We start from the raw sequence: 72,089 nt of genomic DNA, 5'->3' as shown, positions 1-72,089 counted from the left end.
ATTGCTAAGTTCTAAAATTCAAAAGATAATTTTATCAAAGAAGAATGATGTTTAAAACAGTTGAGGGAAGTTTTTTCTTTTAAAACTGCCTCTATTTTGAGATTGGAGTGGGTACTTGGACACTTTCAGTTTTCTTGGTTTGTGTGTCCGACTCTTTGTGACCCTGTGGACTGTAGCCTGCCAGGTTCCTCGGTCCATGGGATTCTCCAGGCAAGAATACTGGAGTGGGTTGTCATTCCCTTCTCCAGGGGATCTTCATGATCCAGGGATTGAACCTGCGTTTCTCAGGTCTCCTGCACTGGCGGGTGGGTCTTTTACCTCTAGCATCACCTGGGTAAGCCCTTTCTTGGTTTAAATATAATATAAGTTAACAAGATACTAATTATGAGTTTAAAGATTTCAAAATTTATAATTCAACCCCAAAGGAAGAAAATCAGAAAGGCCTTGAAGTAAATGGTCTGCTTGTGGAGCTGTGTTCATTTTGGAAGTATAGATTTCTGGACCAGATTTCTAATGTGGGCCAAGGAAGTAAACTTTCAAGGTACTGAGAGAAGTTTCTCCCAGCAGCTCACCTAATGGTTAAACTTGAATTTATAGTAGCTGATAGTTGCTTTAGGTGCCCCCTTTGAACTGAATTGTAGGAATTAAAGAATAAGCCATCTAAGAAATCTTACCGGGTCAGCAGTTGAATGATTGGTTGGAAATATGTTTTCAAAACGACTTTGCACAGAACCTTGCAAAAAGAAGGGGCTGGAATGGATGGAAAACATGATGATTGAATCTTTATGGGTAAAACTATGAGCTCACATATATATTTAATACCTTAAGTTATTGCCCACCTGGACTGTAGTCAAAAATAAAATCATAGTAAAATACCAGAAACTTTAGCAGGGCCTTAAATGCAATTCTCACAGTAGTAGCTTAAGAAAGTTTGTGATGTGATGTGAAAGTCACTTAGTTGTGACCCCATGGACAATACAGTCCATGGAATTCTCCAGGCCAGCATACTGGAGTGGGTAACCTTTCCCTTCTCCAGGGGATCTTCCCAACCCAGGGATGGAACCCAGATCTCCCACATTGCAGGCAGATTTTTTTACCAGCTGAGCCACCAGGGAAGTCCAAGAATACTAGAGTGGGTAGCCTATCCCTTCTCCAGCGGATCTTCCCAACCCAGGAATTGAACTGGGGTCTCCTGCATTGCAGGTGGATTGTTTACCAACTGAGCTAACAGGGAAACTCTAAGAAAGTTTAGTTTATGAATAATAAATTCTCCCTTCAATCTGTGTATCTTGCATCCAACATGATACTTCTTTGCCCATTTCCTATTATTTGTGTTTACCTGGTCTCTTCCTGGAGAAGGAAGCATACCTGTGCAGTTCATTGGATTATGCTTGGATGATGGCTGTGGACCGAGGCTGGGCACCAGGATCTCTCTGCAGGAAGGGTCCCCTGGGGTGTTCAGGTCCTGCTGCCCAGCTGTGAAAGTGCATGACCATATCACCCAGTTTTGGGGATTTTTTACTGAATAGATTGTTTACTAACTAATCTATTGTTTGTATGTATTGAGGAATTAAGTTTGGGTCATTAGGTGCTAAAAACATTTGAAACTATATTTTATTGATCATTGTCAGAAATGTGCTATTAGCACATGTGGAGGAGTTTGTGAATACATGGACGGGACTGAACACTTTGAGAGTTTTCCTGGCAGTATTTTCAGAAAGGCTGGCCAAGAGGACAGGCTTAGGGCATCTGCAAAGCAGCTATTTTGAGAACAAAATTCCAAACATATCATTTGTCAATCGGCAACTCAAAATTCAAGCCAAAACAGAACAGTAAAGAAGTCATCATGACTTCTCCTTCTCAGCTTAGCGACGGAGGTGATAGAACACAGGGAAAGACGGAAAACCGGGCTCCCCAGATCGTACCCTTGGAGGTAGAGTTTGGGGCGTGAAGGGTGGCTGAGTTCAGTGAGCGTGCGTGTCGGCTGTGGAATACAGACACAGCTTCCCCACTTTCTGCTGTTGGTCTGGTGTAGATCATTCCTCCTGGTCCCTGATGCCTCACCCACCGCCGGCTTGAGGGTGAGTCCTTAACTATAGACTCTGCAGTTCCTGGCTTGCCCGTGGCTCACTTAAGTGGAATACAGCCTGGATCCCAACTGTACTTTAGTTTCAAGTTTGTTCAGAGCAAAATGAACTTCCTTGTGACTTTTTTCAGCGTAACCCTCAAGCACAATGACTAACCTTGGCAGAAGATGAGGCCTCCTTAGTGTCTGTACAAAGGTGGTTTTCAGGCCCGCCCTGCGTGCCGCGCCCGCCTTGCTGGCCGCGAAGCCGGCTACGCGCGCAGGGCTCAGCAGGTGGCGCTCGTGCTCTCTCTGTGCCGCAGCCATGGCGGAGGGTGTTGGTTGGGCCGCAGGGATGCGGATCGATCGTCAACTCAAAGCGGCTTCCTTGGGTCGGCAGCAGCATAAACCCACTATCGGCGCAGTGGCAGCTGCTGCTGACTGTCCTTGCTCGCAGGCAGGTTCAGAGTAAAGGCCTTTGGAATCTGTGAGCTTGGGCACTGCAAGAAGCAAAACCGCTGACTGAAGTAAGCAGGTTAGGAGTCTGTTATCTGGTTCCCTGCAGATGGGTCCGGGAGCAGCTTGGAGGCTGAGACCAGAGTCCAGGCAGGCCCTTCTCTCCTGTAACTGTGGTCTGGAAAATCTCATCAATGTGGCCAGCTCTCTAAAGCCCCATTTTTGGAGCCAATTTAGTGAAAATCAAGAATATTTTGATCCAGTGACAGAATTATAATTTTTATAGTTATGAGCTGACTCCTCCTGGCCAGTCTTGACTTCCAGCCTTCGATCTTATTACTGATGTAAGAGCAGTAGCCCCCAGTGCCTCTTTCTATTTGGGGTGTAGAATATATAGTCACCCTAATTACCACTTTCTGAGAGCTGAGTCTCAAGCAATGTTATGGACTGAATGTTTGTGTTCTTCCAAGTTCCCATGTTGAAATTGTAATCCCCAATGTGATGAGATCCCCTGGAAGAGGGTGTGGCAACCCATTCCAGTATTCTTGCCTGGAGAATTCCATGGATAGAGGAGCCTGACGGGCTCATGGGGTGATAGAGTCGGACACCAGTGAGCGACTAACTCACAATGTGATGGTATCAAGATGTGGGGCTGTTGAGAGGTGATTCAGTCATAAGGGTGGAACCCTCTTGAATGGGATGAATGCCCTTGGAAAAGAGGTTCCAGAGAGCCTTCTCACCCCTCCAGCAGGTGAAGACACAGAAGATGACCAGCTCTGAATCAGGAAGCAGGCTCTCACCAGACACTGAATCTGCCTGCACCTTGATCTTGGACTTTCCAGCCTCCAGAAATGTGAAAAGTAAATTTGTATTGTTTTTAAGCCACTCAGTCTGTGATATTTTGGTATAGCAGTATGAAGACTAAGACAATCAACAACATGTCCACTATTTCTAATTCAAATTTCAGTTCTTATAAACAAAGTGATGGGAAACCATGAATCACTGGTATTTGGTTTTTGCTAGTCTCTGGTAGCTAGTCTCAGCTAGTTCAGCTGGTAAAGAATCTGCCTCTAATGCAGGAGACCCTGGTTCAATTCCTGGGTTGGGAAGATCCACTGGAGAAAGGATAGGCTACCCACTCTAGTATTTTTGGGCTTCCCTGGTGGCTGGTAAAGAATCTGCCTGTCATGCGGGAGACCTGGCTTTGATCCCTGGGTTGGGAAGATCCCCTGGAAAAGGGAATGGCTACCCACTCCAGTATTCTGGTCTGAAGTCTGTACAGTCCATGGAGTTGCAAAGAGTCAGACATGATTGATTTTCACTTTAATCTCTTTTAATAAACAATGCAAAGAAGTATAAGAAAACAATAGAATGGGAAGGACTAAAGATCTCCTTAAGAAAATTGGAGCTATCAAGGGAACATTTCAGGTAAGGATGGGCACGATAAACATCAGAAATGGTAAGGACCTAATAGAGGCAAAAGAGATTAAGAAGAGGTGGCAAGAATACACAGAAGAACTATACAAGAAAAGCCTTAAAAGACCTGGAAAACTATGATAGTGTGGTTATTCACCTAGAGCCAGACATCCTGGAGTGTGAAATGAAGTGGGCCTTAGGAAGCATTACTATGAACAAAGCTAGCGGAGGTGATGGAATTCCAGTTGAGTTATTTCAAATCCTAAAAGGTGATGCTGTGAAAGTGCTGTACTCAATATGTCAGCAAATTTGGAAAACTCAGCAGTGGCCACAGGACTGGGAGAGGTCAGTTTTCGTTCCAATCACAAAGAAGTGCAATGCCAAAGAATGCTCAACTACTGGACAATTGTGCTTATTTCACAGACTTGTCAGGTAATGCTCAAGCTAGGCATTGGCCCTAGGTGAACCAGGAACTTCCAGATGTACAAACTGGGTTTAGAAAAGGCAGAGGAACCAGAGATCAAATGGCCAACTTTCACTGGATCATAGGGAAAGCAAGGGAATTCCAGAAAAACATCTACTTCTGCTTCATTGACCATGCAAAAGCCTTTGACTGTGTGGATCACTACAAACTGTGGAAAACTCTTGAAATGGGATTACTTAGATCACCTTACCTGTCTCCTGAGAAACCTGTATTTGGGTCAAGAAACAACAGTTAGAACCTTACATGGAACAAATGACTAGTTCAAAATTGGGAAAGGAGTACAAGGTTGTATATTTTCACCCTGTTTATTTAACTTCTATGCAGAGTATATCATGTGAAATGCTGGGCTGGATGAATCCCAAGCTGGAATCAAGATTGCTAGGAGAAATATCAACAACTTACATATTCAGATGATACTAACCTAATGGCACAAATCGAAGGTAAATGAAAGAGCCTCTTTAGTTCCTCTTTAGAAAGAGGAGAGTGAAAAAGATGACTGAAAATGACATTCAAAAAACTAAGATCATGGCATCAGGTCTCAGCACTTCTTGGAAAATAAAAGGGGAAAAAGTAGAAGCAGTGACAGATTTTCTTTTCTTGGGCTCCAAAATCACTGTAAACAGCGACTGCAGCCATGTAATTAAAATACACTTTCTTCTTGGAAGGAAAGCTATGATAAACCTAGACGGTGTATTAAAAACAAAGACATCACTTTGTGGACAAAGAGTTATATAGTCAAAGCTATGGTTTTTCCAGTCATTATAGATGGGAGAGTTGCACCATAAAGAAGGCTGAGTGCTGAAGAATTGATGCTTGAATTGTGGTGTTGGAGAAGATTCCTGAGAGTCTCTTGGACAGGAAGGAGATCACACCAGTCAGTCCAGAGGAAATCAATCCTAAATATTCGTGGGAAAGACTGATGCTGAAGCTGAAGCTCCAGTACTTTGGCCACCTGATGCAAAGAACTAACTCATTGGAAAAAACCTTGATGCTGGGAAAGATTGAAGGCAAAAGGAGAAGAGGGTGGCAGAGGATGAGATGGTTAGATAGCATCACTGACTCAGTGGACATGAGTTTGAGCAAACTCCCGGAGATAGTGAAGGACAGGGAAGCCTGGCATGCTGCAGTCCATGGGGTTGCTGAGTCAGACATGACTTCACGACTGAACAACAACAATCTCTTCGTTTATGGGATGAATATCTGCCATGTTAGCAAACCCTTGCCCACCTTGCAAAGAGAGGTATTAGCTGTGTCTTTTAAAAATCTGAATGGATACAGAGTAACTTCTCAGAGAGATGAGTCCACTTGTGGGGCATTCCTTTGTGTCTGACAAATGCCTGGCAAATATGGGCCACCATTCCTCTCAAGGGTAGGCACTATTCATTTATCATGGCACACTTTCCTGCTGGACCTGTTGTAGCCTCAGAGTCTTTGGCACATGGGAAAAAAACTTCTTTGTCTGGTTTCAACTATGGTTGATCTTTAATATTTTCATTGTATTAGATAATAAAGATCGAAATGTTAGCTGAAACAACAAAGCAGATCCCCTAGATTTGGTTCTTTAAAGAAACAGAAACTCTAAGGAGAGCCATAGGGAATCATTTAATTTTAGAGCTCAAAAGAAATGGGATGAATTTCCAGAATCTCAAGATGATGAAGTTGATGCTCAGAAGACAAGCTGGGTGGGAATTCTGCTTTGGTAAAGGAGGAAGCACTCATTGCAGTTGTTCTTTGCTCTAAGAACAACTAGAAGAGATGAAGAAAATACATAAAATGCCTCTGTGAAGGCCCTGGAGTGCTACTCAGGCAGCAGAAACTCGAAGGGACAAGGTCCTTAAGAAAAGGAAAAAAAAAACAGAAATGAAGTGACATTTGGACTGGTTTTCTCCCTCAACGAACTTGCAAAAATCTGAACTGTGGCTGAGAGGCTGAGAAGCTCAGCAAAGCTTCCTATAGTTTTATGGGGCATCAAGAACAGAATTGGTGTTTAGAGAGCTGATGATCTAGGCTTCCCAGGTGGTGCTAGTTGTAAAGAACTTGCTTGCCAATGCAGGAGACCTGAGATGCGGGTTCGATCCTTGGGTCAGGAAGCTTCCCCTGGAGAAGGAAATGGCAACCCACTCCAGTACTCTTATCTGGAGAACCCCATGGACAGAGGAGCCTGGTGGGCTACAGCCCAGGCTCTTTAAGTCACAAAGAGTCCACACAACTGAAGTGACTGAGCATGCGATGATCTAGGGTCCTGGCAAAAACTCAGGTTGTGGGATGGGACTCTCTAATTACTATATCATAGGAAGTAGAAGATTCTTTAAAAAGTCAGAAGCCCAACTTCAAATTACTTCAATTGATGATTGGGTAAGGCAAGCTGCTCCAATTTAAGTGTCTGTTAAATTGCTAATATTTGACATTACTAATATTTAAATTTTTGTCAGTCTAATGAGCAAAAGTGGTAGTATTTTTTTTTGTTGTTTTATACTTTTTGTTGACTTGATGTATTTCAGTCATTTCCATTTCTTTTGTGAACTCCCATCCTTTTCCATGCCAGCAGTGTAAAACTCTTCTGAGTTTACATTGTTTTGTAGGAATCCTGTTGTTTTCTGCATGTTAATGCTTGGTTGTACTTATTGTGACTAACTCCTCCCAATCTGTGCTTGTCTTTTAATTTTGTTTATGGTTAGTTGTTTTGTTCCCCTTAACTTTTGAAGATCATCAGTTAAATTGTATGACAGGCAGTTCATTTGTTATAAGGAAATCTCACTCTCTTTTCTTTGGGTGTTGCTTTGAATGACTCCCAGATGGAATTGGAGGACTTCTGGATCAGTTTTCTAATAATGGACAAGGGAGCAGCCAAATGGTCCAGCTATGACAGCACAGCTCATCAATACTAGGTATTTTGGGGAGATGAACTGTATTAGAGCTAAAAAGCTCTCTGTGCAAAGGATGAGTCATGGACATGACTGGTGGACTGGTAGCATCTGCAATCAACTCTGGTTCCCTTCTGACTCACTAATTAAGGCACAAACAGATTGGGGACCATCTCTTTGGTTTTTAGTTCAGAGAAACATTCTTGATATTCAGGGGGTTGGTTTCAGCTGGAAACTGGTTTAGCAGAGATAGAGATTATAACGCTGCCTCCAAGGATCCTGTCTTTAGAGACAGAGACCATGTGAGAAACTTATTTTACATACGGAAGGACCAGGCCTTGGTGCTGCCGCTGCTTATGTTCCTCGCTCACAAGGTCTCAGAAGGTCCGTGTAACTGTCCCCAGATGTATCCATAGCCTTGCCTGAGGACGGACTCATGGGTCAGTGGTGGAGGTCACCTTGGGCTGGTGGTGTGTGCAAGTATTTCATGAATAGCAGCCGCTACCACTTATAGCCTTACACACCTGCCTGTTTGTTCAGAGGCAGACTGTCAGCCAAAAAAGAATGACACTGCAAGCAAAAAAATAAAGGATTAGCTGTGTAAACGGAAGTCTGCAACAAGACAGGATCCCATAAAAACAAGCTAGCCACATCCCTAAAAGCACATGTACAGCATTTCAGCTTTTCAGTTCCCAGACATCACGCACATGCCATAAACTCAGACACAACTACACACGCCTACATAGGCTCATGTCAACGTACTATGCAGTGGTATAGTTACATTCAGCTATAAGCATTCACATAGAGATACATTATAGCACACACCTGCCCCAAACTGCACACATACACTGGTACATATAACACACAAATATTGTAAAGGCCCTCACGCACAAGTACGCACTCAGACACGTATACCTTCACACATATGTACGTATACATATACATTCACACACAAATAACCACACACACCTTTCATATGATCTTCCTGCTCTACCAGGAACACACACTTTCCCACCAGGAGATCTGGGTAGCATTTGTAATGAAGATGCTCCGAGAGGTTTCCTTCCTGCTGTTTGGCTGCTGAAATTTGTGGGACAAGCAGTGGGAGGGATGCTCAAGTCTGAGTCAGATGACCAGGCGCTCTGACTGGGAGCAGAGTTAAGGTGTGGGTGGTCCTGAAATCCTTGGCTCAGCCTTGTAGTCACTGCCATTCCAGCGGCTGCTAGGGAACCTCACACAGAAAAGGACTTCAGTATTTGTTGAGAAAAATCAAGGAATGTGTGATTGACCCCTTAACACTTTGTCTAACGTTTAAAATTAAAAACAATTTATTAGAGTAGTTTCCTGTCTCTTTCCCCTTGCCTAACTTCAAGTAGACGTGCCCAAGGTGATGTGCAGATCTCTTAGACTGAAACCTTCCTAGAGAGCAGAAAACACACATAACTTCTGAAGTCTTTTGAGAATTTAATCAGAGATGTCAAAACCCTCAGAGATCATCTAGTCCAAGGTAATCATTTTACAGTTGAGTGAATTGAGGCCCAGCGATGTTAGGTGGTTTCTCCAAAGTCACACAGCAAGTGGGCAGCAGAACAGGAACAAGAGACTCGACAGCCTGATTCCTGGGTTAGTGCTATCTACATTTTCCACTCTGATTGAACTTGAGTGATTTTATTCCAGGGAATGGCTCTTTGATTAGAATGTAAGAAAACAAAGACTTACTTGTAATATAGACTATATTACAATAGTCTATGAGGAATTACACTGGTTTGGGTAGAGCATTGCTATACTCTAATAAAGCTTGCCTATGCTATCACACTAGTAGTATTCCAACTAATACATGTTTAACCATGTGACTTTAGATGTGATGAAGGGCACCTCTGTCATACTATTTTTATAAATTTGGACTCTGATTTTTCTTAGCATATGGGATCCTTGACTGTTCCATGGCTGTTTGCATCTGCCTGGTAGATGTTAGAGCAATCTCAGGCTTACAGTGGTTTTTAGCCTTGCCCGGCTTAATAGATATACTATAGCTAGTGCTGGCAACCATCATTTCATTAGAGCAACAAAACCACTAACGGTCTCATTAACTTTGAAGAAATTAGATTTGCTTTAGAACACTGACCTTTATTTAGCAGTGATTGATGGTAGAATGGGAAAGACTAGAGATCTCTTCAAGAAAATTAGAGATACCAAGGGAATATTTCATGCAAAGATGGGCTCGATGAAGGACAGAAATGGCATGGACCTAACAGAAGCAGAAGATATTAAGAAGAGGTGGCAAGAATACACAGAAGAACTGTACAAAAAAGATCTTCACAACCCAGATAATCACGATGGTATGATAACTCACCTAGAGCCAGACATCCTGGAATGTGAAGTCAAGTGGGCCTTAGAAATTATCACTACAAACAAAGCTAGTGGAGGTGATGGAATTCCAGTTGAGATATTTCAAATCCTGAAAGATGATGCTGTGAAAGTGCTGCACTCAATATGTCAGCAAATGTGGAAAACTCAGCAGTGGCCACTGGACTGGAAAAGGTCAGTTTTCATTTCAATCCTAAAGAAAGGCAATGCCAAAGAATGCTCGAACTACTGCACAAGTGCACTCATCTCACACGCTAGTGAAGTAATGCTCAAAATTCTCCAAGCCAGGCTTCAGTGATACGTAAACCGTGAACTTCCAGATGTTCAAGGTGGTTTTAGAAAAGGCAGAGGAACCAGAGATCAAATTGCCAACATCCACTGGAAGGAAAAGAGTTCCAGAAAAACATTTATTTCTGCTTTATTGACTATGCCAGTCTTTGACTATGTGGATCACAATAAACTGTGGAAAATTCTGAAAGAGATGGGAAATTCTTAAAGGGATGGAAAATTCTTAAAGACCAGCTGGTCTACCTCTTGAGAAACCTGTATGCAGGTCAGGAAGCAACAGTTAGAACTGGACATGGAACAACAGACTGGTTCCAAATCGGCAAAGGAGTATGTCAAGGCTATATATTGTCACCCTGCTTATTTAATTTATATGCAGAGTACATCATGAGAAATGCTGGGCTGGAAGAAGCACAAGCTGGATTCAAGATTGCTGGGAGAAATATCAATAACCTCAGATATGCAGATGACACCACCCTTAAGGCAGAAAGTGAAGAGGAAGTAAAAAGCCTCTTGATGAAAGTGAAGGAGGAGAATGAAAAAGTTGGCTTAAAGCTCAACATTCAGAAAACTAAGATCATGGCATCTGGTCCCATCACTTCATGGGAAATAGATGGGGAAACAGTGGACACAGTGTCAGACTTTATTTTTTTGGGCTCCAAAATCACTGCAGATGGTGATTGCAGCCATGAAATTAAAAGATACTTGCTCCTTGTAAGGAAAGTTATGACCAACCTAGATAGCATATTACAAAGCAGAGACATTACTTTGCCAACAAAAGTCCATCTAGTCAAGGCTATGGTTTTTCCAGTGGTCATGTATGGATGTGAGAGTTGGACTGTGAAGAAAGCTGAGTGCTGAAGAGTTGATGCTTTTGAACTGTGGTGTTGGAGAAGATGCTTGAGAGTCCCTTGGGGTGCAAGGAGATCTAACTAGTCCATCCTAAAGGAGATCAGTCCTGGGTCTTCATTGGAAGGACTGATGCTGAAGCTGAAACTCTAGTACTTTGGCCACCTGATTCGAAGAGCTGACTCATTGGAAAAGACCCTGATGCTGGGAGGGATTGGGGGCAGGAGGAGAAGGGGACGACAGAGGATGAGATGGCTGGATGGCATCACTGACTCAATGGACTTGGGTTTGAGTAAACTCTGGGGGTTGGTGATGGACAGGGAGAACTGGCGTGCTGCGGTTCATGGGGTCCCAAAGAGTCGGACACAATGGAGCGACTGAACTGAACTGACCTGAACTGATGGTATTATTATATGTTTCCTGTCACTTTATCAACTGGAGTTTGACTTTTTCTTGTTTTGCTATTTAAGGCATTTGTATTTCTTTAGAGTAGGTTTCTGATTTTTATATAATTTTTGAGCTGTGTTAGGTTTAGACATCTCACTCTAGCCTATGTCCTGTAGATTTACTCGGAAATAGTACAATGTTTACGTAAATTGCATTGCATAACTTTTCCAAACAACGTATAAGTGTGCTGTGTATTTGTCTTTGTATAGTCATGCTTATTCCATAAGTAATATAATAAACTTACATGTAAGCATATAAAATTTGAATACACAGTGTGAACACACAAATCTGGTGGCTCTTAACACCTATTACCCTCACTTGAACTCATTCATTCAAAAAGTATTGTTACATATTGCAAAGAAATAAATGAGACGGATGTCGGTGTTAATGGAAAGTCTGAGGCTTTAATATCCAGCAGGAAGGACTTGCATTTGGATTTTACCAAGCTTGATTGTCCTGCTGAAATGATTTATCTCATTTCTCATCTCCTGATAGAGTGAAACAGCTTCTATGAATAGTTTTTATGCCATGGATCAATGAATTTGTAGGTTTATTTAGCTAGCTAAATGTTTCTATCAAATATCCTTATTCATGCAGGAAATGATTCCTTTTTATACTTAGCCCAGGAAAAATGATGCTAAGTATCCCTTGAAAATACAGGGGCAAAGACTCACTCATAGGAACAGAATTAAATCTATGTCAGTTTTATACATGTGTGCTGTGCGTGTGTGTATTCACACACATCTGCATCAGTAACTAGCATTTGTGGAATTTCCATCAGGGGATACCACCAAGGAGACTCAACTTTAGGTATTGAGGATACAACCAAACAGTGCTAAGGAAAACCTTTAATGCTATCATTTGTTAATGTTTCTATTCTCATAGCGTGCTCTCATGGATAAGCTAATGATAACTTTTAATTTTGGGGTTCAGAAATGGCAATTATTTAAGCCTTGTGCAAGTTTAACCCATATACTCTACTTGCTTACTTACTTCCTAAATCCTACTTGCCAGCTTATGATGGGAACAAATTTTAGAGACCAGAGTTTTTTTTATTTCTTATCTTCTTTTAGAGAATTCTTAACATTTTAATTACTTTTATGTTTTTCTAAAGACTGGATGTAACTGCTGGTTAGAGAAGGGGCTAAGGAAATTTTCCTGAAATGATCTCTCTCCTAGTGGTATATCTTAGCCTTATTGAAAAGCAGCCTCAGTTTTGCAACGAACACATAATACTTTTATTATTTCAGAAAAAGGAGATATTTGAAAAGGGTGTATCTATACCATACAAAAAGGGCAAGGTTTAATCTTACTTTACATTCCAGTTAAGCAATCCTCTTCTCCGAGTGTGCTAGGAAATGCTGTGTTCAAGAAGCCCCTCCTGGATCAAGATGGGTTGGGGAGAGGGAATAAGCAAAAGGCAAACAATGGGCCTCTTTTGGTCTTACTAGAAAAAATGCTGAAGGCAGCTAGAGGAACTGGGTAGGGAAAGGAAAATAAGCTGACACCTTTGTACACTCCCTCCCTCAGGGTATTTCAGAGAGGGCACCTTACAGAGAAACCTGTGGAAACCTAGTCTCAGGGGAGATTGGCACTGAAGTGTGGTGAGTCTGAGGCAGTGCTGGGCATCCACTGGGTTCTTTGCTCTCATTAGATGTGAGTCATTATGTTCTCTCAGGCTCCCTCCCTCCCTCCCTCTTTCCTCTCTCTCTCTCTCTCTCACACACACACAAACCAAGATTTCCAAATTGTTCACTCCATGTACATCCTATTCATAGACTAAAAACTCAACCAAGAGAATATAACCACAATCTGTGTTAGGTAATATTGAAACACAGGAGTAAAAAAGGTAAAAATAAATATAAATAAAAATTTAAAAAGAAAACCACTACTGGAGCATGTGGGAAGAGAGGTACCTTTTTAATAAATACATAAATTATAGTTATTTAATTTAGAAAATACCAATAACTCCAGTGTTTCTGGAAAGCAGACTTATTACCTCTAGAATCAGTTACATGACCTTGATAAAGAAGAGAAATTCCTTATTCTTTCGGGTCTTATGAGTTATTGTTATAATTAATAAGGCCAAAGGACTATAATAAAACATTCTTTAAATATTAAAATAATTCTTTCAAAGCCTATATTAAACCTTGCAAATTTTAGGCACATTATTATATCTGAAATTTTGCCCAAGATATACACTGTTGTGAGTAATGTGTTGCCATGAAAGCTTCTGGATTAAAAAAAAAAGAACTTTGGGTATTAGAATATTTGATTTACTAGATTTTGGCTCCTCTCCTGCCTGTTCCTCTTAGTAAACATTCAGACTGAGACTTTACTATGATTATATAATCTTATCCATTCTTGGAAGTTCAGTTGCTGAAAATAAAGAGGAAGAAGACCCTCCTGGATTGTTCTAATGTATATTTGGCTCTGAATTAAATGAAGATTTAAATCTCTAAGATTTTCAGTTAATGTTGAATTTGGCTGGATACCCTGTGGTTATAATGTCTTAAGCCTTTAAAAATACATGGGTTCTCAAATAGCGATATGCTTTTTTCCTGATTTTTTTCCCAACTAGCATTTTGTTACGACTCTCACTGTCTACATCAAACAAATTTTATGCAGTTTTCAATGCTTATAGCATACGGCTGCCACCTACAAGTGCTCTGTGTACCTTAGCAGACAGCCATGTGCAACACTGAAGAGTGATTTCTTGGATGATTAGTAGAGAATCTTTCTTCTATCCATTTTTCTACTTTCGAGGTAGGATTGGGTTAGATGTTTTTTCCTCTTCCTCCCTTCTCTCTTCCTTTTTCCTACCTCCCTCTCTTCTTTTCCTATTTCTCTGTTGCAGTCTCTCTTTACTATAGATACAGTAATTCATGCTGTCAGTATTATTAGAGGTTCTTATTATGCAATGATAATGTAATACTCATGTAGACAACCCTAGGTGTTTTTAGCTTTTGCATCTCCTGAATCTTCACCTATTTTTCAAGTCATTTTGAGTAGGAATACACTTTTCCTTTGCTTTGTACTTCTGGCTGTACAGTATTCATTAAAGCAGAAAATGTGTTAGCTTGTATACCTCATCACTCATATTGAGACCCTGTGTAGATTTCTGTTTCAGAAGAATAATAGCTTTTACTAAGCCATAATTGAGATGAGGGCTTTTCTGTTGCAAAGGAGAGGATTGGAAAGAAGGAGCAGTAGCTTTGAGAATTTAGACCACGAAAGTGACAGCAGGAGGTAGTGGGGAACCCTCTGGAGAGAGTGGTAGACAACAACGAGGCAACTGAAGAGTTGGCAGGGCCAGGTGAATATGGTTTCTTGAGACCATTAGTTCAGAGATGGGGGATCAGAGCACAGCCTCTCCGTCTGAGTGTCCTCAATGCCTCCACCCCCTAGTTCCCTTTCCCACTTGCAACTCTTTCCTTGTAGGAAGCTGCCTTGCCACATGAGTGGGTTGCAAAGCAATGGACTGAGTTGTGTAGGAGAAGCAGCTGGAAGAGGTGAGCAGTCCACTGCTGTGATTGTTCCCCCCTTTTAGGGCTGCTTTTGGCTATCTTTATGTTCATGCACTCTCTATAGCCTTGCAGTCTAACTCAACTGCTGTTCTGTCACTTAATCCATTGGCTGAATTTATTGACCTATCATTGGGTTACTTATTTTTACCCAATATTATGTGGCCTAATATTTGTGTTCTGAACCTATTTCTGATTCACAGAACATTAATCTACTGTAGTCCCAAGTGCAAGTAAGAGATAAAAATTTTTTGATAAGCATCTAAATATTTTGCATGAGAGAAAGCCAAAAAGAGGTAAGAGAAATGTGTATGCAATATATGCTTGCATACATGTATATAAAATATGCATGCATATATGTGCATAGACATATGTATATATTCACACATATACATGATAAGCATACACACATATGCATATATTATTATATGTATATAATGTCTAAATGGAAACTGATCATCCATTTAACTTACTGTGGAACTTACTAAACTCTATGGAAATAAAGCATTACATTTTCAGTATTTATGTAGTGGAAGTCTTTAAACACCAAATCTTACTGTTGATTAAGAAATGGAATTAAGTACCATCTTAATGGCAAATTAATATAGATTTGCTACGCTGTATGTTTTGTTGTCATTTGGGAAAATTATACTATCAACCAATGTTAAACAGAAAAGCTCCAAATCAATTATAAATTGAGAACAAATAGCAAAGGCTGAAGATACTTTACATAACATTTAAAAATGTATTGATTCTAATTAAGCCTCTTCCATTAGACCTCCCTAGCCCTTAATGCCTCCTTCAGGAGATAATCCGTTACCGCGACGATGGAAAGTCAGGAAGAACAGCCTCCATAGGCTGAGGAGGCTTAGTCTACTCCTTCCAGATTGGTGTCGGCCACTTTGGGCTGTGGGGGTCCACCTGAGGCCCCTCCTGGCAGCCCCTCTGCTGCTGGTGGGGGCTGTCTCATGGGCTCACATCCAGACTCCCTAGCTGGCAGGTGCGCTCCCGCTGCAGGTGGTGGGGCGGAACATTCGGCCTCCATCACACATGAGGTCTCAGCTGGGGGCGCCAGGGCTTGACCGGAAGTCGCTGCCTCAGGCTTCCGGGGCTGCCCGTTCACTTCCATCGCCGGCAGCGAGGCCTCGGCTGCGGGCTCCTGGGCCTGACTGGAAGCTGCTGCCTCTGGCTTCCAGGGCTGCTCATTGGCCTTCACCACCGGTAGGGAGGGCTTGGCTGGGGCCTTCGGGGCCTGACTGGAAGCTGCTGCCTCTGGCTTCCGGTTCTGCTGATCAGCCGGTGCTGCACCAGGGAGACCATCGCCTTGGGCCTCAGCTCCTGTCTCTCCTCTGAGGGTAGGTTCTCTCTCACTGACTCCGTTGTCCTCAGTCTTGTCCTCAGGATTTGGGGGAGGCGGGGGGATATCTAAATGGCATGCGGGACTCAGAGGAGCTTGTTCCAGCCCCCTGAGGGCCGTGTCGCAGCCCCCTGGGGGACTGGCGACTTCTGGGTGGATTTCTTTGGACACGTCGAGGGTTGACTCTGGACAATGCATTATCATGAAGGCCGCCGCGAGATTTTGCACAGCTTTGTGAACGCTGTTGGCTTCCTCCGTGTCAGCCTCTTCATTCACAGAGGTGTTTGGCTCCTCATCAGAGGTGTGCTGACCTTGGTCATCCTTTTCAGGCATTTTTGCTTCTCTAATTTTTTTATAGAGTTCGTTTCTCTCTTCTTGTAAAGCTCGACAGAGGTTCTCTAACCTTCCAATTTTCATCACGAAGCACTCATATTCTTTAGCTCTCAATGCTTTCTGTGATTTAAACACACACAAACAAAACGGTGTGAAAAGTGAAACTGCCAGGTTTTACTGGAGTAAAGTAAAATGCTCTCTGGAGACAAGCAAAATCATTAATCCAGGAATTTGTCTGTTAGGCTCTGACCACAGGGTGGTGGCTGAACAGATACTTGGTCAGGGACATCACTTCTATTTTTGCATTATGTTGGAGACCTTGGTAGAATTTTAATCCACTTTTTTTTTTTTTTTAAAGGAAAGAAAGATAGCAAAGCTTCTCTCTGCTTCAGTCTAGGGCTTCTAAAAATCTTAAAATAGATGCATTTTCTGCTTCTAAGACTTAGAAGGAATAAGCAGAGGCTTGCGGCAAAATGACTGAGATGGACTGGGATTTGCGGTCAGCAATGCATTGTCTGTCCTATAGATAAACTGCTATATGCTAATCCAGCATCTGTTTGATTTCTGTTTGTGAATAATAAGCACATCTCTTTGGAATTGGTTGCATTTTGGGATGAAATGTTAAAACAGTAATTATATCCAGAGAAAGTAACCATGCTCTTTCATGATGCTGCTCAAACTATTCAGTTCTCCTTTTCTCTAGAAATGTTGGTGTGTTTGTGCATGGAATTATCTTACTTCTCCACTCCCCCACCCTCCCCCACCCTTCCGCTTTGTGCTACTCTGTAACTTTTAAGACTTTTTTTCCCCTCATTTGTTTACATGGAGAGACCTTCACCTGTAAGCCTCTCTCTCACGTTAAGGGTCATGTATCTTTGCTTTTATGGTCACAAAACCTCCAGAGCCTGATATAATATCAGGATTTAAGTGCTTGTTAGAGGAATTAAACAATGTACATGCACATCTGTCTGTAAGTTAGCACATACCCTGGGTGCTCGGGCTGGTGTTTTCTCTCAGTATGCTTGAATCAGCTAATAAATTTATTCTGCACCTGTTATGTGTCCGGCACTGGGGAAATTGAAGGACAGGTAAAACACTCATCATGCCTTTGAGGAATTCACAGTCCAGCAGGTGTGGTGCTGTCTTGGGCACAGCTTCGGAATCAACAAGTAGGCATGTGACTTAGGGTCACAATGCTCTTTATGAGTCTGGAGCCAACTCTAAATTACTTTTGCTCAGATTATTTTTTATTAGAGTATCATATACCACACCCTAGAAAAAATTCAGCTCTTCAAAGGTATTCATTTGTGCTATTAGGGCATAATTATTTTCTGAGTATAAATGTATTGACTAGATGAGGGAAGATGAGCAAAGGGAAAAACTTCCTCACCTCTTCGATCATGTCCAACAGAGCTTTGTTACAGTTCTCAAACCGAGCTTTCCATGTGGCTGTATCCTTTTCCAGCTTCTTCATTTTCTTCGTGGTCTACAGAAATTTTATAGTGTTTTAATGTTAATTCTGAACAGTTAATATATCAGAGAAACTATCAGTTCCATATGGGACATCAAGAAAAAGTCCTTTCATTACTTGGTGCTGAAGGAAGCAAAAATCCAATGTCAAGGAATAAAAGATTGAGTGGAAAGAGTCATGATTTATTTCTGAATCATCTAGGTCAGTGGTGAACAAACTTATTTGCCCCAGAGCCAGTTCAGGAGAAGGAAAGCTACTTAGGTTCTTCCTTTTTTGTCATTGTGTTTTCTTTTGTTTAAAAGTAAAAAGAACTTTATTGAGTTCCAAGAATAAGCTTGAAATTTAGATTATTTACTGTATTGAATGCAAGACTGTTAATGAGAAAGTTGGCCCAGCTTTTTTGCTATTAAAATGTTGGTAATATCTGGGCACATCTGAGAAGTAGTCACATAGAGGCAACTTTCAGTTTTCTCAGCCTTTATATTTGTAGAGTGCAGTAGGATTCACAGAATGTGATTACATGCGTTATTCATTTCATTTCATCCTTGAGACAGTCCCCCAAGGAAGATTCTAATTTCACCTCTACTTTATAAATGGGGAAACTAAGGTTCAGAGAGATGGAGTAATGAGTCAGGTGAGTTTTCGGAGGAGTAGTCCTGGAGTCATTTCCATTTAATGCAGCATGTACAGAGTGCCTGCTGGTGGCTAGGCAGGGGCTGGGTGTAGGGCATACAGAAATGAATAAAATACAGCCTAGCTTTTGCAAATCTGAAACTACTCTGCATTCTTGGTTATAGGATCTCCTCTCTGCTTGGATGATGTGAAGGACAGGACTTGTATTCAGGTACAATTACCCTGGATTAACTGCACATGGGCACTGGTTGCTTTGTGCCAAAATGCCTAAGATTGGGTCTGCTTGGAGGCCCAGGCTGTTGGCTTCTGGGCTCTGTAGAAAAGCTACGTGAGCCTCCAGTGCTTTTTTATTTTCATCATTTCTTAAGTGAGTTAATAGTTTATTAACTTTTTAAGTGTCATCAGCCCCTTTAGGAATTTAATGAAATCTGTGGCAAGTGGAAGTGATAAATAGATTCAAGGGATTAGATCTGATAGATAAGAGTGCCCGAAGAACTATGGATGGATGTTGGTAACATTGTACGGAAGGCGGTGATCAAAACCATCCCCAAGAAGAAGAAATGCAAAAAGACAAATTGGTTGTCTGACAAGGCCTTACAAATAGCTGAGAAGAGAGGAGAAACTAAAGGCAAAGGAGAAAAGGAAAGATACACCCCTCTGAATGCAGAGTTTGAAAGAATAGTAAGGAGAGATAAAACCTTCCTCAGTGATCAATGCAAAGAAATAGAGGATAACAATAGAATGGGAAAGACTAGAGATCTCCTCAAGAAAATTAGAGACACTAAGGAAACAGTTCATGTAAAGATGGGCACAATAAAGGACAGAATTGGTATGGACCTAAAAGAAGCAGAAGATATGAAGAAGAGGTGGCAAGAATACACATAAGAACTATACAAAAGAGATCTTAATGACTCAGATAGCCATGATGGTGTGATCACTCACCTAGAGCCAGACATCATGGAGTGTGAAGTCAAGTGGACTTTAGGAAGCATCACTATGAACAAAGCTAGTGGAGGTGATGGAATTCCAGTTGAGCTATTTCAAATTCTAAAAGATGTTAAAGTGCTGCACTCTATGCCAGCAAATTTGGAAAACTGAGCAGTGGCCACAGGACTGGAAAAGGTCAGTTTTCATTCCAATTCCAAAGAAAGGAAATGCCAAAGAATGTTCAAACTGTCTCACAATTGCACTCATCTCACACACTAGCAAAGTAATTCTCAAAAGTCAGATTTCAATAGTACATGAACGGAGTACTTCCAGATGTTCAAGCTGGATTTAGAAAAGGCAGAGGAACCAGAGATTAAATTGCCAACGTCTGTTGGATCATAGAGGAAGCAAGGGAATTCCAGAAGAATATTATTTTTGCTTCATTGACTATGCTAAAGCCTTTGACTGTGTGGATCAGAACAGCTGTGGAACTTTCTTAAAGAGATGGGCATACCAGACCACCTTACCTGCCTCCTGAGACATCTGTATGAAGGTCAAGAAGCAACAGTTTGAACTGGACATGGAACAACAGACTGGTTCCAAATTGGGAAAGGAGTACATCAAGGCCGTATATTGTCACCTTGTTTATTTAACGTCTGTGCAGAGTACATCATGTGAAATGGCCAGGCTGGATGAAGCACAAGCTGGAATCAAGATTTCTGGGAGAAATATCAATAACCTCAAATATGCAGATGACACCACCCTTATGGCAGAAAGTGAAGAGGAACTGAAGAGCCTCTTGATGAAAGTGAAACCGGAGAGTGAAAAAGCTGGCTTAAAACTCAACATTCAAAAAACAAAGATCAATGCATCTGGTCCTATCACTTCATGATAAATAGTTGAGTAAACAGTGGAAACAGTGAGAGACTGTTTTCTTGGGCTCCAAAATCACTACAGATGGTGAGTGCAGCCATGAAATTAAGACGCTTGCTCCTTGGAAGAAAAGCTATGACCAACCTAGACAGCATATTAAAAAGCAGAGACATTACTTTGCCAACAAAGGTCTGTCTAGTCAAAGCTATGATTATTTCCAATAGTCATGTATGGATGTGAGAGTTAGACCATAAAGAAAACTAAGTGCCAAAGAATTGATGCTTTTGAACTGTGGTGCTAGAGAAGACTCTTGAGAGTCCCTTGGACTGCAAGGAGATCAAACCAGTGAATCCTGAAGGAAATCAGTCCTGAATATTCATTGAAAGGACTAATGTTGAAGCTGAAGCTCCAATACTTTGGCCACATGATGCAAAGAACTGACTCATTGGCAAAGACCCTGATGGCAGGAAAGATTGAAGGCAGGAGTACAACAGAGGATGAGATGGTTGGATGGCATCACTGACTCGATGGACGTGAGTTTGAGCAAGCTCTGAGAGTTGCTGATGGACAGGGAAGCCTGGTGTGATGCATTCCATGAAGTGGCAAAGAGTCATACATGACTGAGCGACGGACCTGAACTGATGGGACCACACCTAAAGAAATGCAGTATGCGTATCAATTTTTTTTCTAATTCTACTAAAAGTCTATAAATGAGCTTCAGATAAAAATTCTTGCTCTAATATTTAACCAAATCTTAAAACTATTTAATTTTGAAATAAATAACATTTTTCTACTCTAATATTTGTTCCAAATTAAAACTCTGTAATTAAAAAAATATTTTTTAAATGGATGAATTCATTCTGGAGTGGAAAAGTTGTAACTTTTAAGAAATGTTGACCTATTAAGTTTTCTTGTAAATGTTGAAATTTATCATATGTTTGTGAACTTTTTTTTTTAAAGAATGTTTTCTACACTTAAAAGAGGTTAATGCTAAATCCTGTTCGGAAAAACAGTTCTGATGCTGATTTTGTTTTGGGAAAACAATGAATTAAATAAAATTTAAACATTATGTCCAATAATAAAATTAGCAACTTATATTTGTAAAAGTGGACTTCCCTGGTGGCTCAATGCTAAAGAATTTGCCTACCAATGCAGGAGACATGGGTTTGATCCTTAGGTCAAGAAGGTCCCCTGGAGGAGGAAGTGACTACCCACAACAGTATTCTTGCCTGGAAAATGTGGATAGAGAAGCCTGGTGGGCTGCAGTTCATGGGGTTGCAAAAGAGTCTGACATGACTTAGAAACTAAAATAACAACAAACGATACAATTTGTAAAAGACTTTTAAAAAGTTTAAAATCCTTAAAAATACATTTACTTATTTGAACTTCACAATCTTGTGACATAGGCAAGAAAAATAACATTTTAATAAGGGAGAAGTTAAGTGAATTGTTTACTGCTACTTGATGAGTAAGAGCATGCCCAGAATTTGAATTCAGACTTCTCATTAAAGATTGTCTCAGTTATATCATATTACATATATTCTCTTCTGAGAAGGATTCTATGAAATGGTATTTTCTACTCTAACATTCTGCTCTTGCATATTTGTATGAAAGTTGTTTTTTTAATCATTAGAAGATTTGATGTTTTTATTTCAACATAAACAACATAATATTATATTGCTAGCTCTTTTCTTTTTAAACCTCTTCATGGACTAGAAAAAGAAAATATTCTTCCTCAGGGTGAAAATGTATCCTGATGTTTTTGGATTCTTCCTAAAATTAATCCACCAGATATTTAACCAATAAAATACAGCCCAGATCTCATTTGCATGTATAAATGTTTCATTACTTCATGAAATGCACTGAAACATCTTAGCAAGAGAAACATGAACCCAAAGGATAATTGCCTGTCAAAATAGAAAATGTCAGTATTTCATGGGAGACAAGCAATACTCACTTTATCCATTTCTTGTTTGAAAGTGGCGAACACCTCATTGCTTTTTGTCAGTGTGCTCTGAAACTCTTCAAACCTTCCAGAGTAGAGAGTAAGCTGTAAACAGGGGAAAGAGTAGATCTGTTTTAGGCCTGCTTTCCTGTTTTAGGAATGCTTCCAAAACAGAACAACCTGTCATTGTTTGTTATTTGAAAAGGAAAATGATTTAAGAGAATTCTCAATACAATGTTAGTGATATGTTCAGTTCTTTTTACTTTGAGATCAGCCTAGGTCAGTGAGTATGACTGAAGTACTTCTTTAAAGAAAAATGACATAATAAAATATATCATCACCATTTCATTGTATCATAGCTTTTATCAACAAACATTTATTGAGCTCTAACTGAACATAGCAAGGACTGTTATGTACAAAAGCATTTAACCTGTATCTCCTGTTTTTGAAGGACCTGTACTCCTGATAGGAAGATAATCCCAAAGACAACTTGATTACAGAGCAGTGAACACAAAGTACCAAATTAGTTAAGTACTGATCAGAGAATGAGATGAATGTGGCAGGTGATCATGTAAGTCACATTTTGGTAGAGAAGGTGAGCCTTGAACTTAAGGGAACTGAGAATGCAGACAAGTATGGACCAGATATTGACTAGGGATACTGCCATTGTGTGGTTGTGCCATTATAAGCACTTGTCATTTCCCTTTTTGACATTGTGGTTTTGTGTGTTTTTGAATACAGTGTTCTAGCCAATAGCAGTTAAATATTCCTTTTCAAGGAAATGAGTTTATTATACCAATTTTTAATAGAAATTATACCAGTTCATTGGAAGGACTGATGCTGAAGCTGAAGTTCCAATAGTTTGGCCACCCAATGCAAAGAACCAGCTCATTGGAAAAGACCCTGGTACTGGGGAAGATTAAAGGTAAAAAGAGAAGAAGGTGGCAGAGAATGGCATGGTTAGATTGCATCACCGAGTCAATGGACGTGAATTTGAGCAAACTCCTGGAGACAGTGAAGGACAGGGAAGTCTGGCATGCTGCAGTTCATGGAATTGCAGAGTCAGACACAACTTAGCAGCTGAACAAAGATGACGACGATACCAATTTTAATGGAAATAACGAGGAAGAAGTGCCTTTTTCTAATTTGCACCAAAAAATATCTTATGGGTTAGCATGCAGGTATTGAGAAGAGCCTCTGTACTTCCACATTTCAAGGCTTGTATTTGGGGTAGGAGTAGGGCAAGATTGGGAAGGAGATTGTATAAATACTTGATTGTTATTGACAGTGATATAATAATAAAATTTTACTTTTGAAAATAATTTTAGGATAGCATGTTTTGAGTGAGTGGAGATTTAATATGGTTGATTCTAGTTTACTGACATGGAACTCTTCCATATTCAAATGAGACTTTGGTACTCTTGAATGTCGGGAATAGCCTCGGTTGACTGGTAGGACCTGTAGGACTGTCTTTTCAAAAGCACAGAAGAGTGATAGTCACAGCCAATAGGTTGGAGAGTTTCCAGTCTTGGGAGTGGGACTTCAGAGGGATTGTGTGGGAATCAAGCACCTTCTAGAACCAAGAAAATTAGCTCATCTAGAACTGCTCATTCTCACATGATTCAGAATAGCAGAGGTTTTACTGCAGTACATGGGCTTCCCTTGTGGCTTAGCTGGTAAAGAATCTGCCTGCAATGCGGGAGACCTGGGTTCGATCCCTGGGTTGGGAAGATCCCCTGGAGAAGGGAAAAGGCAACCCACTCCAGTATTCTGGCCTGGAGAAGTCCATGGACTTGTATAGTCCATGGGGTTGCAAAGAGTTGAGCAACTTTCACTTTATTGCAGTACACAAGAACAGTAAAATAACATAAATCCTTTCATAAGAAACAGATTATCCAAAGAAAAAACAACAGCTCATCAGCATTTTGAAATCAGTCATTAACAATGTGAATAGGTGATAAATTTGGGGTAACTCTAGTGGCTTAAAAGTTTTCTCATGATTCCTTGCCACACAGACTGAAAAAGGCTGGTTACAGTGTCATCAGGGAATTCACGGCCACGAAAGCTTTTAGACACATAGTTCACAGGACAACACAGTTAACCCTTGAACAAAGCAGGGGTTAGGGGCACTGACCCTCCATGAAGTGCAAAACCTGTGTATAATATATAGTCAGCCATCTGTATTCCCAGTTCCTGGTCGCCTCAGTTCCCTATCCATAGATTCAACCAGTGTCAGATACTATAGTACTATAGTATTTGCTATTGGGGAAAAAAAAAAATCTATGCATGATTAGATCTTCACAGCTCAAATGTGTGTTGTTCAAGGGTCAAAACCAACTAACTCATTATGTGCAATGCACTCTTGACATATTCTGTTTAATTTAATAAATCTGTTTCATTTTTTCCACAGACAAGTGGCTAGGATTCACTGAATTGATTTCAGGGTGCATGAATAGGTCAAGTCCCTCAGTTTGAGGATAAGCCCCTGTGGGACTGCCTGCCTATGGGAACAACGACCCCAGCTGATCTTCACATATCACAAAATCCATTCATTTACATTTTGCACCAAGTCTCATGTTAACTTCTTTTCCTTACTTTCTCCTCTTTCTTTTCCCAACTTTTCAGTAATTCCATTAGAATTACAGTGGGTGCATAGATATGGTCCCCTGAGCTGATCCTCCCAAACCCTATCTTGCAGTACTATAGCTGCAGGCTGCAGACAAGAGGGGAAGTCGGGGCCATGTGTGTGATCCATTTCACCTGCCCAACCTTGATGGGGGCTTCCATGGTGGCTCAGCAGTAAAGAATCCGCCTGCAATGCAGGAGACGCGGGAGACATAGGTGAGATCCCTGGGTCAGGAAGATCCCCTGGAGAAGGGAATGGCAATCCACTCCAGTATTCTTGCCTGGAGAATTCCATGGACAGAGGAGCGTGGTGGGGTACAGTCCATGGGGTCGCAAAGAGTTGGACATGACAAGCAACTGAGCATCCATGCATGCATGCAACCTTGACAAGATCAGTGGGAGCAAACACACCCTCCCCGGCCAGCTCTCTTTTCCTTCTTTGGGCTGAGTGTTCTTTTGATGTATAAACTGGGCGGATTTTGTTTTCCTCCTCTGTTTTCTTGTGTCATGGAGAAGACAGATACACCAAAGTTCAAGGGCTTAGTGTCTCACTTCATCACCACTTTGGCCTTTTTCTAGTGACCCTCAATTTTCTTATCTTTTAAATTGGGTAAAATACACATAACATTCACTGTCTTAACCATTTTAAGTGTACAGTTCAATATTGTTAAGTATATTCACATTGTTGTGCAAATGGATTTCCAGAATTTTTCATCATGCAAAACTGAAACTATGTAACCCATTAAACTATAGCTCTCCATTTTTTCCTTTCCTTCTAGTGATATTTTTAAAATATTCTGCTTTTCTTCCTGTTTGACCTTTTTGTCATACGTGGCAAAATCTGTGTGAACTATACTTTTCTCAGGTAACCAACTCTGACACTCTTTACTTATATACTAACTAAAAATGTGCACTTACTGTTTCCTTTATGGATATTTGTTTGGTCATATTTTCCCTCTCACTATTATGCTGACATGATGCATGTCTGATATGTCATATTCCCTCTTTCACTTTGGTATGTCAGAAAAACATGGAAGGAACATCCAGAGGTCATCCTCAGGATTCTTACCAGAGGCAGAAATAGAAACAAACTTCCCTAGGGTTAGTAACAACAACTCATGCCCCAGTATTTCACTTTTAAATGGGCTGGGTGGCACACACATTCTTTTAACTGAGCACAAATTTTAATTCCAACAGCACAAGAGGAGACTGTACACATGGACATCATCAGATGGTCAACACCGAAATCAGATTAATTATATTCTTTGCAGCCAAAGATGGAGAAGCTCTATACAGTCAGCAAAAATAAGACAGGGAGCTGACTGTGGCTCACATCATGAACTACTTATTGCCAAATTCAGACTTAAATTGAAGAAAGTATGGAAAACCTCTAGACCACTCAGGTATGACCTAAATCAAATCCCTTAGGATTATACAGTGGAAGTAAGAAATAGATTCAAGGGATTAAATTAGATAGATAGAGTGCCTGAAGCACTATGGACAGAGGTTGGTGACATTGTACAGGAGGCAGTAATCAAGACCAAAGAAATGCAAAAAGACAAAATGGATGTCTGAGAAGGCCTTACAAATAGCTGAGAAGAGAGGAGAAACAAAAGGTAAAGGAGAAAAGGAAAGATATACCCATCTGAATGCAGAGTTTGAAAGAATAGTAAGGAGAGATAAGAAAGCCTTCCTCAGTGATCAATGCAAAGAAATAGAGGAAAACAATAGAATGGGAAAGACTAGAGATCTCTTCAAGAAATTTAGAGGCACCAAGGGAACACTTCCATGTAAAGATGGGCTCAATAAAGGACAGAAATGGTATGGACCTAAAAGAAGCAGAAGATATTAAGAAGAGGTGGCAAGGATACACAGAAGAGATATACAAAAGAGATCTTAATGACCGAGATAATCACAATGGAGTGATCATTCACCTAGAGCCAGACATCCTGGAATATGAAGTCAAGTGGGCCTTGGGAAGCATCACTATGAACAAAGCTAGTGGAGGTGATGGAATTCCAGTTGAGTTATTTCAGATCCTAAAAGATGATGCTGTGAAAGTGCTGCACTCAATGTCAGCAAATGTGGAAAACTGAGCAGTGGCCATAGGATTGGAAAAGGTCAGTTTTCATTCCAATTCCAAAGAAGGGCAATGCCAAAGAATGTTCAGACTACTTCCACAATTGCACTCATCTCACACACTAGCAAAGTAATGCTCAAAATTCTCCAAGCCAGGCTTCAGCAATATGTGAACCGTGAACTTCCAGATGTTCAAGCTGGTTTTAGAAAAGGCAGAGGAACCAGAGATCAAATTGCCAACATCTGTTGGATCATCGAAAAAGCAAGAGAGTTCCAGAAAAACATCTATTTCTGCTTTTCAGAAATTGCCAAAGCCTTTGACTGTGTGGATCACAAAAAACTGTGGAAAATTCTTAAGGAGATGGGAATCCCAGACCACCTGATTTGCCTCTTGAGAAATCTGTATGCAAGTCAAGAAGCAACAGTTAGAACTGGACATGGAACAACAGACTGGTTCCAGATCGGGCAAGGAGTACATCAAGGCTGTGTATTGTCACCCTGATTACTTAACTTCTATGCAGAGTCCTGTATATTGTCACCCTGCTTATCTAACTTCTATGCAGAGTACTCATGTGAAATGTTGGGCTGGATGAACCACAAGCTGGAATCAGGATTGCCGGGAGAAATATCAGTAACCTCAGATATGTAGATGACATCCTTATGGCAGAAAGTGAAGAACTAAAAGCCTCTTAATGAATGTGAAAGAGGAGAGTGAAAATATTGACTTAAAACTCAACATTCAGAAAACTAAGATCATGGCATCCAGTCCTGTCCCTTCATGGCACATAGATGGGGAAGCAATGCAAGCAGTGAGAGGCTTTATTTTTTGGGGCTCCAAAATCACTGCACATGATGGTAAGTGCAGCCATGAAATTAAAAGACATTTGCTTCTTGGAAGAAAAGCTATGACAAACCTAGACAGCATATTAAGAAGCAGTGACATTACTTTACCAATAAAGGTCTGTCTAGTCAAGGCTATGGTTTTTCCAGTAGTCATGTATGGATGTGAGCATTGGACTATAAAGAAAGCTGAGCACAGAAGAATTGATGCTTTTGAACTGTGGTGTCGGAGAAGACTCTTGAGAGTCCCTTGGACAGCACAGAAATCAAACCAGTCAATCCTGAAGGAAATCAGTCCTGAATATTTGTTGGAAGGACAGATGCTGAAGCTGAACCTCCAATACTTTGGCCATTTAATACCAATGACTCAGTGGAAAAGACCCTGATGCTTAGAAAGATTGAAGGCGGGAGGAGAAGGGGACAACAGAAGATGAGATGGTTGGATGGCATCACCGACGCGATGGACATGAGTTTGGGTAAACTCCGGGAGTTAGTGATGGACAGGGAAGCCCGGTGTGCTGCAGTCACAAAGAGTCAGACATGACTGAGCAACTGAACTGACTGAAATTTTAGTTACAAACATTCATAGCATATATGAAACAGAAAGTTTTCTAGGAATTGTTTAGCCAACTTAGGTGATTTGGCTTGGGAACTAATTTCAATTATTATTATAGTTTCAGAGAAATCTCCTGTCATCTTAAATAGATACAGTGAGGTCTTCTGAGATTAAAGACTGTGACTACTTGTCTTTAAGAGTTGACTCACTGATCTTTCCCCTTGGGTAGTATTTTGTGTCTGCAATGCTGTGTTTTGTTGATATTGCTGACTTTCCACATCTACCACCATCTTCAGCCTTATTGATCCAATGAACACTCTATTTGTAGCCACAGTTGTATTCTATTGATCATCTCTGACATTTACTCTATTGCCTTGGTTTGTATAATTGAAAGCCAGATGTCTCTTCTTTAAGTGAGAATCATGCCCCATACTGGCAAGCTATTGTTTTAGGGCTGAAAAGTGACTTCAAGCTAGGGAAACACAATCTGTCCTTTATATTTTCTTTGCTCAGACCATAGAAATGGGGACTACGATGTCTCCCTCCTATCAACCCACTCTTTTTAATTGTCACACCAAAGGAAGTGTTTGAGTGCTTTGCAAAATCATCTGTGATAGACATTGTTTAAGCTGGCTTAAAACTCAACATTCCAAAAACTAAGATCATGGCATCCAGTGGAATCAGTGGTAGATTTTATTTTCTTGGCTCCAAAATCACTGCAGATGGTGACTCCAGGCATGAAATTAAAGGATGCTTGCACCTTGGAAGAAAAGCTATGACCAACCTAGACATCATATTAAAAAGCAGAGACATCACTTTGCTGACAAAGGCCCATCTAGTCAAAGCTATTGTTTTTCCAATAGTCATGTATGGATGTGAGAGTTGAACCATAAAGAAGGGTGCATGCATGCATGCAGGTGTGTGAGCTCAGTCGTGTCCAATTCTTTGTGACCCCATAGACTGTAGCCCACCAGGCTCCTCTGTCCATGGAATTTTCCAGGCAAGAATACTGGAATGGGTTGCCATTTCCTCTTGCAGGGGTTCTTCCTGACCCAAGGATGGAACCCGTGTCTCTTGCATCTTCTGCACTGGCAGGTAATTCTTTACCACTGTGCCACCTGGGAAGCCCATAGAAGAGTGCTGAAGAATTGATGCTTTGGAACTGTGATTCTGGAGCAGACTCTTCAGAGTTCCTTGGACAGCAAGGAGACCAATCCAGTCAATCCTAAAGGAAATCAATCCTGAATATTCATTGGAATGACTGATGCTGAAGCTGAAGCTCTAGTACTTTGGCCACCTGATGTGAAGAGCCAACTCACTGGAAAAGACCCTGATGCTGGGAAAGATTGAGGACAAGAGGAGAAGCGGGTGACAGAGGATGGGATGGTTGTATGGCATCACTGACTCAATGGACATGAGTTTGAGCAATCTCCAGAAGATAGTGAATGACAGGGAAGCTTGGGGTGCTGCGGTTCATGAGGTGGCAAAGAATTGGACATGACTTAGTGACTGAACAACAACAGACTTTGTTTTTCAAGGTTTAAACTTTTAAAAAATATAGTGCTGATACTTTTCAATAGAAGCTTGTTTAATCATTATTACATGTAGGGATGTGGGGCCTCCATATTCTTCTTGATGTTTAAGTAATTATTAAAGTTTTGAAAATGCCTTGAAGGCAAAAGAGATAGACAAGAGGGTCCTTGCAGAAAGAGCCAACCATCATGGAAAGCAGAGTGATGGAGGAGGCAGGGTTAACTCTGTTTAGTACCACGCTTCTACAGCCCTGGAAATTCTCTGTGTTCATGAGCTAGAGCTGAACAGGGTCCTGAGATCATCTTTTCCAGTGGTTCTGAAGCTTTTTGGCAACTAAAGAACTTCTTTGTCTCATCTATCACTATGTGTGTCCTTACCCATGAGATACCACAAGTATTAACTCATACACTGATCAGTCATTAGCATTCTAATTAATATTATTGTTATCACTAGATTGTGAGTTTAATTAGGCATTTTTGGTTCTTTTATTGAGTAGTATATCTCTAACATGTAGAGCTATACCAAGCACTTAAATGCTCAGTAAATATTAGTTGAATTAAGTATGCTTATTATGGGGCAGGCACTGAATTAAGTGCTTTGCATGCACAACTTGAAAACAAACTTCATGTATTACATAAACTCATTTTCCTTTTATAAACTGAATCAACTATACGAATAGCTACCATCCATGCTGCTGAGTGAAGCTGTTATAATGTCAAAAACAACTACATTTTAGATAGCAGCTGCTGCCTCATATGCTGTTATGTTTTGGAAATACTGAAAAATAATGGGCCTCCAAGAGGTCAAAGGACTCCAGCTTGGGATCTTGGATACATTGCAGCATCCTTGTTTTACAGACCTGGAAGTTTAGGTCCAGGGAAGTTTAGGTGAATTGTACAGAATCAGACAGCTTCTCAGCAGAAGAGCCATCTGGTCCCTGGACTCAGCCCAGTTTTGAGGATTGAACAAGGAACACTGGCAAGTCTAGACCCTGGTTTCTTCTTTTCCAAACTTGAGGGAGTATAGGTGGGAAATTAAATCATACCTTTCAGGTCATTAAAGGCCTGTTTTCTGATACCAGCTGAATGCACCACTCTCTAGCCCAGAGTCTAAAGGTATTAACGTATTCTTCATTTAGTATAGAAGAGTAGAGATTGCTTTTAACAGATGTTGTGAACACTGAATATCTTCAAGTACTGTCTGTTGTATATCTCAAGGCTTTGTGCTGTGAATGGGACAGAGATAGAGCCAGAAGCCCTAACTTGATGCTCTGTATTCTCCCCTCCCCAACCCCTGCCCCATGACAGTCAGGTCACACCTCCTTCCCCCTGCCTACTTCTGGCTCGGGAACTGTCGCTGCCTGCCACCCAGCCCACACCATGAAATGATGTGTTCCATGACTGCCTAAAGGATGATCTTGGGTGTGTAACTTTATAGTTTAGTCTTTTAATTCTGAGTCCTTTGAATGTATTAATAGTGAAAAAATATATTGTTCAAACTTCTATGTAATTAATATTTAAAAACTGTTTTGGTATATTAGTGGGGAAACAAATCATCATTGTGTTTGGTAAACACTTTGGAAAAGTGTTCTTAGGAAGGTTAGAAATCAAAATGTTATCTTTGTTTTTGTCTATGCAGTGATGTAATTTGTGATTTTGCTTCTTGTTTTTTAAATTTTCTTTTAAAAAATAAATATTCATTGAACTTGTTCATACAATGAATAATTTTTTAATATTTACAATGGACAAGTATTCAGTAGTCAGCACATAAACATTTAAAAGTGAGTTATTCAAATCTTAATGCTGCCCAGTTTTGGAAGGCTTCTGATTTTCTCGCTTTTCGTGAATTTTCACTGTGTGATTTTACAGTCCCTTTAGCACGTGGGCATTTCTCCCAGCTGGGGAACTAGGACTCTGTGGCCCAGCTTATGGCAGGATGAGCAGAGCCGCAAGGGCCCCAGAAAGATGGGAGAAGTCTGGCTTTCCTCCAGAGCCAGCTGTTGCATGAAGCTTTATTTTTGAGCCTGCAATATGATTTCCCATAGTCTAATAAAAATACACTCATAACTACATGAAACCAAATAAAAATGGTTTATGACTTGTCCACCATTTCTGATCATTCAGCACTGGCAAGGCCAGCATGAAAATGTGGGTGCTGACTCTATTTTTCTAATTTCCTTTTATTGTAAATAATATCAAACAAGTAGGGACATTTTCAGTATTGGGAATCATAGATGGTGCATTTGCACAGGTTCCATCATGCCTTACCTTGAGAGGTTAGTGGGGGAGGAGGGAGAGAGGACCCGGCCACCAGCCTATTCTGGTTGACCCTCATTTGTATGTCAGCAGACCTTTTGACCAGAAGTTGTTGGTGCAGAGCATTTATTTTTCTTAGATACATGATAACACTGGGCCTTTATTTTTACTTAAAAATAGTAAATATGAAGTTATTCTCCCTTTCTAACTCCTGTCCCCATTTCCCCTCCCACGTAGAAGGCCTTGTGTAGACTACCTTCGGTTCACAACAAGGAAGACACCCCGCATGCATTGCTGTACCCCTACTTCACCTGAGCCTGCAGGACCGTCTCTTGTTCCTTTAGCACTTTAGCTTGAAGTTTCCACTCTGCTGCCTGGTTCAGCAGCTGTAAGGAGACAGAACGCATGGAAAGACTGTCAAATTGTCTTTTAAATTACCGTTTATTATAACTTGTGTGTAAACTTAATTGCTTGCTAAATAATCTTCTTAAGTAATTTTTGGGGAACTTTATAAAGAATCTCAGAAAACTAACAAAACAACTAGTTTTAAAGGTCTTATTCTCAGCTAAAAATTAGTGATTCTAATGGGAAAAAAAAAGAGGAAAGAAAGTCTCCAACTCGAGCATGAATCACACAAAATTCAACCTCCCACCAAATTCTGGACTCCTCTGTAGCAATTCTGCCCAGCTATCATTCAGCCTCTGCTTGAACAGTTTCAGATTATCCCTACCTGGGGCATTGTGAGCAAGGGTTCCTTTGTATTAAACCTAACTGTTCCTTTATATTAGACCACTATTCCCCATCATTGTATTCATCAGAAGCTCCTCAGGGGCATGTTAAAATGCAGATCCTTCTCAGAGAATATGATAGGAAGTGTAGGGTGTGATTAGAATCTGCACAGGGAGCAAATACCCAAGATGGTTTGGATATTGGTAGTCCATGGATTTTATTTTGAGAAACACTAGGTTAGAAATTTGACCTGTTGGTCCAAATTCTGTATAAAGTTTACAAAAGAAGGCTCATGCCTCTTCTGTAAGGCAGACCTTCAAATACAACCATGTCAAACACAATCAGAACGGAACTCATGGGTAAAATTGAAAAAGTTGTTTTGGCAATAAAATGACACACACATGTGTAAGACATGTTATGTTAACTTAAGATGTATATTCAAGTATCAGTTTTGATGTAGGGCTACAATTTTGTTTTGGATATGGATCTTCTAGTTGGAATTCAGAGGGTTTTTGTTTTTTACAAAAATTATATCCATAATATGCCATATAAGACTTATAGTTTTTTTAAAAATCAATAGTGCTAGAACCTGAAGACCTAAGATATTTAATTTGTAAAGCAGCTTGATTGGATAATCCTCTTGGAGTTTTACAACTTTCTTCCAGTCTTTTATATCTGCTTGCATCCAACTTGGCAATCATTTATTTATTTATTTTTTCTATTTGCCTACATCTAGGCTTTCGAAGCATTAAAGCATAGTTTTTGTAGAAACAACTTTTTGACACTTATTTCATGAGTTTATATATTATTCTGTTGATTTACATAATGCAAAACCAAGGATAACTGGGAAAATAGTTGGGAGCAAAGATCTGACTCTTGGAGTTACTTAGCTTGGGCAACCATGTTTAGATACTGCAGAGTGACTAACTCGCCCCAGGATCCAACATGCTGTGAGCATCTGTCAGTATGCTTACAGAGAATGGTGAATGTCATGGATCACCATCATCAGTCAGTCAGTCAGGTGGCTGTCAGTTAAGAAGTTCCTATTTTATTTCAAGATAGGCTGGTAGAAATTTTTTCCTTTTTGTTAATCCATATTTTAAAAAAAATGTTCATTTTTGTTATTAGAACCAAAAATAGTAAAATCGGTATTTTTAAAAACTTGGAAGCATCTTTTCCTTATCCAAGTTAGTCTTGACCTCTCCATTTATAAAAGGGGGTTATATCTGTTTCTCCATGCCTCTTAGTGAGCAGTGAAGGTTAGTTAGTCTAGAAGTGCACTGTAAGAGACGGCTGAGGCAGCTGCAGTGCAGAAGCCCTGCGGCAACCCCTCTGGTCATCTGAGCTGTGTGGCAGCAACGTACATAGTGGGCTGCTGATATGGTGGGCTGCCCCCCCTCAGGGGCCCTGATATGATGAGTTATGATGAAGAGGGAGGAAGAAGACTGCCTGTTCTTGGGATGAAAAACCCCATACCCCAGCTCTGATGTGTTATTTTAGCACTTTCAAAATGTCAGAGTGGAACCCAGGAAGATGACCAGCTTTGAAGAAGTGAGGGGACTACCTTTATTTTTTAACAGAAGCAGAATATATTGAGAAGAGGTGGCAAGAATGCATAGAAGAACTGTACAAAAAGATCTTCATGACCCAGATAATCACAATGGTGTGATCATTCACCTAGAGCCAGACATCCTGGAATATGAAGTCAAGTGGGCCTTGGGAAGCATTACTATGAACAAAGCTAGTGGAGGTGATGGAATTCCAGTTGAGTTATTTCAGATCCTAAAAGATGATGCTGTGAAAGTGCTGCACTCAATATGTCAGCAAATGTGGAAAACTGAGTAGTGGCCACAGGACTGGAAAAGGTCGGTTTTCATTCCAATCCCAAAGAAAGGCAATGCCAAAGAATGCAAAAACTACTGCACAATTGCACTCATCTCACATGCTAGTAAAGTAATGCTCAAAATTTTCCAAGCCAGCCTTCAACAGTATGTGAATCGTGAACTTCCAGATGTTCAAGCTGGTTTTAGAAAAGGCAGAGGAACCAGAGATCAAATTGCCAACATCCTCTAGATCGTTGAAAAAGCAAGAGAGTTTCAGAAAAACATCTATTTCTGCTTTATTGACTATACCAAAGCCTTTGACTGTGTGGATCACAATAAACTGGAAAATTCCAAAAGTGATGGGACTACCAGACCACCTGGCCTGCGTCTTGAGAAACCTGTATGCAGGTCAGGAAGCAACAGTTAGAACTGGACATGGAACAACAGACTGGTTCCATAAATTGTGAAAGGAGTACATCAAGGCTGTATATTGTCACCCTGCTTTTTTAACTTATATGCAGAGTACATCATGAGAAACGCTGGGCTGGAAGAAGCGCAAGCTGGAATCAAGATTCCTGGGAGAAATATCAATAGCCTCAGATATACAGATGACACCACCCTTATGATATCTTTAACTGAAAGTGAATAAGAACTAATGAGCCTCTTGATGAAAGTGAAAGAGGAGAGTGAAAATGTTGGCTTAAAACTCAACATTTAGAGAACTAAGATCATGGCATCCAGTCCCCTCACTTCATGGCAAATAGATGGGGAAACAGTGTTAGACTTAATTTTTTTGGGTTCCAAAATCACTGCAGATGGTGATTGCAGCCATGAAATTAAAAGATACTTATTCCTTGGAAGGAAAGTTATGACCAGCCTAGACAGCATCTTAAAAAGCAGAGACATTACTTTACCAACAAAGGTCCATCTAGTCAAGGCTATGGTTTTTCCAGTGGTCATGTATGCATGTGAGAGTTGGACTGTACAGAAAGCTGAGTGCCGAAGAATTGATGCTTTTGAACTGTGGTGTTGGAGAAGACTCTTGAGAGTCCCTTGGACTGCAAGGAGATCCAACCAGCCCATCCTAAGGGAGATCAGTCCTGGGTGTTCATTGGAAGGACTGATGTTGAAGCTGAAACTCTAATACTTTGGCCACCTTATGTGAAGAGCTGACTCATTTGAAAAGACCCTGATGCCGGGAAAGATTGAGGGCAGAAGGAGAAGGGGACGACAGAGGATGAGATGGTTGGATGGCATCACTGACTCAATGGACGTGAGTTTGGGTAAACTCCGGGAGTAGGTGATGGACAGGGAGACCTCACTTGCTGCAGTTCATGGGGTTGCAAAGAGTCAGACACGACTGAGAGACTGAACTGAACTGAACTGAACTGAACCTTTCTTTCACTTATATCTGCTGTTCTGCTAAATCACTGGAGGAAAAGAGGGTATCATTTTAGTTTCTTGCTAAGATTGAGTTACTCCATGTCTGGCCCCTAATCTCTCTCACAAGAATCTTTGCCTGGTTGTTCCTCTGTTGTGCCTCATATATTAAATCTGAAGGTAGTGATATTCTATAGGAAGCATAGTTTACCTGAGGTTAATTACATATAAATAATTAATAAATGCTTTATTTCTTCCTTTGAGAGCTAGGTTGTGAGTGGATTTAATAAATTAATCTTTAAGAGCACATGGACATCTGATTGAAATTATGCAGTGTCCACCAGGTTATGTTTTCCAAAATTCACTCTTTTATTGTCATGTTTGAAAACCAAAGTTTTAAAAAAATTATTATCTGACAAACTGTAGTGATTGCAGTCTGGTTTTAGGTAAATGCAAAGCTTGTGATCAGTTGTTAAATGGCCAAATCTGAATGACTGGTCTGTTGTCTTTCCCCAGCAGCAGACATGTGCATTAACTCATGCCTCTGAAACACACCTCTGAGTGTGATGTACTGTCACAGACCTTGGGATTTGGGGACAGATGTACTGGAGATGTGGCCAGCATAACCTGGTCACTTAGCAGTGTGTGACCTTACGCAAGTCACATATCCTTTTATGGGCCTCAATTCTCTCATCTGTTTTGGAGTGTTTAGGGTTAATAAGATATCAGTTAAAGATATCACTTGATTTCTTAAACCAAAACTCAGGAGTCATCCTTGATTCTTGTGTTTCTTCACTGTCACCATCAACAAGCATGGCCTGTTGGTTTTATGTTAAAAACTTAACTTTTATCCATGTCCAGCTCTCCTTCTCTACTGCCACCTCCCCAGTCAAAGCCATCATCAGATCTTGCCCAGATTGCTGCCTAGCTCTCTTGCCCCTCTCTAGTTCACTTTCCACCTATGAGCCAAAGTCACCTTTTACAGATGCAAAGCAGATCCTGTCACTTCCTTTGCTAAAACTACCCAGTACTTTCCCATTATATTTAGAATAAAATTCAAACTATATTTCAAGCTTACAAAGCAATACAGTTTGCCCCTTGCTTACCTCTACAGTTTCATTTTGAAAATTTCTCCCACTGGGGCACCTACTCTTGCTACCCTGACCTCCTATTTCTGGAGTACGCCAAGCTGGTTCCAGCATTAGAACCTTTGTCTCTGCTATAGACACTGCTGCTGGGGCCCTTCTCTCTGATTCCCTGGTCATCAGGAAGGGAGCAGCTCAAGCATCCTTCACTCTAGGAGGCCCACCAAGTCACCTAGTCTAAAGGAGGCCTCCTCCTTCTGCCCCTTTGAGGTTCCTCCTCACTTCCCTAGTAGCACTTATTATCTGAAATTATCCTTCTTTCTTTGCTTGCTTATTTATTGCCTTTCTCTTCCGAGTTAGACTCTAGTCTCCATGCTGGGGTGTGGACTTCTCCCTCTTGTTCACCACTGCACGCCCGCACCTGGAATGGTGCATAGCTCACGAAAGATGCTTGCCAAAGGTTTGGTGAATGGATGCATGATACAATGTTACAGTGATAGGTACAGTGTTTCCTCCTGGGCTGGCCAGGGTCATTCTCCAGGGAAGCTTAGGCTCCTCCTCCATCGGTCTAGTGCTCTATGACCGTTACCAAAAACATTCTCAGGGGTTCTCTGACCCCAAGGCAGACCAGACAAGCACATAGATGCATATGATAAATACATATTCCTTTTCACGTTTGTGTCGCTCCTCTGCTTCCTTCATCATTTCTTGTGCCTGCTCAAGTTTTGCATCCACTAGCTTCTGCTGCAGTTCTCTGTGTTTAAATATTTTGTCGAGGTGCTGAGGAAAAATAAAGTGCACATATCAAATTGAGTTATTATTGGTGCTGAAAAACATGTATAAAAAAGTAATATTGATATAAACATGTGTTCTCTAGGTTTTAAGAGTTAAAAAGAGGGGGACTAAATGCATTGGCGTCACTTATGGTTTTATACGAAAGTCATAAATTGGTGGAGTCTCCTGCATTTTGCACTGCATGAAAGTGGCTACAAAAGGTGGAGGTGCCAGAGTTCAGCAATGCAACACCAAAAGGTCCCAACAGTATTTTTCTAAATATGACAACTGTTAGATATGGCACTAGTTACTATGCTAGGCTCCAAAGACAGTGATGTATATCGCAAGGGCTGAATTCTCTACATGCTTGCCTTAAGGGTGGTGGGGAAGCCTTGAGGTAACAGTCTGTGGCCCTTTGTCTGGGACTGAGGCAGGAGCCCCCTGACATCAACTCTGTTGCTCTGGTGGGCAAGCAAGGCTCAGGTTTGCAGATGAATTGATATGCAAATATGCTACTGCCTCCTCCACACATTTTGACCAGCTAACTACCTTGGTAAAATGAAGCTTCCTACTCCACCTCAGTGTGGAGAATTTCTTGGTCATTAGGGGGTCCCATTGACAAAAGGACATGTAGAATTATATCTTTGGGCTTTATCTAGAAACAGTCCTAGGGATATACAACTGGTCTACCAGGTCATTCCCATACATGATCTCTCTGCAGAGTATGGGCTTTTTTTTTTTTTACGCTCCTTCCCTTTTGTTTTTTCCTGAACCTCCACTTTGGAGCAGGATTGATCTTTGTGACAAAATAAAATGGTAGCATGGAATTATGGCCTACTGTGAGACGTTTCTTGATTTACCGAACTGCTATATCAGTTTTTTTCCCTTGATTAAAGCTTAGCATGTTGTCAGCAGAGCTCCTTTGACTGTGTTATATTACATTTTAAGGCAGAGATTTAAAATTTTAAGTGAGATGGGAAAAGGGATATGACATATCAAAATCCAGAGGGTGGCATCTGGAATCTTCAAAACATATTAAATATTAAAGTATAATCTTGGAGTAATGAAAGATCTTTACAGTCCCCCAATGTAAACTATTGATAACAAACTCTTTTGACTTTTGTGACTGTGGATATGTGATTTAATCTTGTGGCTTCTGCTTCACATCTATAAAATGTGGATAATATGTTATTATCTAGTACACAAGATTGTTGAGACAGTTAAATGACATACTGTATGTAAAGTATAATACTTAGCACATTGCCTGGCACAAACTAAGTATAAATAACAATACCATTATTACTATAATTGTTATATATATATACTATATAATAATAGTATACATATTATTATTTGTGGGGTATATACAATGCAGACTTTTAATTTCGATGACATGGTAATTCTTAAGAGGGCATGCATGAGGTATTTCTTGGTTCTGTAGAGAGAATTTAAAAAAGGCTGAGAAATATTATTTTTTATTTTCAAGGATAAGTCCATTCATGTCCTACCCCTTGTTTATTGCCTCTGCTTTGCAGTGTAGAATCACTCTATGCTCTATGACTTTCAGCCAGGTATTTTGTAATATCATCTGTTTTTATTTTGTATAGTAAAAGAAGTCCAAACCTAAATATTGATCAGTTGAGAAGGCTGGCCATAACTTTGTTATTAACCGACCTCCCAACCTTCACAAACCAGACCCAGATCTACATGCAGTGTTTGTAAGTTGTCTGATGTGGTTCTCACCTCCTCTCTGAGCTCATACTGATCAATGATGCTTTTTAGTTTCTCTGCAAGCTCTGTGTTCTCCTGACAGAGCTTCATGTTTCGCTCACTCTGCTGCTCAATCTGGGCCTGGATATCCGTCAGGGTGTTCTGGAAATGACTTGTGATCTCCTTCCTTTTCTCTTCTTCCTCACGAGCCCGCTGAAGGGTTTCCTCCTGCAGAGAGAATGCACGCTCTTGTTATGCTGGTTTATAAGCCCCTAGGTTCACAGAACTCAGAGTTTGGTCGATGAAGGGAGAAGAGTGTGCAGGGTAAGTAGGATATATTTCCTCAGTTCTCTAGAGGTAACATTGCTCAGCCCCAACATAAATGTTTGAGCAAAGGTTTCAACTGTGAATACACGGTCACTCAGAGCAGGTGCAGCAGGGGCCTTGAATTTGATAGCTGGTGACAAATAATAGACTTGTTTTAAAGACAACAGGTCCCCTGCTGAGTGAATAAACTGCAGTGTTTCCTAACAGACTTGCAGCCTGAAGGTTCTATCTCTTGGTTGTGGCCTAGAAAAAAGGATACTCAGTCTTACTGATTGATGGGATGGATCACGTGTTCCTTTAGTTTGGTACAGAAAGAGGAACAGCAGATCTTATGTTCCTCTGTAAAAATGATGGCGTATTGATCATGTAATTGTATTCGCCAAGTTTTGTAACTATAAGTGATTACAATATATATTTTTTTCTTATTAAAAATAAATGTCATCCAAAAGCTTGAAAAGAAAACTAAGATAGCCATATATGAATTACAGCAATTCAAAAGTATCAAAAAAATCTTAGAAAATATGCTGGGTATTTTTTCAAGGAACAATCATCCCATGAGTCACACAGAGTAATTGAAATATTCAGTGTAAATTTTAAATTTGAAAGCAATATGACGTTTCAAATCTTCTTTAACTCTAAAATGAAACATCTAATTTTCCCTTCTTCCACTTTGTTAACATTGAAGAATTGAAAATTAACTTTTATATCATTTCTGTTCTCTTTTCTCCTAAATCAAAATTCCCCTTTCATTGCTAACTACTTACAATGTACCCAAATTTCCCCCATATCTATATTGAGAACTATTTGCTTTGTGCTTATTCCTGTCATTCTTTTAGAATAAAAGGGTTTAATCTTCTACATACACCAAAGATAGAGACTCTGCTGACAAGTGATACAGACATTTTAGGATCCCTTTATTTCTGATTAATTTTATTATGAAAGCTTCCTTCATTGTTGGCAAGTAAAATTATACTGCATTTAGTTGCCTATCATGATCAAATTATGTAACAGGATTTTTAAAAAGAAATACTGATTGAAACAAGTAATTGTGCAAGTCTTTATTATGATAGTAGAATAATGTGATCAAAATAAAAGCTGATGCTGGAAATACATGCTCTGAAAATATTTTAATTTATCATTAGATATCCCCTTTCTTCTACAATATTGATATATTTTCTAACTCTGACTCCTGATATCAGAATCATAATTTATTCATGGTATACACATTTATTGAGTGGAAATTTCTTCAGCTCAGTTCAGTTGCTCAGTTGTGTCCAACTCTTTGAGATCCCATGGACTGCAGCACGCCAGGCTTCCCTGTTCATCTCCAACTCCTGGAACTTGCTCAAATTCATGTCCATCGAGTCAGTGATGCCATCCAACCATCTCATCTTTTGTCATTCCCTTCTCCTACCTTCAACATTTCCTAGCATCAGGGTCTTTCCAAGTGAGTCAGTTCTGCACATCAGGTGGCCAAAATATTGGAGCTTCAGCTTCAGCATCAGTCCTTCCAATGAATATTCAGGACTGATTTCCTTTAGGATTGACTGGTTTGATCTCCTTGCAGTCCAAGGGACTCTCAAGAGTCTTCTCCAGCACCACAGTTCAAAAGCATCAATTCTTCTGTGCTCAGCTTTCTTTATGGTCCAACTCTCATGTCCATACATGACCACTGGAAAAACCATAGCTTTGACTAGACGGACCATTGTTGACAAAGTAATGTCTCTGCTTTTTAATGTGCTGTCTAGTTTTGTCATAGCTTTTCTTCCAAGGAGCAAATGTCTTTTGATTTCATGGCTGCAGTCACCATCTGCGGTGATTTTGGGGCCCAAGAAAATAAAGTCTGTCACTGTTTTCATTGTTTTCCCATCTATTTGCCATAAGTCATGGGACCAGATGCCATGATCTTAGTTTTTTGAATGTTGAGTTTTAAGCCGGCTTTTTCACTCTCCTCTTTCACTTTCATCAAGAGGTTCTTTAGTGCTTTGTCACTTTCTTAGGTATATTTCTTAGGGATACCTAGAAGAAATCTGTACTTCCTAATCTGGAGAAATTAAGTATCGGAGATGTTATTTCACTGAATTTTGAATACTAACACTTACTATATGTCTTTCACTAAAAGTGATTACAGTCATCTGTTAAACAGTTGTTGAATATACATATGATAGTGATTCTCTCCTTATTGTTCCTGATTAACTTAGAAGTTGACAACCTCCTAGTTGTAGAATTATAGTCCATGATTTAAATATTATTTGCATATAACTATTCCATCCATGAATGAATGAGTAAATGAAAGGACCATCCCATGCTACCCAGCAAGGCTGAGTTTTTCACTGGCCACTGGCTAGAAAAAGAAAGTATATCTGTTAACATGGCATTAAACACATGTCAAACCATCATAGCACCCTATCCTGGCCCATAGAATGGCATCTTGCATTTTACATCACACTGTTTTTCAATGAGAGAAAAATAAGTCTACTGAAATCATAAAATTTGATTCCACTAGTAAAGAAAAGGCAAAATGGTTGTCTGAGGAGGCCTTACAAATAGCTGTGAAAAGAAGAGAAGCAAAAAGCAAAGGAGAAAAGGAAAGATATTCCCATTTGAATACAGAGTTCCAAAGAATAGGAAGGAGAGATAAGAAAGCCTTCCTCAGTGGTCAAGGCAAAGAAATAGAGGAAAACAGCAGAATGGGAAAGACTAGAGATCTCTTCAAGAAAATTAGAGATACCAAGGGAACATTTCATGCAAAGATGGGCTCAATGAAGGACAGAAATGGCATGAACCTGACAGAACCAGAAGATATTAAGAAGAGGTGGCAAGAATACACAGAAGAACTATACAAAAAAGATCTTCATGACCCAGATAATCATGATGGTGTCATCACTCACCTTGAGCCAGACATCCTGGAATGTGAATTCAAGTGGGCCTTGGGAAGCATCACTATGAACAAAGCTAGTGGAGGTGATGGAATTCCAGTTGAGCTATTTCAAATCCTGAAAGATACTGTGAAAGTGCTGCAGTCAATATAGCAACAAATTTGGAAAATTGAGCAGTGGCCACAGGACTGGAAAAGGTCAGTTTTCATTCCAATCCCAAAGAAAGGCAATGCCAAAGAATGCTCAACTATTGCACGATTACACTCATCTCACACACTAGTAAAGTAATGCTCAAAATTCTCCAAGCCAGGCTTCAACAGTATGTGAATCGTGAACTTCCAGATGTTCAAGCTGGTTTTAGAAAAGGCAGAGGAACCAGAGATCAAATTGTCAACATCTGCTGGATCATCGAAAAAGGAAGAGAGTTCCAGAAAAACATCTATTTCTGCTTTATTGACTATGCCAAAACCTTCAACTGTGTGGATCACAATAAACTGTGGAAAATTCTGAAAGAGATGGGAATACCAGACCACCTGACTGGCCTCTTCAGAAATCTATATGCAGGTCAGGAAGCAACAGTTAGAACTGGACATGGAACAACAGACTGGTTCCAAGTAGGAAAAGGAGTATGTCAAGGCTGTATATTGTCACCCTGCTTATTTAACTTATATGCAGAGTACATCATGAGAAACGCTGGGCTGGAAGAAGCACAAGCTGGAATCAAGATTGCTGGGAGAAATATCAATAACCTCAGATATGCAGATGATACCACCCTTTTGGCAGAAAGTGAAGAGGAACTAAAAAGCCTCTTGATGAAAGTGAAAGAGGAGAGTGAAAAAGTTGGCTTAAAGCTCAACATTCAGAAAACCAAGATCATGCCTCTGGTGCCATCGCTTCATGGGAAATAATTGGGGAAACAGTGGTCAGACTTAATTTTTTGGGCTCCAAAATCACTGCAGATGGTGATTGAAGCCGTGAAATTAAAAGACGCTTACTCCTTGGAAGGAAAGTTATGACCAACCTAGACAGCATATTAAAAAGCAGAGACATTACTTTGTCAACAAAGGTCCATCTAGTCAAGGCTATGGTTTTTCCAGTGGTCATGTATGGTTGTGAGAGTTGGACTGTGAAGAAAGCTGAGTGCCGAAATATTGATGCTTTTGAACTGTGGTATTGGAGAAGACTCTTGAGAGTCCTTTGGACTGCAAGGAGATCCAGCCAGTCCATCCTAAGGGAGATCAGTCCTGGGTGTTCATTGGAAGGACTGATGCTGAAGCTGAAACCCCAGTACTTTGGCCACCTGATGTGAAGAGTTGACTCATTGGAAAAGACCCTGATGCTGGGGGGGATTGGGGGCAGGAGGAGAAGGGGACGGCAGAGGATGAGGTGGCTGGATGGCATCACCTACTCGATGGACATGAGTCTGAATAAACTCCGGGAGTTGGTGATGGACAGGGAGGCCTGATTTGCTGTGATTCAGGGGGTCACAAAGAGTTGGACACGACTGAGTGATGAACTGAACTGTATAAAGAAAACACAATCATTTGGGCAATGTCTGAGGTAAAATTTTCTTCATCATGCACAAAATTCAAAGTGAAAATTAACAATGCAAAGAAAATTGAGGGACAAAATCTGAAATAACTAGGAAAACCACTTTTCAGGAATCACTGTGCATCTTAAAACCAGTGCTGTGCCTGGCACACAATCTACGGGTATTCCGTAAATGTTTGTTTAATGAATCAACAAATGCCATTAATTTACACATAGATATATGAATAGCTTGGACCACATGATTCCTGTAGTCCTTTCCACATTAAAATTCAGTGATGTTCTGATAACAAACCCTGCTTATTTCTTTACTAAAATCATATTGCCTGAGACACTAATTTCTTACAAGGTGGGTCTTTTGGTATAATTTGAGGCTCAAAATAGTATGTTCATTGATAAAAAGGAAAATATCTCAATAAAAAGATAAGAGCTGTCAAGAGAAAAATAGTCTATAAGAAAGAGCAAGGTGGAAATTCTAGAGTTAAAACTTACAAAATATGAAATGTAAAAACCACTGGGTAGGCTTACTATAGAATAGAGATGACAGAGGACAGAGTCAGTGAATATGAAGATAGGTCAGTTTGAAGTATCTGATTTAAAGATCAAGGAGAAAAAAGATTGATGAAGAACATGAAGTGAGACTCAAGGACCTGTGGGACAGTATCAAAAGATCTAACCCACATGGAGTTAAAATCTTAGAAGGGGAATGGGAGAGAGAGAGGGAATGGGGCAGAAAAAAATATTTGAAGAAATAATGACTGAAACTTGCTGAAATTTGGTGAAAGACATAAGTTACAGATATAAAGTGAAAGTTGCTCACTCGTGGCCAACTCTTTGTGACCCCGTGAACTATACAGTCCATGGAGTTCTCTAGACAAGAATACTGGAGTGGGTAGCCTATCCTTTCTCCAGTGGATCTTCCTAACCCAGGAATTAAACCAGGGTCTCCTGCATTGCAGGCAGATTCTTTACCAACTGAGCTATCAGGGATATAGGTATAAGAAGCTCAACAAATCCCAAGTAGGATAAATATGAAGAAAGCCACACTTGGGCATAAAGCATAATTCCAAAAGTCAAAAATCCATAGAAAAATCTTAAAAGTAGTCAGAGATAAATGACATCACATCAGGAGAACAGTAATTCACATTATAGTTGATTTTCATCAGAAATTGTGGAGGCCATAACCTATGAAAGACTGAGTAAGAGAAAGAAAAGGAAAAAAAAATTCTTGTCAAGCCAAAATTCTTTATCCAATGAATATAGCCTTAAGTCATAAAGCAAAATAAAGACATTTTAAAGATAAAAAGCAAATAAAAGAATTGACCTATACTATAAGAAATACTAAAGGAAGTTCTTCAGGCTGAAGGGAGTGACACCAAACAGAAATGTAAAGTTTCAAAAGAAATAAAAAGCATCAGAAATGGTAAAATCTGGGTTTGAAAAAAGACAGTTTTGCCTTGAATTTTTAAAGGACTATATGAAATTGTCTAAAGTAAAAATTATAGCATTGCCTCAAGAGTTTTATAAATTATATAAATATAAAGATAGGGAGCAATAAAGAGACTTTCTATTTGTAGCATTTCTACATATTATATGAAGTGATACAGTTTGAACTCCAGGTAGACTGTGACAAGTTAAGAATATCTATAGCAATCACAGAACAACCACTAAAAGTGGAAAGAGATATAATTAGAAATCCAAGAGATGAGATAAAATAAAAAGTTTAAAAAATTTCCAGTAATCCAGATAAGGCAGGATAAGAGCAGAGGAAGAAAAAACAGATGTGACAAATAGTAAATAAATAATAAAATGGAAGACATATCCAACCACTCCAATAATTACATTATATTAATGGACTGCTACTTCAGTTAAGGGGCTTCCCTGGCGGCTCAGTGATAAAGAATCCACCTGCCAATGCCGGAGTCCCAGATTCCTCCTGGGCCGGGAAGATCCCCTGGAGAAGGAACTGGCAACCCACTCCAGTATTCTTGCCTGGGAAATCCCATGGACCGAGGAGCCTGGTGGGCTACAGTCCATAAGGTTGCAAAAGAGTCAGATATGATTTAGCAGCTAAACAACAACAGTAATCACTCCAGTTAAGTGGCAGATATTGTAAGAATGAAAAGAAAGAAGGCTCAACTATAAGGGATGCATTTTAAATAGAAAAGCATAGAAAAACCCAGGTTGAGAATAAGTGAATGGAAAAAGATATACCATGCAGGCAATGAGTAAGAAAGCTACAGTGGCTAGATTGATATCAGATAATGTAGACATTCATATTGATGAAAGTCAGTTTATCAGCGAGACTTAGAAATCACAATAGTATACATATGTTGTATTAATACTTCAAAATATTAATACATGAATCCAAAATTGACATAATTGAAAGAAATAGGCAATTTCACAATTATAGTTGGAGATTTTTTTACACCCATCCCTCAGCAATTGATAGAGGAACAAGTCAGAAATTCAGTAAAGACATAAATTCTCTAGAGTTAATTATTACTTATGTAGTGTTACACCTAACTTCTGAAAAACAGAAATTTTTTCCAAGTGCATTTAGTATGTTCATCAAGATAGACCATGTAAAGGGGCTATAAAAATTAAATGATACTTCTAAATAATCCATGGGTCAAAGAAACAATCTGTAGGGGAGTCAGAAAATGTTTTGAATTTGAGTTCTGCTTTTGACAAAATATTCATGACCTTAGACAGCTGATTTTGATTGATCAGTCTCAATTCCTTCAATAAAATGGAGATACTAACTCATAGTTTTTGTGAAGATTGGGCAAAATAGCATATGTAAAGCACTCAGCACAAGTCCTGGCATAGTAATACTACTTAATTCCATTGTCCACAACTGGAAGTCATTACTGAGGGTGTGCAGACATATGTACAGGGTCTCCTGCCACTTCCATCATTCTGTCTTTGAATGTTATCCAAAGCAACTACACCACATCATTCCATCCACATCATCAAAGGAGATTTAACTTTTATCTCCTTAGGCTACACCACTACTGAAAGCTGGGAGATTTATGTAGGTACAGAGTGCTATTCCTTGATTACATATCTGAAGTTGAGGATAATGCCCCCATTCCCATCTAACTTGAGTTTTGATGGTCCCAGGGCAATGATTAAAGAGATGCCAGAAGTCCATCTTCTACAACTCGTAATTTGAGAGTTAAAGTTCATCACCCTGGCATTTCATTTCCCAAATATCAAAAACTGATTGTGGGGGTGGGAAGAGCCTCAAGAAGGAGGGGATATAGTATGTGTATATATATACATATATGTGTGTGTGTATTCAGTTCCTAAGTCGTGTCCAACTCTTTGCAACCCCATGGCCTGCAGCACCTCAGGCTTCCCTGTCCTTCCCTATGTCCTGGAGTTTGCTCAAATTCATGTCCACTGAGTTGGTTTTGTTAGAACTCTCCACTGTGACCCATCCATCTTGGGTGGCCCTGCATGGCATGGCTCATAGCTTTGTTGAGTTACACAAGCCCCTTTGTCACGATGAGGCTGTGATCCATGAAGGGGATGTGTATGTGTGTGTGTGTGTATACATATGTAGTTATGACTGATTCATAATGTCATTTGGCAGAAACCAACACAACATTGTAAAGCAATTATCCTTCAATTAAAAAAATGTGAGATTAACAGACGATGTCAAGAACTGTGTGGAATTTTAATGACCTGAGCTTTTAGTGACCAAAGCAGAGAAAGCAGTGGAGGTGGTGAGAGGCAGAGCGGTAATCAAGGGCCATGTAGGACCTCATCCACCACACTAAAGGTAGTGAAGAGCCACTGAAATGCTTACGCAGGAAGATGGCCAGATTGGCATTTTAGAAGGATCCTTGTGGCAGATGGATTGGAGAAAGCAAGACTGGAGGCAGGGAGACTGCACCTCTTAAAACTGATACCAAAATAAATCATTTTCTTTTTCTAGTTCAAAAAACCCCCAATTTTGGAATATGAGGAGCCATTATCTGATTCTATTTTTCTTCCTAATTCCATTGTACAAACTCAGCAATGATCTTAATTTGTAAAGTATCTCATTTTAAACATAGGTAATAATTATATCACAGGAATATTGCTGTCTGATTCTAGTTTGTCAAAAGCTTTAGGATCTTCAGCTGGAAAGGGGACTGTGGCTGCATGCAGTACTGTCTTGGAGAACTCTGCATCTTGCTTCATTGAGTGGAGCCAGTGTCTGTGTGTAACCAAATTAGCCACACTGCTAGGGCTTACACTGTGATTAATGAAGCCCATGCAAACTGACTGAAGTGATCAGTCTATTATTTTTAGACTGAATAATTAAGCTTAGAGAGCGTCAGTGTTTTTTCGAGTAACTTATTTTTTCGGATGACTTGACATTTTAGCTCTCAATCTTCCCTTATTCTGTCAGTTAGCTTTGTGTCAATTTATTTCATGTCACGCAGATTTCATTTTCAGACAAAAAGTGTTGAATTTTTATAAATTTGTATTTTAAAGAGTGGAACTATGGTCCACCTTAAAAAACAAAACAGAACAAACTCAACATAAAGAGGAATAGCACACATTTTACTAAAGTTCTACTAGTCACTGGGTACCGCATGAGCACCTTACATATGTGTTCTCATTTAATTTTTCCCTGACCACACAGTGACTTTGGTATAATCCCCATTTTATGGATGAGGTAACAGGCTTGGGTGGTAAAATAATTTATTGCAGGTCACAAGTGAGCAAGTGGCCGGGCTAGTATTTGAACCCAAATCTCTCTGATTCTAAAACTCACACCACAAATAGCAGAAGCCTGTGCCTACAAAGTGTGCAAGAAAGTGTGTTATTTGGGGCCTTGGTGACACATACCTTCAGTGTCTTGTTGTGTCTCTGCAGCTCCCGGCACAGACTCTCCAGTTTGCTTCTTGCGAGGATAGCTCTGCTGTGTTCACTTTGTAACTGGTCCTTTTCTTTTTGGATCTGTGCCTGTTTCTTTTGTAGGAGTTTTAACTTCCTTTGCTCAGAGCGATGTTCATCCAGCTAGATGTGGGGGTGCAAATGTGAAAGAAAATGGCAGGAATCTCTGTTGAGTTGATAGGAGCAGAAAAGGAAATGCCTAGAGACCACCCTCTGGTTGTTTGGAAAATTTGTTGCTATCATCACTGCCCCTCTGGAGTCACGTGAACTTCATGAGTGTTACCATGGCGATACTTGTAGATATGATTTAAAAGCATAACATTTATAGGTTTTTCCTTTATCATTATTATTATTGATCTCTTTTACTTTGATCTTCTTTTCAGTAGCCTAGAAACAGTTTTATCTTTCTTGAGTCTAATGAAGCCAGTCAGTATAGAAAGGCAAGTTTCAGAATTCATGATAATGCATTGCCTTAGGAAAATGGTCAGTGGTGTGTCTGCATGGTTTACATTTAAATTTTCATAATTCTTTCTCAAAACAAGCTTTAGCAGCTATTTTTAAAAGTAGAAAAGTGAAAAGCAGCCAGTAAATAGAAGGTGAAGTGTGTGGATTATGAGAAAGGGGGAGAGGAGCATGTACTCCTCGACTATTTAAGGATTGATGATCTGTCACCAAAGTTTCCAAAATAGCCACTGCACAACTCAACAGCACGCAAGGGAAGTATCTGTAACAGGCCGTGCTCTCTGCCCATCCCCCACACCCTCCTTGCTTATGGTGGATAAATCATGACACTTATTTCTGCCGAGCACAGGTGGGGCCTCCTCTTGCAGCAGCCACAGCTAAAGTATCGAGGGCAATACGGAAAATGAAACCAATGGACTCCTGGACTTTTTGTCTCAGGATGCTAAAGTTCTGAACTAGGGGTTGCCGGGTAAAATGTAGGACACCCAGTTGAATTTTAATTTCAAATAAATAGGGAATAAGTTTTTAGTAAAAGTATATTCAAAGTATTGCCGTTTGCTGTTGGTTTACTTGAAATGCAAAGGTAACTGGGCATTCTGTATTGTTATCTGGTAAATTTGGCAACAAATATTTATGGAATTCTAGTTGGAATGGGATAGTGTGGATTCAGCCTCCCCTATTCCAACTAGAATTCCATAAGTATTTGTTAATATAAATTAAGCCTCCAGAACTGCATACTGGGAGTAGGACTGGGATCTGACAGTGTGACCATGAGCAAGTTGGAGCCTGTTTTTCAGAGCCATTTCCTCCATTGGACTGAGTTCCCTTAGAATCTGAATGGTGCATAAGCCAGGTGGGTACTCCCTGTGATAATTATCTTGTTGGCCAATGAGGAGGAAAAGGCCTGGAAGTTCATGGGTTCTTCTGACTGCAGGTGCCCCTGGTGCATCTCAGAGCCAGATACAAATGGATACACACACACACACTGTAAGCCCTGATATGTGTCTTAGTTAGTTACCTTATCTTGAAAAAGCATTTGTTCTTTCTGAGCTGGGTGAACAGGATTGTCACACTTTCTTCAGTTCACATCTTATTTTAATCTTTTCCTCCCTCCCTCCCTCCCATTACACTGAAATGTCCATGGTAAACCTTTGCCAGATTAAGCTGGGGATATTCATTCATGATATTCTATCTTCATACTTATGTATGTTTTTACTTATTGGTGAGCGTTATTAGTACTTATTAGTGACCCAGGAAAAACTAGGTCCATATTACTATAAATATTAATTGAAATTGGTATCTTTCTTGAGGTTCAATTGGAAAATCAATGATATTTTATTATATATTTATCATGCTAACTTCATTTTGCACCATAGTTATTAGATATGGATGAAACTTCTTGTCCTTGTGTGTGGACTTTAAATGAACTGCTGTCTTTTCTTGAAATTTATATGTTATTATTACTGCTATTGCCATTTTCTTTTGGACTTTTCCTTTGGAAGATTAAACAATGTGTCAGGGTTTCTGAGCCTTAGCACCATCGACATTTGGTGACAGTTCTTTGTTGTGGGGGTTGTCCTTTGCACTGTAGGCTATTTAGCAGATGACCCCTACCCACTAGAGACCAGTAGCATCCCCACCTGTGATATCCAGAATATCTCCAGAGACATTGCATGTTGTCCCATGGTTGGCAAGACTTTCCCTCTTTGGGGTAACACTGCCCTATGTAGATTTATCTGAGCATCAGGAGAAGGATATTTGCTTATGTTTCGTAAGTTGGAAGAGATGATTTGTGCTTGCTCACTGACCATTTAAATGTTCTAATTTTACTGAAGGATCATACACATTTGAAATATAGCTAGGTCTATCTTGCTTTGCTCTAAATAAAACCCCTTAACTTTCTGACAGTTTTTTTTAGAGTGTGACTAATTTTGTTCAACTACTTCATTTATGTGATTGCATATGGTGTTTCTTAATGGATGAAAGCAAACATTACAACTGAGTCAACTTCAGTCAAATGCTGCCTCTGTGATTTAATAATACATTTAGACGTATGCCTTCTGTCCAATTCTAACAGGCATATAGGATTTTTATCTGCAGTTTCTCTTGTTCTCTCTCTCTTTTTTTAATCATTAAGTTAAAAAAGTAGAATTAATGCCAAGTAGTTTGTGATGTTGTAACTACTTATATATTGAGGAAATTTGCAAAAATATTTCTTCCAGGTCATTTCTTAATTTAGTCATGAGGTGTCCTTATTTATTTATGAACTTATTTACTAATAAAGTACAGTTGTTGATATTACAGGATTTAGAATCTGTAAGGGTGAGTGAACTTGAGTAGCAATGTGATTCACAGCTTTTGAATTTAACAATTTATTCTAAATTTATTTATTGCTTGGCTAGGAGGATAAGTGGGTTTGGGGAATTCTTGGAGTCCAGGGTGAACAGCCCCGGCTCATGAGAAAGATCTTGGTCAGACTGAATAAGTGATTCTTTTCTGATGTACTGCTGTGGGGCTACAGCAACATAAAGAGTAGTAGTCTGGAAGATGCCCAGTTCATCTAAGTATGGGGCATGGTACTAGAAACTAAATATGAATGGCCTTGGTGTGAATAAGTAAATTGAAGGGTAAATTAAAGGGAAATCAATGTAGTAATTATCGAAAAGAGCAAGGACAGACCAGTGAGGATGGGGTCAGATTTGGGGGAAAAATATTATGTTTGACACCTACTGTTTTATGGTGCTGAAATTGTTCATGAGTGGTTAACAGCCAATATTAAACAAGTTGCAGTAAAATTGATACACTAATACTTGCTTTAGAAATTTCTACCATTCTTTTGGAAAACAATATGGCCATTAAAAACATTTATACTGCTTGATTTAGTAATGCCAATTCTGGAACTTTTCCCTAGGATCGTAAAAGAGAAGGAACAAATCTCATGCATGATGATGTTCACTGCACCAATATTTGGTAAAACAAACAACAGAAGGAATATAAATGTCCCCAAACTAGAGAACCAGTAGAATAGAGTCAATTAATGGAAAATTTCATAGCTTTGACAAAATATAATTATGAAGAATATATGTGAAAATGTTTGTCACATGAGCTGAAAAACAGATACTAAATTCTATGTATCTAATGATAGTAGGTATACAAAAGGTATCTTTGTGTAATAGAACTGAAAAGGAAGACAGATAAAGCAGCATTCATGTTTTAGATTGTAGGATTAGAGATATTTTTACTTGCGTATTCAGCTTTTTCCTTATATCATTGTGATGTGGTTTATGGGATTAAAAAATAATTTAAAAGCATTGTTGGCAGAGTTAAGCAGCCACTAGTCATTCAGGGTTTCAGAATTTCTTTAAGCCTGAGCTGTGCTGTGCTAACTCGCTTCAGTTGTGTCTGACTCTTTGTGACTCTATGGACTGTGGCCTGCCAGGCTCCTCTGTCCATTGGGCTCTCCAGGCAAGAATACTGGAGTGGATTGCTGTGCCCTGCTCCAGGGGATCTTCCTGGCCCAAGGATTGAACCCAAGTCTCATGTCTTCTGCATTGGCAGGTGGGTTCTTTACCAGTAGGGCCACCTGGAAAGCCCCTTCTTTGGGTCTGTTGCATGACAATAAAGCATAATGATGTACATGAATGAACAAGGAAGAAAGGAAAGACTACGCAGGGATCACAGGATTAAAATCAGAGTGAAAACAAGCCACTCATAAACTCTGCTCCATCAATAGGGATAAGATGCAACCAGAGACCTGAGGAGTTTGTGGGTCTCAGTTTTGGAGACCTTCTTTAAAAAAAGAAGAAAATTTAAAAAAAAAAAAAAGAATTTTTTTCTTCAGGGCTTCACAGGAGCCAATGCAAGTGAGAGGCTCTGACTCTTAAGCTTTTTTGCTGTGAGGTAAATCTGCCTTCAGGGGCAGTCCAACCTACTGCCAGGAGGAATTGTTTTGTTGTGTGGGGCTGTCACTGCTTCTCTGAAAGAAATAAGTAAGTGAAAAAAAATGAGAAAAAGAAGCAGAAATGAGAGAGAGGTGGCATATTGCCCAGCCTCACTTGCGAGGACACCACATCTCCACAGTGGGTCTCGAACACCTCGGGGCTGGTGCATGGACCTGAGGTGCAACTCCTTTAGCCAGTTTTTGTGAGACTTCACTGCAACTAGTGGTGCTGGCTTTGCTGAGCCCTCTTCTTTCTTCCAAGTGGACTATTGTAAGAGTACTGGTGAGGAGACCATCCGCTTCATGGATTCTCTGAAGTCTGGTAGTGGCTTCTCTTCCTGCCACTGGCCCTAACTTGTTGAGAGGGAGACTGCATGTGGAGGATCTATAACTGGAAGCAAAATTCATGTCAAGTGCTTTGCCATTGTGGGGGGAGGAGAAGAATGTAGATCATGGAGAATAAATGAATGAATGAATGCATTCACCAGGAGTAAATGAGAATGTTTCACAAACTGAGGGGTGGAATTAAGTCAACCTCTACCTTACTTGAGAAGACCGTTCCCTCAAAAAGTCTGTGCTTAAGAACCGGTTGAAAGTTTACTTTTTATTTCTAGTGTACTTCTGTTTTATTGCAAAGCCAAAAAGAACTTTTAAATTTTCACAATGTTTAATTATCTCTGATTTGCTCCTCCATCTCTCAAATTCTGCACATAATTGAAGGTGGAATGATTCCAACTCTCTTCTCTTTCTTCCTTTTGCTTTTATTCCTCAGTTTTTCTGTTTCTTTCTTTCCTGATTTAAAAAATTTCCAGATTTAAAAAATCTGCCTTTGTGAATTCTGATTTTGACTTGCCTGAGGTAACCAACCATAGTCTATAATGATGTACCTGAAAAGCTAACAGCCTCCTTTTCTCAGCTCTAACCAGAGCTTAAATCTTTCTGGCAAAAGGGCTAATCAAAGAACTTACCAATTCAGCATATTTCTTGAATAAAAAGTCAAACTTTTCCTCAGGAGTTTGCAACTTGTTCAGATTTTGCATTAGCAGGTTGGCTTCTTTGCCTTAAAAGAAAACGAAAACCATAAAGACATTTTAAAAATTAAGAGTTGAACTTGAAGTCAGATGATAAGGGCTGGAATCTCAGGTGGTCTACTTGTTGTGCTAAGTCACTTTGGTCATGTCCGACTCTTTGCAACGCTATGGACTGTAGATTGCCAGATTCCTCTGTCCATGGGATTCTTAAGGCAAGAATAGTGGAGTGGGTTGCTATACCCTTCTTCATGGGATCTTTCCAACCCACATCTATTTGTTAGCTGCTATCCAGCCTTGGGCAAGTCACTTCATCTATCTGAGATGCAGATGGAATTTTTCTTTTTTTTCCCTTTGAAAAGGAATGACACCTACTTTGCAAAATAAGTGATTAATAGAGAAGTTTATAAAAATGTGTGGTGCAGTGTCAGGCTCATGGTAGATTCTCAATAAATGTTGACTATAAGAGTAGTCCTCAAATTTCCATCCCAAGAATTCGTTCTTAGTTACTTCCCCTTATATTCTAAATATTCCAGGGAATTTTGAACATTCTGATTAAAGAATAAAAAACCACTGACTTTATGGAAGAGTGGATCATCCACTTCCCCATGTTAACTATTAAAAAAAAATAAATAAAGGAAGCCAACCAGCCTATATCTGACTACCATAAAACAGTCGGCAATAATACCTGGAGCTGTAAAAAAATCCCAGCCCAAAGCTGTAAAAAAATCCCAGCCCAAAGCAGAGAAACTTCACAGTTTAGTCTGCACTTGTTTTTGATTTTGTTCCTTTAGTGCCTCCTTCCTTTTTGGGGAGGAAAACCAATTGTCTTGTTTCTGTGTGTGAGCCCATTTCATGCAGTTTGGGTGGGAATAACTCTGATCATATTTCCTATCAGAGAATAAAGTCAATGTATAGAGAAAATGGATTCAAGACATGCAGGGCCTTTTCCGCAGGCCTTTTTGTGTCTCTTTGGTTACAAGTTTAGCCTCCTGGGTCTTCCCTTCTCCCACCTAGACCTTAATTTCTGCTGGCAGTTTCATTTTCTGTTCCCAGTTAGAGTTTATGTTATGTTTAAAAACTCATCTGTTCATGATTATTTGATAGTGAGCCTTAGATTCTTTCTTTCCGTTCCCCATTGTTCTTTCTTTTGTCTTTTGAGCTCAACCTCCCAGTTAGCCTTCCTGAGATGCTTGGATCTTTGGTATCCACAGCGACACCTGTAGATCTTTCAGTATCCACAGGGTTGAGAGTTGCAGGCAGGAGCTGGACCCTGAGGCCTACACCATGTACCACTGAACGTATCTTTGCCAACAGTAGGGTCAAGGTGGAGCAGCTTCCCCATCCTCACCTACCTGTTATAACCGCCCTGTCTAATCTGAGTAGAGAAGTCAAGCCACCCAGCAGAGCCTCCGTTTCCTGATATAAATCTGCTTGAGAATGTTAACAATTTTGACAACCTCTCCTACAGGAACAGGCATTTCTCCTTTGCTGGAATTTTTGCTTTCATCCTGGAGAGGCAAATATATCATGGAATTAGGGTTTCCAGATGAAATATAGGACATGGGACACTCTTATACTAAAATATAATGGTGTCTCTGAAATTTAATGTTCCTTGGGTGGCTTGTATTTTCACACTTGCAAAATCTGTTAACTCTAATGGCATAAAAAAATTTTAGGTTTAGAAGGAACTTCAAAGAGCACCCAGACAACTAGTTAGTCTTATAGATTAAGAATAGAAAGCCCAGAGAAGCCCAAAGTTATGTAATTAGCACTGGCAGAGCCAAGGCTTGGATCCAGGGTTTGTCTATTTGTTCTAAATCACTCCACTCCCATGTGGAATTTTGATGCCAGGGAAACCTAGAGAAATAAAAAGAAACTTCTTTTGAAAAAAGAAAAAAATGACCTCATTCCTAACAGCAGGTTTCATCTATCTTTGCCCAGTGAGTCAGTTCAGATTAGAGACATGGTCTGAGACGGGAGAGAGAGCGGGGGTGAGTGATGCCCAACCAGCAACCCAATTATGGCCTGTGGCATAACGTTGCCTTTAAACTGATAAGCTCTGCTGTCCCACCCCAACCAGGCTTGGCTTTGAGTGATTTCTGTAGCAGCAGGGATGGCTTGTGTTGATCTGGCCATCCCTTCACCCTGGTCTTCAGTTTGTGGAAGGCGCCTATGTAATGACTGCTGTCATGGGTTACAGGATCATCCATTAAAGGCAGGAGACTGTACTGTTGATCTTGTCTGGCCCAGCACCCCGTATAGTGTTTGGTCCATGGCAATAGTTTAGTGAATCTTGGCATAATAATGGAACTAAACAGAGCCAACCTGTGCACACTAATATCATGTAAATCAAATAAACACTGTCCAGAAAACAACTTTGTGATCAACTGGAGGAAAGACAGGTCTTACTCTCACCTGTGACCTGTAATGTATGCTTAGCATAGCTCTCAATGTGAGTATTAACCAGAAAACCATATCACTCAAGAAACACTTGAGTGAGGCCAGTGGGTCTCTTTTTCTATGTTCAGTATCTTCTCCCCCTTTAGTTTTTCTAACAATGAGAAGTTTTTTAATTGTCACACTTGCTGAGGTCTTTTTCTGCTCTCATATTCTCTTATTTTGTATAGAAGTTTAACATTCAGATGCATCAATCCACCCTTCAAAAATGATTTCTAAAAAAAAAAAATCCAAGAAATTGGAGACAAACATGTACATAATCCATTCTTTGTAACATGAGAGAGTGTAGTTTTTACATGTTCATTAAAATTTTGCTGGACTAAAGTGCTGTGTCATCACTTCTTGGGAAATAGATGAGGAAACAGTGGAAATAGTGTCAGACTTTATTTTTTGGGGCTCCAAAATCACTGCAGATGGTGATTGCAGCCATGAAATTAAAAGACGCTTACTCCTTGGAAGGAAAGTTATGACCAACCTAGACAGCATATTAAAATGCAGAGACATTACTTTGCCAACTAAGGTCCATCTAGTCAAGGCTATGGTTTTTCCAGTGGTCAGGTGTGGATGTGAGAATGGACTGTGAAGAAAGCTGAGTGCTGAAGAATTGATGCTTTTGAACTGTGGTGTTGGAGAAGACTCTTGAGAGTCCCTTGGACTGCAAGGAAATCCAACCAGTCCATCCTAAGGGAGATCAGTCCTGGGTGTTCATTGGAAGGACTGATGCTGAAGCTGAAACTTCAGTACTTTGGCCACCTGATGTGAAGAGTTGACTCATTGGAAAAGCCCCTGATGCTGGGAGGGATTGAGGGCAGGAGGAGAAGGGGACAACAGAGGGTGAGATGACTGGATGGCATCACCGACTCGATGGACGTGAGTTTGAGTAAACTCCGGGAGTTGGTGATGGACAGGGAGGCCTGGAGTGCTGCGATTCATGGGTCGCAAAAGTCGGACATGACTGAGCGATTGAAATGAACTGAACTGAAAATGCTGTGTGCGATTGTGTGGAGGAGAGATTAGACCAATCATCTTGTGAGAAAGGCTGTGATTGCAATTTTAGGAAATGGGGTCATTAGGTGACAGTGTCAGACACAAGAAGAAAAATCAGCTTTATGTGTTTAAACTACTAGCAGTTTCTTAAAGAAGCCTTTCCTAAAGAGAAAAAAAACACTGAGCCTAATAATGAGATTAGCAAGAAGAGATAAGAAAGACTTCCTCAGTGATCAGTGCAAATAGAGGAAAACAACAGAATGGGAAAGGCTAGAGATCTCTTCAAGAAAATTAGAGACACCAAGGGAACATTTCAAAGGAAGAAATGGTTCCTTTGAAACATAACATAAGCAGAAGATATTAAAAAGAGGTGGCAAGACTACACAGAAGGACTATACAAAAAAGATCTTCATGACCCAGATAATCACAATGGTGTGATCACTAACCTAGAACCAGACATCCTGGAATGCGAAGTCAAGTGGGCCTTAGGAAGCATCACTACAAACAAAGCTAGTGGAGGTGATGGAATTCTGGTTGAGCTATTATAAATCCTAAAAGATGATGCTATGAAAGTGCCACACTCAATATGCCAGAAAATTTGGAAAACTCAGCAGTGGCCACAGGACTGGAAAAGGTCAGTTTTCATTCCAATCCCAAAGAAAGGCAATGCCAAAGAACGCTCACATCACTGCACAATTGCACTCATCTCACATGCTAGCAAAGTAGTGCTCAAAATTCTTCAAGCCAGGCTTCAGCAATACATGAACCGTGAACTTCCAGACATTCAAACTGGATTTAGGAAAGGCAGAGGAACCAGAGATCAAATTGCCAACATCCATTGGATCATCAAAAAAGGAAGAGAGTTCTAGAAAAACATCTGCTTTATTGACTATGCCAAAGGCTTTGTGTGGATTGTGGATCACAACAAACTGTGGAAAATTCTTAAAGAGATGGGCATACCAGACCACCTGACCTGTCTCTTGAGAAATCTGTATGCAGGTCAAGAAGCAACAGTTAGAACTGGACATGGAACAACAGACTGGTTCCAAATCAGGAAGGGAGTACATCAAGGCTGTATATTGTCTCCCTGCTTATTTAACTTATATGCAGAGTGTGTGAAATGCCAGGCTGGATGAAGCACAAGTTGGAATCAAGATTGCTGGGAGAAATATCAGTAACCTTAGATATGTGGATGACACCACCCTTATGGCAGAAAGTGAAGAGGAACTGAAGAGCCCTCTTGATGAAAGTGAAAGAGGAGAGTGAAAAAGCTGGCTTACAACTCAACATTCAGGACTCCCCTTGTGGTCCGGTGGCTAAGACTCTGAGCTCTCAATGCTGGGACCCTGGGTTTGATCCCAGGTTGGGGAACTAGATCCCACATGCCACAACTAAGACCCTGTGCAGTCAAATAAATAAAAATAAATATTAAAAAAAAAAAACCCTCAGCATTCAAAAAACTAAGATCATGGCATCCAGTCTCATCACTTTATTGGAAATACATGGGGAAACAATGAAAACAGTGATAGATTTTATTTTCTTGGGCTCCAAAATCACTGTAGATGGTGACTGCAGCCGTGAAATTAAAAGATGCTTGTTCCTTGGAAGAAAAGCTATGACCAACCTAGACAGCATATCAAAAAGCAGAGGCCTTACTCTGCGGACAAAGGTCTATCTAGTCAAAGCTATGGTTTTTACAGTAGTTATGTGTCGATGTGAGATTTGGACCATAAAGAAAGCTGAGCACCGAAGAACTATGCTTTTGAACTGTGGTGTTGGAGAAGACTCTTGAGAGTTCCTTGGACTGCAAGGAGATCCAACCAGTCCATCCTAAAGGAAATCTGTCCTAAATATTCATTGGAGGGACTGATGCTGAAGCTGAAGCTCCAGTAGTTTGGCCACCTGATGTGAAGAACTGACTCATTGGAAAAGACCCTGATGCTGGGAAAGGTTGAAGGCAGGAGGAGATGGGGATGACAGAGGGTGAGATGATTGGATAGCATCACCAACTCAATGGACATGAGTTTGAGAAATCTCTGGGAGTTGATTTTGGACAGGGAAGCCTGGCGTTCTGCAGTCCATGGGGTTGCAAAGATTTGGACACAACTGAGTGACTGAACTGAATTGAACTGAATAATGAGATTATTTCAGGGAAAACAAAATAAAACAAAACCTTACAATAAAAAAGAAAAATGTCAGAAAAAGCAGTAAAAAATAAATATATCCATTTCCAACTTGGGTCAGAAGAAAGTACTAATCATTTTATCCCAAACAATTATTTTTCCCTTACTTCACTTACTCCTCTAAACCCTCCTCTGTCTTCAGGATCTGACCTAAGTTTGAGCATCCCTGTGAATCTATTCATGAACCCTTCAGTCTCTGTGGATTCCTCTCTCCCCCAAATTCCTCTGGTCTTCTACAGTTTCTTCCAGAAAATTTAGCATTTGTTTCAAAGCTACAGTTTGTTTCCTTCTCAGAGTGAAACTAGAAATCAAGCTAAAATCTTATAAAATAGACCACCTGGGAAGGTGACCGTTCTAAGGCAGAGCAAGTCAGTAGCTGAAAAGACTTGAGAAAACCAGTGTCCTAGTCAAGATGCTACTCAGAAGGTAGAACCGAAACTCCCTTGTAACTGGAGAGATGAAACCCATTAAACTGAACTATAGCCCCGCTAAACGCTTCTCAACCGACATACCAATTATTTTTGTCTATCTTTGGTCCTGAACAGGAGTGACTTTAGGTCTGCACTTTGCTTCCTTTATGACTAATCGCACAATCACATTGATTAGTTGAATAACCTTTTTTGGGCAGACTTTAAAACTCTCTAGGCTTTAATTTTCCTTCTAGAAATCGATACATTGACCAGATAAATTCTGAGCTCATAATAGACCTGTGGATCCGCTTTGTTTTTTTCCCAGAATTGTGCTTCAGACCCATGATTTCCTACTCAATCGGTTATCAACCTGAGTATCAAAAGGTATATTACATCTATCATTGTTTTGTGCTTCTTACTATGTGGTACTTATGCCAGTCACATAATGATGATAGAGGTGAGATGAATGAGACACCTGTGAGGTGGAGGATGGGGTGAGGGGAGGAAGGGACAGACTTAGGCGTTAACAGGACAGGTCATAGTGCTGTCTAGTGGGGAATCTGTTTTTATTTTGTTCAATGCCAAGGAGAAAGTGACTCCACCAGCTAAAGAGATTTTAGTGTTCCCTCAACTGCTCTGGTGTGTTACTTGTGGGAGGATATGCAGTCTGTAAAGGAAAAACAAGTCCTGGGTGCTTGGATTATAGAGACATTTCCCAGATATTAATCAGTGTTCTGTGAAAGAGGGATGTTTTTGGTCCAATAAATTTAGGAAATATTGTAAACTATGCCCATCACTATTAGAGATTTTCACTGTTATGTATGTTAAAGGTCAGAGAATTCTGGCAGTTGGGAAATTATCTTGGTCTGAAATTTCAAATATTGCAAAGCATATACTTTGGAAAATTTTGGGTTAGAGAGAACATTTCAGTATCTCAAAAATATCAATAAAGCAAATGTTATCTGACAAACATACAATAATTAAAGATTGGTCTTTGATCAAATATGTTAGCAAAGACTAAGGATATGTCTTGGATATGGATTGAATGACATACTCAACTTCTGTAAAAGTTCTGAATAGTTTCTAAAAGAAGACTACAGCTGGCACTTTATATTTTTTCCAGAAAGGTAGAGGAAGCATTTTCTGAAGCATAAAACCATTGCTTCCACAATCTGTTTGTGTCAAAATTACCCAGAGTGCCTTGGCCCCAATCCAGACCTACCAATTATGAATCTCTTTGCTCAGGAATGGCATTTTTGACAAATTCTGTATTTGATTCCAATGCACAGTTAAGTTTGAAGTCATTGGTCTAGACCATAGTTTAAATGACATAGTAATGTCGTTTAATTGATAAATAGCCAAGTAGTTTGTTGAAGCCACTGCAGGCAATTGAAATGATGTTTAAAACAGTGGTTGTATATTTAAATTAGCCTAAAAATGTTGTTTAACTCATAATGTAGATGAAATAGTACATTGTTTAGAGAATATACCGACAGTCTTCAGAGGAACAGCTTGAAAGTATCAGTGGCTTATACACATGTAATTAGAGTGCACCCATGAGGGCACTCTGATCACAAACATTGGTCCTGATAAACACATTTAGTTGAACTTTGTTAATGTATATATAATGGCAGAATTAGTTGTGACATTTTTTTCTTTCTCTAAAATTTTTTGATTATTTGGTAAAGGAAAGTGTGAAGTCACTCAGTCGTGTCTGACTCTGTGACCCCATGGACTGTAGCCCTACCAAGCTCCTCCATCCATGGCATTTTCCAGGCAAGAATACTGGAGTGGGTTGCCATTTCCTTCTCCAGGAAGGAGATTGAACCCTGGTCTCCTGCATTGTAGACAGATGCTTTACTGTCTGAGCCACCAGGGAAGTAAGTATGTGGTTAATATGCTTCCCAGGTACATCTGTGCAGTAAAGAATCAGGTAAAGAATCCTGCTAGTACAGGAGACCCAGGTTCAATGCCTGGGTCGGAAAGATCCCCTGCAGTAGGAAATGGCAACCCACTCCAGTATTCTTGCCTGGAAAATGCCATGGACAGGGGAGTCTAGCAGGGCTACAGTCCATGGGGTTGCAGAGTTGGACATGACTGAGCTACTGAACACAGCAGCACATGAGGTTAATACAGATTTTGAAATAACTCGTGGAAGACAGAGTAGAAACCAAAATTGATCATCTTTAACTTTACCTCTGCTTTCTTCATACCTATCCCCCATTATAACACATGCAAATTCCTATGTAAAAGTAGTTTTAGAGTGATAAAGCCAAAGATCTTTTCTGGTTAGAAACACTTGAAATCATTCACCCTTGCCATGTGATTTTATATTATCTTATGGAAAGTTTAACAATGACTAGTGCAAAGAGCTTATTTCTGAGATGCCTTGGATAGGGAACAAAAAATACCTCTATAACACAGAGCAGCTTTATTCTCTTTCCCAAAGTTTCAAAACACTAGAGTGATTCCAACCTTGCACTTTAGAACCTGGTATCATCTGAGTTAATCTTTATGCTGAGTAGGTAAAGTAGCTGTTTGAATGTGTCTTTTAGCCCTTCTTGAAAGCATTACTAGCAGTGGTTTCAAGCCTCATAGTGAGGTCCTGTGCCAGCACAGACATACTTTGGGGTTTGCACATAACCTGTTCACTGAAGTCTGAACCCAGTTCTGACTCTAGTGCCCATGATCTTTCACTCCGCCACACCGGCTTCCAGAAATTAGCAAGATGTGACCAGTATCTCAATAGATCATCCTTCCAGTTTGGAATGAAAGTGAAAATGAAAGTGAAGTCGCTCAGTCGTGTCTGACTCTTGGTGACCCCATAGACTGCAGCCTACCAGGTTCCTCCGTCCATGGGATTTTCCAGGCGAGAGTACTGGAGTGGGTTGCCATTGCCTTCTCTGCTTGAGATACAGGTATATAAACAGATGATTGCTGCAGAAAACTTAATGGAGAACTACAGAAGATGATGCTAACTCTACCTGGGCATGTCCGGGAATGTATCACATAGGAGGTGGTGATTGTAGTGTTTCAGTGAAATTTCACCAAGGAAGACAGGCAGAGGACACTCATATGTGTAGTAACATGCCCTCACTCATAGCTAAAAGATTAACTCTCTCACCCTTCTTGTATAGTCATTTTTGGTGTTACCAACCCCCCTACCCCATGCTCTTCTAACAATTTCCTGTGCCTGTTCTAGCACTTATCCTATATAACAATTAGTGTACATGCCTACTTTCTCTCTAGACTTAGAGGCCTTAACCAAAGATCTTTTTTTTATCTTTGTGTACCTCATAAAGACTAGGCATTAGTAAATATTTGCTGAGCCAGTTAACTAATGAGAGTGAAAGTATTTTCTGCAATTTTCAACATTCTATAATTAATATATTTCTGAAATTTTATTAAAATAAAAATATTTTATATATATAGTAATGGGAATACTAAAGTGATCCAGTGACATTCATTTTATATAAAAAACCATCCCTATATTTAGACTTTGTTTAAATCTAGATTCCACTAACTTTGCTTTGAACAATTTCCTTTTCATTCATTCACTCACTCACTCATCCTTATAACAGATATTCAGTAAATATTCATTGAGCACCCAGCACATGTCAACCACTGTTCTAGATGCTAGACATCCAATGATGTGCAAATACACACATTGCCCCTGCTTTTGAGATAAAAGAGCTAGTGGGGACAAGATATATTAATCAAATAATCACAAAAATAAATGTATACTCTCAAATGTAAATGTCAGGAAGGAAAGATACATAGTACAACTGAAATGGACAACAAGAAGACTTCAGGGTGAGACTAAGAGAATACCATTTGAGTTGTGAGCTAAGCGATGAGTTAAGTGCCCAGAGGGCCGAACTGGGAAATGGAGAGGGATTTCTAGGTAGAGAAAAGAGAATGGATCTGGGCCGTGTGGGGGAGTGGAGCATGGCCTGTTCAAAGAACTGAAAGAGAAGATGAGAATGACTGACTGCTAGACGGTGGTGATGACAGTAATGGTGGAATCAGGGCAGCGTGTTCAGAAAAGTGGCTTTGGGGGGAGACTTGCTGAGAGAGAAAGCTGGTTGGGGTTAGATATTAAGGCCTGAAGGACAATGTTAAGAGGCCTGGCCTTTGTTCTGTGAGCAGTGGGAAACCACAGGGGACAGAGAGTAGGTGGGTAACATGCTGAGAAATTCATTTTAGTTCTGCTGAGGGGGAGGGGGCTGGGGAAAAGCATAGTGAGAGAAGATGTAGGCGATCCCAAAGGAAGCCATTGTGCTAAAATCCAAGTATGAGGTAAGGCTTCTAACAAAGGTTGGAAGAAGTGCCCCATTTTAGGAATAATTCAAAGAAAAATCATACATTAGAACGTAACTACTTGCCTAATCCTTTTAGAATTTTCTTCTCCAGTTTTTGCTCTTTGTTGCTGACAGGCTCTTTGGCTATGGATGGCTCTCCAGTGGCTGCGGGTTCTCTCTCGGCCTCTTCAGGGGCCTCCTCGTAGTCTCCATCCTCATTGTCAGGTGGGTCTGTGTTCTCAGGCTGCTCCTTGACCACGATGGTACCCTCCTTCCCTGCAGCGGACCCATACGTGTTAATGATGTCTTCCAGTTGTCGGTTCAACTCTTCCGAGATATCGTGGGCTCCCCGTTCCAGCTCTATACCTGCCGCCTGCTGTGGTGCTGGGTGTGGGCTTGAGCATTCCTGACTGTTTTGCTTCTCCAGGCCATTGTGGCTGGACAGTGCTGAGCCGGCCCCCGCAGGCGTTGATGGTGGCTCCCCCAGCTGTCCAGGCTGATTGCTCTCCATACGGGGAGTGGTATCTGGTAGTAAGCAGAGCCAGGGGTGATGTAGTTAACCCAGTTACAGGCAAATGGTAAGGCTAGCCCCACACTGGTACCTACTGATTACACTTTCTAACACAGAGTGAATGTACTTCCACAAAGCATTGATACTGCAATTAGTTGGGTAGGAACAGTGTCATACAGTTAGCATATGTTTGATTTTGGTCTTTAATTTCCAATAGTATCTCCTATTGTTGACATTAACAGTTAATTCAAGGTATTATTTTTCATGGTCATTTCTGTCATTTTGCTTAGAATAGCCAATTTGTGTTACCATTCTCATCTATAATTCTATGTAGATTTACAATAATTGGAAATACATTAATTTAATGTTTAATCTACATTTAATGTCTACATTTAAATTGATACTTTTCCCCTAAAGTTAAAATATTGAATATAAGAGCCACTGACCTTACTAAAATCACAACAGTAACAGTCTAAACTCTATTTTAGTGCATATTGATTAGTGTGAGCCCATTGCGTGTTAGTCACTCAGTCGTGTCTGACTCTCTGTAGTCCAATGGACTGTAGCCCGCCAGGCTCCTCTGTCCATGAAATTCTCCAGGCAAAAATACTGAAGTGGGTTGCCATTTCCTCTCCAGGGGGTCTTTTAGACCTAGGTATTGAACCCGGCTGCATTGGGGGCAGATTCTTTACCATCTGAGCCTCCAGGGAAGCCTGTGAGTCCAATAATATAGATCAGTTATCATACTGGACACAGGAGGTACTTGCTTTTCTGGTATTGTCCTTTTCCCAGATGAGCAACATGTACTTATTAATCAGAAAAAAACACTTTTTTGAGGTTCAAACCAGCATCATTTTTGACATAAGACTGCATGAGGAAAGGTGTAGATTAACTAATAAACGTGTATGGAAACGTGATGATACTCATAATGACAGTTCCTTGAATTTCTATACCATTTTGATCCAATGAGGGCTTCCCTGCTCAGTTGGTAAAAAATCTGCCCTCAGTGCAGGAGACCTGGGTTTGATCCCTGGGTTGGGAGGATCCCCTGGAGAAGGAAATGGCAACCCATTCCAGTATCCTTGCCTGGGGAATCCCATGGACTGAGAAGCCTGGCAGACTACCGTCCATGGGATCACAAAGAGTCAGATGCGACTGAGCAAGCATTCTGTCTTTTGTTCCAATATAAAAACTGACTTTCTTTTAGGGGAAAAATAAACCCAGCGTATTATGACTTTCTCATCTCAATCAAGAAGCTCTAGGATAACAATAATTTTTAAGAAGTAGAAATGTCTAAAAAGCAGGGAGGGAATGAACCAGGGGAATAATCCAAGTATAGTATAATAATCCCAAGTAATCCCTTTGGAAACAGGGAAGGAGGGATGGGCTGAATCAGGCTTTCTAGGGTGGCTGGATATCACCATTTCTAGAGTTGCAATATGTTTGGCTTTGGCCTTTAAGTTATGGTGCATTTTACTTGTGAATATTAATGGTGGTGCTGCTAATTAGCAGCATGAAATTACGACAGGGTCCTAATAATCCACAGGCTATGCTGTTGTGTTGGCATGAAAGTGAAAACAAAAACACACTGCTCCATGCACTATACAGCTTCCTCCTCCCCTCCTCAGGGCAGGTGACGTCGAATGCTCGAATGCCATCAAGAACAGAAAACTCAGCGTCCAGACATTGCCACCCACCTGCGGCCCTCACCAAGTACTCACTAACTTTGAAGGAAGGACTGTTTTCTCTCACTCATTTTAATTCACCATCTTTCTTATCAAATGATGCAGCAAACAGCTTCATTGTCTTCATCACTGGGATTATTTATCCTGAGCCCTGCTTGTGGGGCACAGTCATCTATATATAACTTACGCTTCCCCTGAACTTGGACAAGGATCCATGGCACCTGCTGTCCAGCCAGTAGTTATTTTAAGCTCTTCTAAAAGAAGCCCTGGCCTTTAACACCTCATCTTTAGAACTCAAAGGAAGAGAATACTTAAATCAAATTGAAAACAGTAAACATTGATTGGTTTAAACCCATATGTGGGTTTTAAAGTGTTAGGGGGGCTTCTGAGGATGAAATAAAATCTAAAGTAAACCAGACTTCAAAGCAATGAATTTAAAACTAGCTGTCCATAGGAGTTTTAGTGTGGTTAGTCTGAATACAAATGTTTTGTTTATATTTGATTTATTCTTCATTCATCAGAGGCCATAATCATTGATGTTTTTTACATTAAGTTCATGGATCTCCTTTAAACTCATGCTCCACATTTACTTTAAAACAGAGTAACTGAGTCACTGTAAACCACAGGACTGCTCAATTCCTAAAAGTAGCCTCAACAAGTCCTCAAAAGGACAAAAACAAAAAAGTAAAACACTCTTGTTATTTGTAAATTGTCTGTCTCTATATCAGTTTTATAGCAAGGAACTATTTCTAAGTTTTATCTTCTATAAACTTTATTACCTATCTTTTGCCTCCTCTGAGAGAGAATTTTATTTTTCACTTGTCCTGGCAGTCCCAGCAGATGACCACACTCACACACATCCCTTCCTGAGCAACACATTTTACTTATAAATAAAACAATGGAAAGTTCTTCAGCCAGTTCACTGGCAGTCTCAAAGTTGCAAGTTTCGCACACCACAAACCGCACCCTACATCTCACAGGGCTCAGGGGAGTGTTTGTCATACTTACCAGAAGGCAAGGCGCTAAGCAGAATAAGAAAGGAGAGGCAAGAGGCAGCAAAAGCTAGTCAGAGCAGCAGCAGCAGCAGCAGGAGACCGGCGTGCGGCTGCACCCTTACAGGGGAGAGAGAAACCACACACTCACACACACGCACGCACGCACGCACACACACATGCAGTGGGAGAGCAGAGCGGGGGTGGTGGGGGGATGGGGGGGCAAGGACATCCTGTGACACAGCAGGAGAGAAACACACCCAGGCTTCAGTAGCCGTCTCCTGGGCAAATGTCCTAGGAAAAAGCAGCAGCTGATAGATCTTAGCTGATAGAGCTCCTTGTTTTGTCCTTTAAAAACTTTAAACTCTCAGTACACATGCCCATCGCTAGTGCAGTTTTTTACTATGATCGTTCTTTGGTACAGAGACCAGCTTTTCTTATTTCTTAGTTTATTTCCAGTGTAGCCTGTGATTCATCTTTTCTTCCCCCTCCTTCATATGCTAGCTTAATTCGTGTCAAGTTTCTAATAGGAAACAAGGAGAAAGAAGAACAGTGGCATAACAGAAAGAGGTAGTAGAAGCACTTTAATTCTGATGTCATCATTTGGTTTCTTTATAAAATTTGAATATAAATTTAGATGGCCCTTTGGCAGTGGGTTTAGTGCCATCTTCATGTACATGCTAGTTAGTGTGACCTCCGACCCCATGTCTTACTCAGGTAACTGCCTTTATTCAAATAAGCCCCAGGGAAGCAGTTGCTTTTTCTTCTTTAGTTGGAGATTCTCCACAGTGACATTTCCAAGTCTTTCCTCCCTTCTCAAATCCTGAACCTGTTCCTTAATCCTCAGAAAAAGAACCTCCTCTTCACTGACCATATAACGCTTCTTTTTCTTAACCTACATCCATTCCCCTTTTTTCCTGTTTCTGGAAAATATGTTCCCACATTTTTCCAAATTGGATTCCTCCATCAGAGCTTCTCGTCTTGAGACTGACTGGCATACTGATACCCACTGTGTTAGGCAGGATCGTGCTGCCAGAAAGGCTTCCACACCCTAATCTCAGGAACATGTGAATATGCTGCTTTACGTGGTGAAGGAGACTTTGTAGATGTGATCCACTTAAGGATCTTGAAACAGATTATCGACAATTACTGGATGGTTCCCACGTAATCACAAAGATCCTTAAAAATGAAAGAGGGAGGCAGGAGGGTCCAGGTCAGGAAAGTAGACTTGGTGATCTAAGCAGAGGTCAGAGTGACGGAAGGACACAAGCCAAGGAATGTGAGGAGTCTCGAGAGGCTGGGAAAGACAAGGAAGCAGATTCTTCTCACAGTCCTGCAGAAGGGATGCAATTCTGCTGACACCTGCTTTCAGCCCAGTGAAACTCATTTTGGATTTCTGACCTCCAGAACTATAAAAGAAGATATTTGTGTTGTTTATAAGCCACCAGATTTGTGGTAACTTGCTTATGGCAGCAAAAGAAATCTAACACATCCTACTCCCAAACTTTCTCACCCCTTTCTCTGAGTTCAGGGGAGGCATGGATTATGTACAGATGGATACCTAGTAAGTGGAGGCCAGGATAAAGAAATCCCAGAGGAAGACAATGATGCTGTTTACTGCATCATTTGATAATAAAATTGATGAATTAAAATGAGTGAGAGAAAAAAGTACTTCCTTTGAAGTTAATGAGTGCTTGGTGAGGGCCATAGTGAGTGATACTTTGTATTGGATTGTAAGAAATCATTCCAGAGCAGTCTCTCGATAAATACAAACAATATTTTGTCAGTGCTTCTCAAGTTTAAGTAATGTACATATTCTCTTAACAGAACGACTTAATGTTGAAATTAAAGGAAGAAAGAGAACTCACCATGACTGAAACAAGTTATTGCATTATTACTTCTACCAATATATACTGATATAAAAATAGGTATAACCTTCTGATATTTAGTTATTGTATGATAGAATTAAAAAATATTTCTTCAAAAACCATACACAAACAATAAATACAATTCATACTAACAACATTACTTTCGTGTGACAGATGATATTTTGCTGAACTTGAGTTGTTACCTGCAACATGAATGCTGGTCCTTCTGAGTCCACGGTATTCTTCTACAATGTGCTTTGTAAAATGACTCGACTTTATCAACTCTTGGTCCATTCAGATTACTACATAAGTTTCATTCATATGACCCGCCATAATTTCAGTCGGGCTTCCTTTGATACGAGTACATCACTTACTGCTGTTTCTCATGTTCCTGCAATTATTAAATAGTGCTGTTTGGAGCTGACTTAACTAGATATGCACATGATATTGAAGACACAAAATGAAAGATACATGTGTTAACATGGACATGACTGCTACCCAGATGACCCAGAATTGGCTTATACAGGCATACCTTGGAGATGTTGCAGTTTAGTTCCAGACCACCAAAATAAAGGTAATATAGCTATAATCAAGTCACATGAACTTTATAACTTCCCAGGGTATATAAATTATGTTTGCATTGTTCTATAATCTATATAGTGTGCACTATATAGTCTGCACCATAGTGTGCAATAGCATTATCTTAAAAATTGTACATATCTTAGTTAAAAAAAATACTATTTTGCTATAAAATGCTCGCCATCACCTGAGACTTCAGTGAGTTGTGATATTTTTGCTGAGATAGCGAGTCTTGCCTCAGGGTTGGCTGCTGGCTTATCAGAGCTGTGGTTGCTCAAGGATGGGTGGCTGTGGTAATTTCTTGAAATAAGACAACAGTGAAGTTTGCCACATTGATTAGCTCTTCCTTTGGCAAGTGATTTCTCTGTAGCATGCAGTCCTACTTGATAGCATCTTACCCACAGTAGAACTCTTTTCAAAATTAGTCTTTCCTTCCAAGCCTGCTGCTGTTTTATGAACTAAATTTATGTAAAATTATAAGTCATTTATTGTTATTTCAACTATTTTCACAGAATTTTCACCAGCAGTAGATTTCATCCCATGAGACCACTTTTCTTTGCTCATGCATAAGAAGCAATTCTTTGTCTGTTAAGGGTTCTGCCATGAGATTGCAGAAATTTAGTCACATCTTCAAGCTTCATTTTTAATTCTGTTTCACCTCTGCAGCTACTTCCTCCATGGGAGTCTTGAATCCCACAAAGTCATCCACGAGGGCTGGAATCAACTTCTTCCAGACTCCCATGGATGTTGATATTTTGACCTCTTCCCATGTTCTTAAATGCATCTAGAATGGTGAATCCTTTCCAGAAAGTTTTCAATTTACTTTGCCCAGATCCATCAGAGGAATCACTGTCTATAGCAACTAGTGCCTTAAAAATGTATTTCTTGAATGAGAAGACTTAAAAGTTGAAATTATTCCTTGATCTGTAGGCTACATAATGAAATTGTGTTAGCTGGCATGATCACAACACTAATCTCATAGTGCATCTCCATCAGAATTCTTGGATGATCAGGTGCTTTGTCAATAAACAGCAATCTTTTCAAAGGAATCTTTTCCTTGGCAGTAGGTCTCAACAGTTGGCTTAAAATATTCAGTAAACTATGTTGTAAGTAGATGTGCTGTCACCCAGGCTTTGTTGCTCTACTGGTAGAGCATAGGCAGAGTAGATTTCGCATACTTTTTAAGGACCCTAGGATTTTTGGAATGCTGAATGAACACTGGTTTCAACTTCTCTTTTTAGCAAGAGAGTCAGCCTGTCCTTTGAAGTTTTGAAGCCAAGCATTGACTCCTCTTTAGCTATGAAAATCTTAGATGGCATCTTCTTCCAAAATAAGACTGTTTTGTCTA

General features: G+C 40.1%; 1 protein-coding gene across 3 annotated transcripts; it reads right to left on the bottom strand.

Annotated features, from left to right (window-relative positions):
* Positions 1 to 13,132: 13,132 nt before the first annotated feature.
* Positions 13,133 to 68,439, bottom strand: TXLNB (taxilin beta). Of its 3 annotated transcripts, XM_065931257.1 has the most exons (11): positions 68,311 to 68,439; positions 65,473 to 65,631; positions 65,191 to 65,382; positions 54,706 to 54,797; positions 49,288 to 49,458; positions 39,719 to 39,913; positions 37,862 to 37,981; positions 32,496 to 32,570; positions 22,309 to 22,401; positions 17,838 to 17,933; positions 13,133 to 16,567 (listed from the first exon to the last, which is right to left on the bottom strand). In XM_065931257.1, exons 2-11 carry the CDS (start codon positions 65,615 to 65,617, stop codon positions 15,626 to 15,628), a joined length of 2,121 nt encoding a protein of 706 aa, XP_065787329.1. In that variant the 5' UTR covers positions 65,618 to 65,631; positions 68,311 to 68,439; the 3' UTR covers positions 13,133 to 15,625. The 3 variants fall into 3 exon arrangements, with proteins under 3 accessions (XP_065787329.1, XP_065787327.1, XP_065787328.1); XM_065931255.1 differs by having other exon boundaries at positions 65,191 to 65,631; XM_065931256.1 differs by lacking the exon at positions 68,311 to 68,439 and adding an exon at positions 67,339 to 67,463 and having other exon boundaries at positions 65,191 to 65,631.
* Between the last annotated feature and the right edge of the window lie 3,650 nt (positions 68,440 to 72,089).

This window comes from Muntiacus reevesi, chromosome 3, assembly GCF_963930625.1.
Source record: "Muntiacus reevesi chromosome 3, mMunRee1.1, whole genome shotgun sequence".
In the NCBI taxonomy this organism is placed as follows: Eukaryota; Metazoa; Chordata; class Mammalia; order Artiodactyla; family Cervidae; genus Muntiacus; species Muntiacus reevesi.
The sequence above is the reverse complement of the archived record's forward strand: the minus strand, read 5'-3'. Positions and strand labels throughout refer to the sequence as shown.

Coding starts and splice junctions, on each gene's coding strand:
- TXLNB (XM_065931255.1), bottom strand. CDS start 65,617: ATGGAGAGCAATCAGCCTGGACAGCTGGGGGAGCCACCATCAACGCCT. Junction 37,982..39,718: donor AGTATGAGCTCAGAGAGGAG/GTGAGAACCACA, acceptor ATTTTTCCTCAG/CACCTCGACAAAATATTTAA. Junction 32,571..37,861: donor ACAAACGTGAAAAGGAATAT/GTATTTATCATA, acceptor GTCTCCTTACAG/CTGCTGAACCAGGCAGCAGA.